This window comes from Parambassis ranga, chromosome 19 (assembly GCF_900634625.1).
Source record: "Parambassis ranga chromosome 19, fParRan2.1, whole genome shotgun sequence".
NCBI classification, from domain to species: Eukaryota; Metazoa; Chordata; class Actinopteri; family Ambassidae; genus Parambassis; species Parambassis ranga.
This window is the reverse complement of record NC_041039.1, coordinates 13,783,163-13,840,144: the sequence shown is the minus strand read 5'-3', so window position 1 is coordinate 13,840,144 and position 56,982 is coordinate 13,783,163. Positions and strand designations below refer to the sequence as shown.

The 56,982-nt window shown below is 42.3% G+C and overlaps 4 protein-coding genes across 6 annotated transcripts; 2 read left to right on the top strand and 2 right to left on the bottom strand.

Moving 5' to 3' along the window:
* Positions 1–702: 702 nt before the first annotated feature.
* On the bottom strand, positions 703–3,710 carry LOC114452271 (SH2 domain-containing protein 7-like). The gene is given in 9 exon segments (XM_028431498.1): positions 703–800; positions 888–1,571; positions 1,648–1,794; positions 1,868–2,033; positions 2,219–2,308; positions 2,695–2,861; positions 3,204–3,322; positions 3,421–3,502; positions 3,504–3,710. Coding segments are annotated over 9 exon segments (1,569 nt in total). The 5' UTR covers positions 3,573–3,710; the 3' UTR covers positions 703–755.
* A 1,872-nt stretch (positions 3,711–5,582) lies between these two features.
* tbc1d2b (TBC1 domain family, member 2B) lies at positions 5,583–16,230 on the top strand. The gene is made up of 13 exons (XM_028431784.1): positions 5,583–6,007; positions 6,838–6,988; positions 8,351–8,525; positions 9,406–9,566; positions 9,670–9,902; positions 10,910–11,335; positions 11,442–11,552; positions 11,725–11,921; positions 12,284–12,778; positions 12,854–12,971; positions 13,175–13,360; positions 13,961–14,082; positions 14,182–16,230. The coding sequence occupies exons 1-13, from the start codon at positions 5,660–5,662 to the stop codon at positions 14,375–14,377; spliced, it is 2,919 nt and encodes a 972-aa protein (XP_028287585.1). The 5' UTR covers positions 5,583–5,659; the 3' UTR covers positions 14,378–16,230.
* Positions 16,231–16,361: 131 nt separating this feature from the next.
* Positions 16,362–28,578, top strand: dapk2b (death-associated protein kinase 2b). 3 transcript variants are annotated; one of them, XM_028430700.1, is made up of 12 exons: positions 16,362–16,513; positions 17,012–17,174; positions 22,030–22,251; positions 22,951–23,089; positions 23,864–23,993; positions 24,072–24,120; positions 24,213–24,239; positions 24,331–24,483; positions 24,876–24,921; positions 27,010–27,099; positions 27,178–27,258; positions 27,717–28,578. In XM_028430700.1, exons 2-12 carry the CDS (start codon positions 17,098–17,100, stop codon positions 27,792–27,794), a joined length of 1,092 nt encoding a protein of 363 aa, XP_028286501.1. In that variant the 5' UTR covers positions 16,362–16,513; positions 17,012–17,097; the 3' UTR covers positions 27,795–28,578. The 3 variants fall into 3 exon arrangements, with proteins under 3 accessions (XP_028286501.1, XP_028286499.1, XP_028286500.1); XM_028430698.1 differs by lacking the exons at positions 27,010–27,099; positions 27,178–27,258; positions 27,717–28,578 and adding an exon at positions 25,526–26,989; XM_028430699.1 differs by lacking the exons at positions 27,010–27,099; positions 27,178–27,258; positions 27,717–28,578 and adding an exon at positions 25,526–26,989 and having other exon boundaries at positions 17,009–17,174.
* A 6,038-nt stretch (positions 28,579–34,616) lies between these two features.
* Positions 34,617–42,034, bottom strand: ciartb (circadian associated repressor of transcription b). Its single transcript, XM_028431344.1, has 6 exons — positions 41,880–42,034; positions 39,632–40,082; positions 39,250–39,325; positions 38,532–38,610; positions 36,872–36,998; positions 34,617–36,256 (listed from the first exon to the last, which is right to left on the bottom strand). The coding sequence occupies exons 2-6, from the start codon at positions 40,040–40,042 to the stop codon at positions 35,864–35,866; spliced, it is 1,086 nt and encodes a 361-aa protein (XP_028287145.1). The 5' UTR covers positions 40,043–40,082; positions 41,880–42,034; the 3' UTR covers positions 34,617–35,863.
* Between the last annotated feature and the right edge of the window lie 14,948 nt (positions 42,035–56,982).

Sequence of the window (56,982 nt, the reverse complement as noted above, 5' to 3'; positions counted from 1 at the left end):
AAACTCTGTATGCAAATAAAGTTTCCTGTGAATGAAATGCAGCGATAATGAAAGCAGCATGTAGTCAAATTATTTTTTTTTTAAGTTCAGAGTTTTGATAAATATATTATTCACCCTACAAAAGCGGCAAAGTTTGTATCCATGTCTGCTCTATTCCTCTATCTTACACTGGAATTTTTGTCAGGTTGATGACTTCATCCATAACTTAGCTGGGTAGAAGTTCATCTCTCATATCTTCTCATTGAGGAGCTGGTTTTGGGCTTTCTGCAGGATGGTATCTGCTCTATATGGCCCTTGATGGTGGATCCAAGGCGTAGGCTGTTCGACATAAACTTCTCCTGTCTGGAGAAAATTTGAAAAAGTTGAAGCGAAGCAACTGGACAGTCCAGATGCCTTGCTTTAACCTTCTGAATGATAATGACCTGGATGACTGAGAGTCTTCATCAACATAATGCTGGATGCTGACTATATTGGAAATACTCTTTAGAAAGTCCATCTATCTATACACCACTGTATCTGGTCTGTATGGGTAAGATAGCTCTTGTAATGCAGCAATATATGTTTAGAACCTCCTATTTACTGCATTCTGGTGACATTATGCCAAACGAAGACATGTCAGAGTACAATTATTTTTTTTATTATGCTTGCATATACATGTCATTACATTTTATTTTAAATACATTACAAACCAAAATCACAGAGCATAGTAGTGTCAAATGATTAAATTAGTAAACATTTTCTTGGAAACGTCTACGTTATTTCCTCTTGGTCTCGGGGAAGAGCCATTTCCATTTGTCATTCTGTGGGTAGTGAATAAAAGAATTCATAAATTTGATTAAATAACATTAAGTTTAAACTAAAGAATTCACAGTATTCTGATTACTAACCTTTCCCCAGGATGAGGTGTTATGTTTGGGTCTGATGTCCTCCAGAGGCTCGTAGGTGTTGCTGTTGAGTTTCGGCTTTGCTGTTTCCTTGTGGCTGGGAATCAGCTCATATGTGTTGTCGCTAAAGCAGCAGCCTTCGTTGGGTACCTCAGCATACACAGAGTCACTCTGCTGCCCCAGTGTTAATGATGTAGTGTGTGGGCTACCAGGCCGGCCAGCCAGATGATACACAGCAGTGTCGCTCGTGTAATCCAGGACGGGGCTGCTGCTGGGTCTGCTACACAAATCCATCTTCTCTGACTGTGAGACGTTGCAGCTAGCGGCCGGTCTGATGGGCTTGGGGGAAAGCCTTGGTGGGGTGTCAGGAGGTACAGCCAATCTGTAAGACTGCTCCCCATCAAATCTGTCGTCCAGCAGCGGCAGAGACCTGCTTTTGTTTTCCAGCAGGCTGAGCTCAGAGTAAGCAGAGTCAGGGCCTGATGGAGGACTACATCTGCCAAAGTTCTGATTCCTGGAAGTCCATCTGTCAGCTCTTCCTGCGGGTGAACTGTCCTGAAAGATGTGCTGAGCTCGTTGTGTCTCCCTGGGTGACTGCTTTCTGAGCTGAGCATACAAAACCTTGTCGTGGTCATTGAAGGTGCCACTATCGAGGTGCCTGGTCCTCCGAGGCAGCGGTGGTACTTCCTGGAAGTCATTTTTAGTCAGCTTTTTGGTCTTAACACAGTGACAATCCAGTATAACATGTTAGGGTATAACTAACCTCCAGTGTCCTGTTGTTCTTTGGTGGCCTTGTAGGTTGCAGCTCTAAAGACTGTAGTTTTCGTGTGTTCTTCACATCCCTGACAGCAGGAGCAGGTCTCTCTCTGGGGCTGACCTGGATGATGTCGTACAGCTCCTCATTCAGTGCCTGCATGACCAGAATAACAATTTAGTTCAGATTATTGAAGGAAATGAAAAGAAAAGAAAGAGTTTGATCTCACCTTAAAACATGAAGATGTCAGATACTCTCCAAATGGTTCAATGGGGCTGCTCTTGTAGTATTCTATTAGTTCAGGCACTGTGTCGTGTCTTTCAGTGTCTCCACAGACCACAAACTGGCCCGCTTCACTTTGGTTTATCACAAAGTGTCGACACCGATCCCTGCCTCTAAAACAAAAAATTGTTTGTTAGAGGGCTTGTGATATTCTTGAACTTTTTTAAAAATTAAGAAAAAAATATGGATACAATTGGCTGAAAAATGATAGAAGTTCGCTTGAAATAGCTGAAATAAGACAAATTTAGGGCAGCTTCATGTAGAAGCGATCTATATTGTGGACCAAACCAATACTCACTTGTAGGACAGTATGTATCCAATAGCCTTATCGCTGAGACGAACCAAGAAACAGCCTTGTTCCTTTTCTCTGAGAATTTCTTCAGCATCCCTAGACAGACAAATAATATCTTTAAAATCCAAACGCCTTTCAGAGGGTGAATAAGTGTTTACAGAAACAGCGAGGTGGATTCTGAGCAAGGCAGATCACGTAAATCACCTTGGAAAATCCATCTCAAGGCCTTTCCATAAACCTGTCATTACCGATACTTAAGTCTGACAAAACCGTCACCTGTGCTCTCTGTGTAGGTGTCTATGTCTGTGTCTATGAGGAAAGGGCTGTAGGTGACAGTGGGTGTTTTACTGAGTGGACGCTTTCCATTAGAAGAACAGGTTTAAATGCAGCTTATAGACATGCTTCAACAGCTTCTTTCACAATATGACCATAAAAAAATAAATAAATACAAACACAGTCTTAAGTCAAGAATAAATACTTACTTTCTGGCGATGAATCCCAGGAACCAGGCAGGGAAAAGGCCGTTATTGACGATGAGCGGCACTTGGGTGTCTATGAACCACTTTGTTGCCAGTTCTCTGAGTCTCCCCTCAGTCCCTTCAGTAATAGGATCCCCAGCAGCATCCCTTTGCTCCATCCTCGCACGATCCTGATCAACACACATAGACAACCAGCAGGTCATTTCCCAGGCAGATATGCAGTGAGGCAGTGCACTTCAACAGTCTGATTTGCTTATTTTCCAGGAGGCGTTAACCAGAGCCTGAATACAGCCCAGTGTTCTCATTTCATTGATATAAAGCTGCAGGAAAAATCTGATCACACAGGTCTTACCATTTTATTGTACAGTATTTACTTACTGTTTAATATTTTAAAATGTATGTTTAGTCCAGTGTGGTGTAACTCTGACATGAAGCCAGTTTTGCATAGAGGTATGAAGTTCTGATATGTTTAGAGCAGGAACAGAGAAGGTTTAGTGAGTAAGTTTTCTTACCTTAAAACAAAACTTAAGACAGCTCCTAAAGTTCAGGGATTTTGTGTGTTTTTGATCCTTTGGTTTGTCAGGTCTTGGTTTCTGTTGTCTGTATAGCATGCAGCAATTTCTTTCAACGCCTGAAAAAATAAATGATTAATTTAGTGTTGCTATAAAGTATTTGTCAACACAGAGAGAGAGAGAGAGAGAGAGAGAGAGAGAGAGGGTGAGTACATACCTTTCCTTGAGATTGCCAGCATGTGGTTTGAACCTGGTGTCATTTCAGCAAACATTAAACTGCTTCTCTTAACTTCTGAACCGTCTGTAATCTCCAACTGAAAGTGTTCTGAGGGAGTGTGACCCTACATGGGAGATATAGACACATGACATTTACCAGTACACACATTTTTCCATTGGTCTGTAAAGCAGCGACACAGCATACACACATTCACAGAGCTCATTTGCATAAAAAAAAGACCAAACCGTCAAACAAAGCAAGAGCTTCCTGAAGAGAAAACGGAAAGCAAGCAGCACAGAAACTGTGGTGTATGTGCACCCGCAGGAGAACATATGTAACCCACAGTGCGTCTGTTCACTGTAATGGGACATTAGGTTGCGTCAGCGGCTGATCTTGTGTATAACAAATTCAGACGTGCAGGATAGTAGAGTGGAAATATTGAGCGAGATTCAGGAGCATAAACAAAACCCTAACAAGATTTCCCAGGTTTGTTTTTGAGGTGTTAACTCATTCCCTCCCATGGCTGTCATCATGAATCACCTCCATTAGCTTTAGTTCCCAGTACTGTAGGAACTCCATGTGGGGGAAACACAATAACCAGAAAGAGTCTGTGTCATACTGTGCGGGATGTGACTGGATGTCAGCTCCCCAGTGTTAGCAGAGCTCCAGCTATGATCCACAGGTTACTGTTGGTATCAATACTGCTCAAACACTCTGTGGAACTGTGATCAGGACATTTTAAATGGTATTTTATTCTAATAATAGAAATTATTGTGTATTAATCAGTGAACATCTAGACAATGATTGCACAGTTCCATGTGTGACTAAGTATTGCTACACTACCATGACCTATAGAATTTCAACATGTTTCTCCTCTGTCTCTCTTTTAATGCCTTTGTGAGTCATGATGTGCTCCTCTGGGGGAGTGATGTACTTTTGGGGGCACATGTTATCTCTGCTTCTGTGTCTGTAAAGAATCCATTCATCATTATATATAAAAAAAACCACACGGCACTGTAATGTAATTTATCTACAGCAGCTGTGGAGGAAATTGATATAAAAACATCTCTACATCAAAGTGTCTCTGATATTTGTCAGCCTTCTGGCCTTCTGAGGGGGTTGTGTGACTTTGAAAGGTCAAAAGTCAGTTGACGCCTGTGACACTTTTGTTTTCCTTTAGATCTTTAACAGTAAAACACACATTCTTATGAATAATACTCGAATAAGTCTGAAAAATGTAGAGTTAACATTAATGCTAACAGATTTTTTTTGTTTTGTTTCAGTGAGAACAACATTAGTTGTTGTCATCATTGAACATAGGCCCACATACTGTACACCGTGCAAGTAGCACATTCAGGACTACAGCCATCAATCCACCTACAACTATAATGTGTGCACTTTCAAGATAAAATAATTTTCTTTTAAGAACATAAAAACCGGGAAGTAAACAATTGAATCTAAGTATTGTACATATTATAAGTAACATACTTCTTTTATTTTTCTCTATAACTGAGATGTTAATAATAGATTTTATGAGGTATCATATCAGACAGGGAGGTATGAGTGTGACCTACCGCATATATAACACATCTCAACCACAGAATATTGTTTTTCTTTAGTTCATGTGTTCACAGCTGTGTAGTCATAATAATATAATACATTTCTTTGTATTTACATTTACTATTTGAAATTGATTGTGATTGTGCTACTGAAAGTGAATTTTATGTTCTTGTTCTGGCACATTATATTTGATCCAAATATGTCCTCAGTATTTCTGGACGAGAAAAAGTCACAGAAATAAGACTAATATAAGAAAATTTAATCTTATTAGATAATTTAATTCTAATTAGTCACACAGTGGATAAAGGCACATAATTATAGAAGCAGACAATGAAAGACAGCAGCATCAAAATAGTAAAACTGACACATTAATACAGACCTTATATTTTTACTTTATTTTCTACTAAAGTTTGTAGCTACTTACTATTTGCAGGCAATTCTTGCCTTATTATTACATGCGTTTCATATTGTTAAACAGCACTACCTAGTGGCAAGCACATATCATTGCCCCCACCATCCACCTCCACACGCCCACTAACGCCCACACAAATTTATACGTCAAGCTTGGAAGGAAAACTACATCTCCCATGCTGCCCCGAGCGGAGAGGCAGGCAGTCATGCGGATGGAGACTGGAGTGTGCATCCGCTGCGCTGCACGAAGAAGAAACTTCGCGGAAAGATGCACGAAGAGGAGGATGGCAGCGAGGCAAACTCCTGCGCAGCTTCGCGGACCTTTTCGCCCTGCAGGTCTCTGGATGTGACCGAGGCAGCGGGAGCGGCGAAGGAGCAGTCCTCCAAGCTGTGCGGCTATTTAAACAAACTGTCCGGCAAAGGGCCTCTGAGGGGGTACAAGCCGAGGTGGTTCGTGTATGATCCCAGGAAATGTTACTTGTATTACTTCAAGACTCCCCAAGATGCCTTGCCGCTCGGACACATCGAAGTGGGCGATGCGTGTTTCTTATATGACGTGGAGGGGGAAGAAGGGCAGTTTGAGATCCGCACGGCCGAAAAAGAGTTCCTCCTGAAGGTTTGTAAACTTTTCAGCATGTGTATGACAGTCCGCTGGGCTGTCATTTGTCACTTCCTTTCTCCTTGTGAAAAGAGACACACCCTTTCCTAACTTTATTCAGTGTGAACTTTGCTTTAAGCCAGCCGTATGTCTGCTGACATGAACGAGACAAATCAGCACTTTACCTCCAACACAACAACAACAACAACACAGTTTATGGGTCATATTTTACACGTAGCTACATCATCATCTCATCTCATGTGATGGTGTCTTCTTTTCTGTCATATGACTGTGAGGCGTTCAGGTGTCTCCAGGTTTCACTCTGGCAGGCTCACACTGAGGTCTGCATTTTTCCTTTTAGCAGATGGTGTGAATGCTTAATACCAAACAGCTTGTGTAGCCACAGGCTGGAACTGAGACTGAAACCAGCATCTGTGCCTGTTCACATGACCAGCCAGAAGAGTAACCTGCTATTTCAGGAGCCCGTAGTCTGTCTGATCTTATATCGGTTTTTGAGTTGTCTAAAAAAATCATCTTAGTGAGGAGGGAGCTGTATGAGGGAGCAAATATCAGCTGAGTGGGACATATTAGTGATTATCAGCCATCATGGCTGTGGACTTTGGGCTGGTCATCGCATTCTTGTCAAAATCGTGTGCGGAATCTTATTGATTTTCTTGTTGATTGTTGTGTCAAGACATGTGTCATCTTCCAGGTGTCATTTTGAAATTCTTAACCACACATCTTGTAGTCATCAAGCAAGTCAATGTATTTCCTGACCCCAAGAGTCCTAACTGTACTTGTCTGTAATGAAACCTTTACAACTCATCTTTGTATTTGTGTGTCTTCAGGCCCCTAGCAGGCAGGTGATGAATTACTGGCTCCAGCAGTTGCAGCAGAAACGTTGGGAGTACAGTAACACACGAGGCACCGGACAGAGAGACAGCTGGAGTTCCCCCACGCTGCCCTATCCTCCCACCGGCCTTGTAGGCAAAGATAATGGTAAGCAGGTACACACACACACAGTTCAGACTCCAGCTGAAAGTAAACACTAGTAGCCGATTGATTAATATTTATATAAGTGTGACAAACTCAGAAGATTTTTCTGTCACCAGGTTTCTGAACAGAAGGAGTATGCATTAGAATCAGTACAATATTCATGTCCGATTTTAACCGGGGTGTGTTTGTGTTGTTGTGCTGATATGTAATGTGTGTGTACTGCCTGCTGTTATCAGTTTGTATCTGTGTCCAGGCATGCAACACTGCAACAAATTCCACTTTCACAATGTGTAGATGGGAATAAACGTGAAAGGGTTTCATGTAGGATGTGTAATAACCACATTTTTGACCATAGCAGAAAAAAATGTTCATCTTAGCTTTATTTATTTTTGTTTGTTTATTTTATCAGTGTATAAACAAACAGAAAGATTGGACATTTAGACCGATTTAGACCGGTTTTGCTGGTCCGTTTTCCTGGTCTAAAATAAATGGCAAATGATTGATTTGATTCTTGTGCGGGTTTTGCCTCTTTCAGCTGAGTCAATTCAACTGCGAATCCTTCTTCCTTTTCCTGTCTTGATAAACACATAACCCTAACCCTAACCCTGTCTTCAGAAGACTCAAAATACCATTGTTATGACTGTTCATCACTACCAGTATGATGGTATTATTTTGTCTACTGCACCCCTACAAACCAAACACATTAACATTTTTCTGGTCTACACTTAACCATTAAAAGAAGCATGTTCAGCCTGATGCATAGCTGTGTGCAGCTTGGATATATATATGTGTCATGAAGCACAGTCTTTATGTACTTTTTATCATATCCTGTTTTTTTTCATTTTCTGAATGCTATGCTAATGCTGTTATTTTTGAGTGGAACATTAACATGTGTACCCATGGTGCTAGACTGTCTGGTGATAGCTGTTGTAAAAATCAGCCATCGTTCTGCCATCAACTCCTTTTCTGCTCGCTCAGGATTACAGATGATACAAGGATTTTCTTTTCTGCCTGCTGCTGATAGTTCAAAGGTTTTTTTTTATCAGATTGTATTACTTGAAAAGGAATGTGTTTAAAGTGACCACTGGTTTTGTTGCAGCTTTAATGTGGAGCTGCTTGGTTCTTTTTTAAAATGTTTCCCTTTCTCTCTAGCCTCAAACAAGGAAGCAAAATATTTAGCATTCAAAAAAATGTAACCGTGAACGCACAGACATCCCCCTTGACAAGTAACTAATCTATTGTGTTACTCTGGAACTTATTCAAAGTTCATTTCCTTTACAAACCATAGATATAGACGAGGCCTTGCGAAACAGCAGTTGCAATAGAAGTAATACAGGTTTATGTCTTTGTTCTAATGTATTTCAGATGCTGTTTTCACTGAGAAGCCCTGTGAAAACATGGAGAAGGTCCGCAGCGACTTTGCCATGGAGGCGGAGACAGATGATGGAGGAATGGTGGGGATCCAGACAGCCAGAGGGACCTCTGCTGTGTCCACAAACCCCCTCAACTTCTCCCTTAAAAACTTTGGTACAGAACTCAGGTAAGGCCATTTGCTGGAGGTCTCTAGAGGTTAGGTACAAAATATTCTTTTTGTCTTGCGTCGCTGCCTAACAGGCACAACTAGTTTGCCCCAGTTGAGCTGTATTTAGGAAAGAAAATACCTCCTCAGGCACACTGCAGCAGAGGAAATGGCCACATCAACTGGTTGCTTGAGTATGGTGCCATCAACAGTTCCTCTTTTGGGACATACAACAACACATCTATTCAAAATATTCAGGAGAATTGCTGAAATGCTAAAAATGTGACATGTGGATTGGAATTTGCTTTGTGTCCATGATGGAAAGAGAGACCACTTATTATTAAGGCGCACAGGAATCTTAAGCAGCAATGATGCCTACTGGTAATGGTCTAGTCTTCACACACAGTGCGAGTCATTTGTACAGCTAACTGTAGCTGCCTCCATTGTGTCTAAATGTGCTAGTCACAGCTGTTTTTTTAATCTAACTGCAAGTTTCGAATATACTTTGGGTCACGAAGTGTGAATGGTGTGTGATTGTTTGTGGGTCTACTGTTGATCTAAAATGTCTGTGCTGAGAAGCTCATGTTGGAAATACCCCCCTTCATATAGACACGGTGTGAGGCAGGTGGAAAACTACTTCGTTTCTCACAGCTAAGCCACATTTCCAACTGACATTTAAAAGTTACAATAAACTTCAAGTCAGTCCTGGTTGTTGAATATCTTCATAATTAGGATCTGTTTCATAAAAAAGTGATTTTATCTGTATTTTATAGATGGTATTGGAGCTGTTTTTGTCTTTTATCTCTTTGTAGCTACATTTCTGTTATCCTTAGCTTCTTAAATACAGTGTATCCATGATGATGCTTCCACGGCTTTGACCAGCTCTTGCCTTTCTATTTAGGAACTCCATGTCTTATCTGCGGCCAGGCAGAGCAGTCGATAGCAGACGCAGTGTGTTTTATACTAGCAACAGCAACAGCAGCAGCACAGAGGAATGGGAGATGCTGGATGCTCCTCCCAAAGATTTCCCAGAACACAAACATCATCCAGAGACACACAGACGTACGTCTCCCCCCTCTACTTCTCATCCATCTTCTGGACAGTGTACAATAACCAGCTTTAAAAGTCTTTGTGAAGATAACAAGTGATGTCTTCTCTCCTTCAGATTCCTTTGGATCAGCGTTTGACTTTGTTCGCAACAGTTCACGGCCTAAGAGGCCTTTGCTTCGAGACATGAAGAGCGCTGGGAGATTTGGACGCAACCCTGAGACCTTGGCTGCTGAATGTAATGGAAACAAACCTCCAGAGATGCAGCTCCGCCTGCAAAGCCAGCAGGAGGAACTGGGCCAGATGCAGCAGGAGCAAGTCAAACTCAGAGAAGAGCTGGCCAGTCAGAAGGTACAGTTATTTGTGTTGGAAAGCATGGAACCTCTGTTGAAATTGTATTATTTAAATCTGTATAGTATGTGTAGACTTCGTAGCCTAATGCTGCACTTTCTGGGACCCTGAGATTAAGAGTCTCATGCTCTATCGACTGAGCTAGCCGGGCTATTTCAGCTGTTGTTTTGGTCACTTCAGCACAAGCCCCAGGTTGTGATGTCTGCAATAATATCTTGATGTAATTCTAATGCTCTCATTAATGCATGAAGACAGTGAATGGTTAGTCTTAGTTAAGTGAGTAATAAGGAAACATCAATTCTCCTGAAAGCTATCACAGCTGTGGCGCTCCTTCCCATTACTCTCTCTTCTCTTTTTTGTGTTTTTAGACTAGTAGCAGATTGGTCACAGCAGCTGCGGCCAGGCAGGGGAATGAATAATTTGTGTGTGTGTGAGTGTGTGAGCTAGCTTCCACTGTGAAGTGTGCTTTACTAACAATTCAAACATGATTTAGATGAGGAAATCAGGCGCAGAAACACAGCTGGGTGTTTCTGAGTAAACATTAGTGAACATTCGGAAACGTTCTGTCACTTCTAGGTTCAGGTCAAGTGGAGCAGAGCTGACATTATACTGTTAAAATATGATTCCCCCATGTGATCTTACAGAGAACCTGTCAAAAACATTTTCCTCTTTATGTTCTACTGCTAGTGATCCATGTATTTGCACGTTTTGGCCACATTTTGTAGTATGTTGAATGAAATTGATGAGTAGCTGTGGCGAGAAGGGATTTTCCCAGGGAAATTATACAGCTGACGAAGTAAGATACTTATCCTGATGAAAGCACTTTAGTTTAAAATAATGGCCCAAACAACCACATAGTTAATAGGAACCCTTTTCCTGCTTTAAAAATAAGTAATTATAATAAAATGGAATTAGTTTCTAAACACACAAAAAAAAATTTTATTCAACAATTCCATGTCCGGCAGCTATATATTTTAAACTTTGTTGTGTTCCTCTTTTTCTCCCAGGAACTGGTGAGACTTCTGCAGCAGACTCTAAGAACCTCACAGTGTGAGAGGCCCACGGTGCTCCGTCCAGCCCTTGCTCCAGATTCACCTGAAGGCTCAGACCAGAGCCAGACTTCAGCTGTAACCCAGGAAGAAGTCACCCAGCTAGACGCCCTGCTTCAAGAAAGAGATGAACAGATCCAGTCCCTGTGTGGTCACATGGAACGTCTCGCCCTGGAGAAAGAGAGCCTGCAGCAAGAGCTGAAGGGCCTGAAAATAAAAGTGGGAGAGATTAATGACCAGCTGGGAATGCTGATGGAGACCATCCAGGCAAAGGATGAAGTCATCATAAAGCTGTCTCAGCAGAGCTCAGAGCAGAGCAGAAATCCAAACGAGGCCGGTTCACCAACACTTCACAGAGATCAGCAGGAGCTGGACATCCTTAAGGTACAGATGGACACACATGAAGACAATGGAGACAAAACAAATGAACACTCACTATGCTGTGTTATTTTGTGACACTGAATCTTTTTTTCTTTTTTGTCTCTTTCAGGACAGCCTTCAAGGCTACAAATCCCAGAACAGGTTCCTGAACAAAGAGATCCTGGAGCTGACAGTATTACACAGAAACTCAGAGAGCAGAGAAAAGGCTTTAGAAGCAAAGGTACTCTCCTGTGTTAGGTCGTTACAGGTACATCACTCTGTGTGTAGAAACGAGAAGTCAGTGTAGCTGAAGGGGAAGTCCTCATCAAATTATAAAAATGGCATGGAGGCAAAAACAAATCAAACACAATCTGACTCTTTGTTTTTGCTGTCCTCTCTTGTTTTTGCTGCAGTGTACAGCCCTGGAGGCCAAGTTATGTCAGGTGGAAAGTAAGTATTTGGTGCTGCTTCAAGAGGTGAAGACCCCTGTGTGTTCATCTTCGGAGCAGAACCCTGCCCACGAGGTCATATCCAGATTATTAGAGGATGCCCTGCAGGCAGAGAGCTCAGACCAGCATGAACACCCAATCTTCAAACCAAACACTGTCAGGTACATGTAAATATAGTGTATGCTTTGTGGTTTCCAGATTGAAAATGATTTTAAATACCAGATCGTATCTGGTATCTATTGCATTTTAGTAATCTGATTTAAATTTTGGCCTTAACACACCACACTGCACTGCAGTCACAACACCTGTTCTGCTTCTGGACTGGAAAAACTAGCTGGTACCTCTGCATCTGTGCATGCTCAGACATGTCCTTTTTAGGTTCCTCTAAATGTATTGTTGGAAAATCAGGAAGCCCCTGAGCGCAGTGGAGCCAAAAAACATGTTGCGTAGGTGCAGTAGTTGGAATCAACTGAGCATCACTGACTAATGATGATGTATGTTTTTCTCTGCATTTATTTTTCAGTGAGTATGACGTGTACGGCTTTAAGACCGTCCCTGAGGAGGAGGAAGAGGAGGAGAAGTTGGTTGCAAAGGTGAGAGCCTTAGAGTTGAAGTCCCTGTCCATGACCGATCAGGAGGTTTCTGTCGGGGTCAAGTGGGAGAACTATCTGGCCAGCACCATGAACAGAGACTTGGTGCGCTCCCCTGAGCTCAAGGCTCTGATTCGCTGCGGCGTGCCCCACGAGCACCGCTCCCTGGTGTGGCGCTGGTGTGTCTCCTTCCATGTCAAGAAGTTTCGAGACCACTTGGCGCCTGATTATTATGAGACTCTACTAAATGTGGTACGGGAGAAGCCCAACCCGGCTTCAAAGCAGATCGAGCTGGACTTGCTGCGCACTTTGCCCAACAACAAGCACTATGCCTCCCCAAGTGCAGCCGGCATTCAGAAACTCAGGAACGTCCTGCTGGCTTTCTCCTGGAGGAATCCTGATATTGGCTACTGCCAGGGACTCAACAGGTACTTGAAGGGGATCTGGATTAACTACGTCTGTCATTTTGTGTCATTAATTCTTATTGCCTGTCTTTCCTTCAGATTGGCTGCAATCGCTTTGTTATATTTAGACCAAGAGGATGCATTTTGGACCCTTATAGCCATTGTGGAGGTTTTTATGCCAAGAGACTATTACACCAAGACTCTGCTTGGCTCACAGGTAAATCATTTTAATTATATTGTAACACTGGACACACAGATGCTGCCTCCCTAACCAGATTTTACTGGTATTGGTGACATCATGCCCATGTGACTAAAATCTGACTAACAGAGAAGGAATGCAACACCGTGATCAGCACTATTTTCACTTTGGTCTGCTGTAAAAAGAAAAAAATATAACAACATTTTTGTTGTGTGTTTTAGGTGGATCAGCGTGTGTTCAAGGACCTGATGAGTGAGAAGCTCCCCCGACTTCACGCCCACTTTGAGCTGCACAAGGTCGATTTCTCCCTTATTACATTCAACTGGTTCCTGGTGGTGTTCGTGGACAGCGTTGTGAGTGACATCCTCTTTAAGATCTGGGACGCCTTTCTGTTTGAAGGACCAAAGGTAAAAAACAGAAGGGAAAATAAAACTGTACAATCCTCATGTTTCAATATATACTTGTGCATGTTCACATGCTCAAATTCGGGTGTAAACGAGGTAAAAGAATCATGTCAAGCACACCTCTTTAGTTCTATTAATAAAGTCAGTACACAGCTGTGCATTTGCTTGTAGCTTGTGTAAAAGGTGTGAAAGTTTCCATCTACCCCTTGAAGATAGTCAAATGCCTTCTGACACATATTAGTAACACGTAGTAAACATCCTGTCTGCCATTACCACTATTCCACCTTTTATTATAGAAAGAAACTTTAAATCAATAATATCAATGAAAAAAAAACGTGTACTCAAAAAAAGACGTTTGATATTTTTACACTTCCGGCTATGACTGTGCTGTTTCCATTAAGATGTATAACTTTGCATTATTGGAGAAAGAATGAGCCCACAGTCACTAAGACTGTGACAAAAAGCCCCAAAATGTCTCTGATTTTTGAGGGTTAGGACAGTAAGGGCTGTACTGTGCTGTGTGCTGTGTATAAGGATTTGTCCCTACATGATGTACGGTTACATGTGGAAATGAGATGAGGAGATATTTTTTTTTCTCCACAGATCATATTTCGCTGTGCCCTGGCTCTCTTCAAGTACAAAGAAGAAGAGTTCCTCAAGTTGCAGGATTCCACCGCCATCTTCAAATACCTTCGATGCTTCACGCGCACAATCCTGGATTCAAGGTACTGTCTTTTGGTTCAGTTGTCTGAAACTTCTGAGGAAAGTGTGTCTGCATCCGTAAGGGAAACATAATGTGATGCATCTTTCTTTTGTTTCTACAGGAAGCTCATGAACATTGCTTTTCTTGACATGAACCCGTTCCCCATGAGGCAGATCCAGAACCGTCGCTCCTTTCACCTGGAGAAAGTCCGCCTGGAGCTGACGGAGCTGGAGGCGATCAGACAGACCTTCCTCAGGGAGAGAGAGACCAGTCAGGACAGACGGAGCTTTGTGAGCGACGATGAGGAGGATAACTGACCTCCTTGTCTTGTCAGGTTGTGAACATGAAGACAAAGAGATCATCTCTGCAGACCAGTGATGTGTTGTGAAGGGAGTTTCTCGGAGTCAGTCTCTGCATCACAGCTGGAACATTCAACTTTGAAACGAAATTTGAAACGATCAAAAGACCAAAACATTACAAGCTGAATGGGCTTCTTATCAGTATTCCTGCCACTATTTGTTTTAATTTTTTGCTGTATGCTTTTTAATGTTATGGCTTAATCTCTGGCCCAGCTCAACACTTTCATTCCATATCAGTATTTTCAAGCACATGGCTGTCTACATCTATTGATAGTTAGATTTTTTTTCACTGCCTCTTGAAGGAGTTTCACGTACTTGCATTGTCAAAAGGTTCTTGCTGTTAACCTAAACTGCCACTTAACAGTACATGTCTGTACTGGATCTCTGTGTCTTTGGATGCACTTGAATCACTTATATGCTGAAAGTTTTGCTAAAGGCCTATAGAAATGTGCATATCATGTTCAAGATGTTTGTGGTTAAAAAAAAAAAGACTCAAAGAAATATGATGAAAAAAAATGATAAAAAAAAGTTTCTAATGTTGCGTAAACACCGTGTGTCCTAAGTACACACACCTTTTAAGCCATCATACTTATGTTGTGAGCCAATGTGGTCTTATTAAGAAGCATTCGTTTTATCTGTCTGTTGGGCAGGTTTCCAAATGTAGTCAAAATATTCCTTTACATTTTCATATTTGAAAAACTGTACTATTTTGCACGTATGTTTGTACTGGTGATCTGGAGAATATCTTGTCTTAATGGAAACGCCATATCAAATTTCCAGACTTTTTGACTGCAAACTGTATTTTCTATTGTCTTAATATGGCCTTGGCTTTACATTTTTTTATTTGCTTTTGTGTCTTAAACAAATATTTCATCTCTGTATTATGTGTGTCTTGCAGTGTCATGTATCCATCCAGCACTGCAGGCCACAGAAAAACAAACAAACCATATTGTTTGATTTTGGGTGTATTTCCTCACATTTAATGCTGCACTTGTTTTTCTGAGCCGGAGCTGGAAATGCTGTTGTATTAGCAGCCTCTGTCCTCAGAGCGGCAGTATAACATTTGCCTGTGTCATGTTTACACCTCTCAGCTGCACCCTCCACACAGTTTGATGATAATTTGCTGTGAAATAAGCATGATGTCAAAAAAAAGGAGATCATTGTTATCACTGAGGGACATACGTTACACATGTGACACATGTAGCATCATTTTTCTCTTTTTTAAATTCAGGTACTTACAGATCCTTTCCCTCCTTGACCGTATTACACCTGTTTTATAGCTTCTGTTTATCCTGTTTATATCAAGCAGTTTTGCTCAATGATAACTTTTCACTTCTTCTCTTGATCTGTTGTTTACAGCTTCCTTTGATTTCTGATGTCAACTTTAAAGTGTTTACTTTCATATTGTCATCCATGGGATTTCATCTGTTTGCTTGGACCAACTGAACAAACGTTTTACAGATGGAAACATGAGTGAAAAAGACATGTAGAGGTAGAAATGTAATCCTGAGAGCAGGTCTCTCGCACAGTTTTACAAACATGATTGGTTCATTTTCATACATGTTCACATTGAATAAGCTACATTTCGTCTGTTTGCTTTAGCCAGCAGTATATTGCACAAGATGAATTCAGAATCTTTTAGGGCACTTCTTTTCCTTTTTTTATGTAAATCTGTCTTATTCTTTGTTAATCAGTATCACTCACTGATAAAAAAAGTACAATGCTTGTATGGTACAGCACGAAGTATACACCACTATGTGTTTTTATAATGCCACTTAATAGACATATTCAATAAACAATGGCTGACTGAATGTGTCTATAGTGATGTCTTCTTGCAGCAAACTTCACACTTGTCTCTCTTCTAACACAGGCTGCCCCCTCTCTCTCTCTCTCTCCTCTCTCATATTGCACTTTCATAATAGAGCCATCAGGGGGAGGGACTTGTGCTGACACAAAAGCCTGATGGTTCGGCCGCAAGTGACAGAAAACAACACAGACGCTGAAGGTTTTCTGACTGCGACCATGACAAGACCAGAGCAGCAGTAAGAGACGTGGGAACTGATACAAGTTTATCATCACCTCTGCATGTGACAGGTAAGAGACACAGGCTGCAGGCTGTTTGAGTGTGAAACTTGTGAAACTTTTGTCAGAAAGGAAGTTTGTGGTATATTGCACTTCACTCTAAAACTCCGCATTTCATATTCCTATTGAGTGCAGTGGTGATAGTCATAATGTAGTGTTTATAAAGCCTGTGCTTCGGCCAGACAAAGAGTTTCACAACAGATGCCCTGCCCTAATTACTTTGAAATGCTCTTTTCATTTGTAATCCTGTTATGATCACAAGAACTAAATTCTGCACAATTTGACACAGTTGTGTAGGTTTTCAATGTGTAAAGACAATAATCAGTACTCAGATTTGTGAAAGACAAACTTATCTTTACTTCTTTTCCTAGAAATTAAAAAAAAAAAGTCTTTCTCAACAGCATGGTGAAAGTTGGTGCACTTTTGTGACGGAATGCTGACAGCAAGCTGAAACATGTAGTTTCATCACTGCAGTCAGAAACCAACAGGAACACCTCTTTGTATCAGCAGGCTTGGACTTGGTTGGAGAAAAGGAGTCCCCGGAAAGACACGTCAACAGCCTTTAAGCGGCACATATCAAGGAGGTAACTACATCAATGAGGACACCCGGCATGGCGGTATTCAATCAACAGAATGTGGACGAATTCTATGAAATTGGAGAGCAGCTGGGAAGGTGAGGAGTCTTCAAAGCTCTTTACATGTGTAGCAGAAGATATTTAATCCACACTTTCTTTGAGTCAGAGAGTGACTCAGCTCTCCCCACCAGTGGTCCTATTATGCATGTATGTAGGTATGCAAACAGCTGGCCTGTTAAAGCTTGAACCGGGGAGTGTCACTGTGCTGAAGTAGGCTGAAGGTTAGAGTAAAGAGATTACGTTTCAAAAGAGACTGAGCTGTGTGTTTGGGAACAGTTTGATGAAAATGTGATTTTGCTGCTTTTTGCTGAGTCTGGGCGATGGATCAGTGAGTTAATGGAACCTGTGCAGAGCAGACATCGAGGAAACTGCTTCCCTTGGGGAAATAAATTAAGGGAAGTTGGCAGACTGCAGTATGGATTGAGGAAGCTACGCATCCATTCTGCACGGAAGGACAGCTTGGCCATGTTCATCACCTGCTAACAGATAGAGAGGGTGTAAAAGGAAAACGTCTGACCTTTCACTATTAATCTCATTAAAACTATTGTCCCAGTGTGAGCTGGCCATTTATGGTAGAATTTCAGTGACACACCCAATAAGAGAGGATTTTTTTAGGTACTTTTCACATTGATGGTATCAGACTACATACTACTACAGTCACTATATTGAAAGAAATCTTCTCTGATGTTGTCAAGTCCCACTGCTGGATAACTTTACTTACACCTCAGGGCTTGAAAACTAGCTCCCACTTATTCTCTCTGCTGCAGGGTGATGGAGGTGAAGGTGGATGAACAGGCGGGTGGTGTTGACCACTTTAGCAGACAGTGGTGATCAACATTTCCTACAGACCAGGGTGTCTGAAACACTCCCACACAGCTGAGCTCACCTTTGTCAGTTTGGCTCTCGTCGGTCATCTCTTGACATGATTTGGGTGGCAGTAGTAGTCACACACACACGTGTGTTAATATTTTATTGGTGAGCTGTATGACATATTGATGATATTATAATAATTTTATTATTAATAACTCTCACAGAGTTGTTTTGGAAACTTCACAGATCTTTGCATGTCTTCAGCTTTACTATCATCAGAATCAGAAATGTGGTTAAAAGCCACAGCCCGTGCCTGAAAACAACCGAAAGCAACTAACTCTTTGATAATTTTATAAACCAATATGGCAGCCATAATCTTTCACTTGCCGCTGTGTTGTCTCATGACAGTTTTCTGGTGAGTTTCAGAGGAGGCATCTCCACCCACTATTCTCAAAGTCTCATGGGTCCAGAGCTCTCCATTACAGAGCTGTTACTCAATTGTCCCTTTAAGAGGGTGGGAAAATGTGATGATTACGGGGGTCTTAAACTGAGTGTGTGAAGAATTTAAAATGTTCTGTGCTGTGTGGAACTGTTGAGCCATTTGCTTGGGGAAAGTTAATCAATCACTCCATCCTCCTGTTGACAGATGGTAATGTCACAGGGCCCCACGCAGTCGCACACGGCAGATCTTTCCACTAATGACGCAGAGTTTTGGGTAAACCAATCTGCAAAATAACCCTTTGGTTGAGATGTGATGGAATTTGTGGACAACTGTACCTGTGTCACCATCTGAGTGTTGACACAGATGATGACATACAGTAGGAAGTGTAAACCCACAGCTGCCGGTGTGCCTCGCTCGAGATGTGGTGTGCATATGGTACTTCTGTGTGCATATGGTGGACCACGTGAACTCATCCTTGTCCTGGTTTGGCTATGTCTTATACTTCTACGGCCATTAAAACATCTGGATGAAGTAACATTTTTTTGGAAGCCATTATTAAGCAAGAGTGATATTATCTTTGCCTGCCCGAACAACAATAAAAGAAGTGTGGACTTCCTCCATATAAAATTGAGATAATAGTGGATGTGACATTTGCGCTATGACTCATTGACAGGTTTCATGTTGATTTGCACACACAGTCGTATTGTTTTAGGTCCATCTCTTTCATCCAGGATGAGGTATCTCTACAAATATTTGAGGCTAGCTCCAAAAACAGTTGCACTTTCAAATGCACTTTCTGATGAAAGAAGGAAGTAGAGCCTTGAGTTGAGGATTTAACGTGATAACATGAGCACAAAATATGATAGGGTGGTGCAAGTGTAATGTCTCGCAGAGCTGTTAGTGTGTGACTCCACCTCTGTTAGAAAGCAGTAAAAATGCCACACCTGTGTTTCAAAATTGGTGTTTGGACAATAATAATGTGTAGTAGTGTAGGGTAAATTCAGGCAAAAGTAAATGTTCACAGTTTGTACTAGTGTGTTGTCTTTGTGGGGGGTGGCAGTGGCATCCTCACACTAGAAGTGTTGAAGTGAAAAGAGTGGTCAGTGGTGGGGCAGACAGGTGCTGCTGATGAACACAGCTCAGTGAAGTCCTAGAATTTCACCAAAGGGATTTACTGTACACAGTGTGTGTGTGTGTGTGTGTGCACAGCACAGACAGTAAACATGCATGTGTAAGGAGACATTCCTGCTGCAGAACGAGTTAAAAAAATGTGTTTATTCAGTGCAGCCTGATGGAGGGAACCCTATGCTGAACCTTTAGACACTCCCACAGAGAGTCCGGCTGCTCCACAGATGCTTTATTGACAGTGGGAACTTTGAAACCAATGGGAATCCAGACAATCCCGAACACTTTGAGAGCATACATGTTGAAAGAGTTCACATAAATAAACACCTGGCCTCTCCTCCACATATGCAGACTACAGCGAGCAGACTATGACTCATCTTTGTCATTCTTCCCCAGTGGTTGTTCAGTGGAGAAATGTGTTTAAATATTGGGTCGGCGCCACTTGTCCGAGCATTCCTCAAACCTTGGCTGTGGATAATGACCTTCAGCTGTTGGAAGTGGAAACTCCGCAGAGAGATGGTACTTTCAGCCCCACTGGTCAGCTTAGAGCTAAGACAGGCGGCATGCCTGGCCCGTTGTGGAATACCACTCCCAGCATCACCGCTCCGTCGGCTCTTACTCGACACTTTGAAATAACGCTATATAATACGTCTGGCAATAACATTTTGGTTGGGGACTTTTCTCACATTTAGGCAACAAGGGGTTATTCTGTTTAGTGTTTCTACCACGTGACAGGTTTTCCCCTTGGGGTATTTGATGCCTGTTTTTGCAAGTGAAAATTACTGAGCGACTTACCCTCCTCCTCTTCAGTTCACACATTATCAGTCATTTCGAACAGGGTCAGACTTTCAGGAAGGACACAGGGGTGGAGATGGCCCGTGAATAGAACAGATACCACACCCATTCTGTTCTCTCTTTTTTTTTTCCTTGCAGCATATGTGCGACTCTACATAGATACAACAATACAATAGACCCTTTTAAGGCAGACTTTGTCCATGTTGTATCTCTTTAAGGGCTGATTTTCCTGTGTATTCTACAGGGCATACAGAGCAGAGGCACAGTGCTAATTATTTAACCACTTTATCCCTTTTTAGTTAATCTCAGAGGTAAACATAGGACAACAGGCAGCATGCACATATGAACCAAAGCTGAAGTAATAAATTGAGTCTGTCCTGAGAGATGCAGATTAATTGCATCATCTTGTGAGTCTAGTGGCTCATACACTGCAGTGGAAAGTGTTTTAGCAACTGGTGGTGGGCTGGTCTGCCACCACCTGAACTTCCCTCATACCTCCAGTTTCAGGGTAGAATAAAGCAGAATTACATGGGCAAAGCAAAAAGACCATCAGTGCTGGAGCCTTTAGGAGGTAAAATATCATCAAGTAGCAGTTGTTGTATCGACATGTAGACCTGGGTTACTTCTGTTAATCCAGAATCTAATCTTCTGTAAAATGTACCTTTTCTTCACTCTCACTTCCTTTCTCCTGTATCATCTGTTGGGACATGCTCTCACACAGATTAAATCATCTCTGTTCTAACCTCATTCCTGAGGCTTCTGAACTGAAATTAATTGTTCAAGAGCATTCCTGAATAAAAAAAAACACAGTGAAGAATTTACAGGGATGATAACATATTATTGAATCTGTTTGTTTGTTTGGTGATGCACGGCTGCCATCTTACACTGAAACCACTCAACAGAGGAGAGGCACTATTTTTAGACTCAAACTGGACAACCTCTCAGACCTACTCTGGAATCTCTGTGTGGACAAAAATGCATGAAATTCTTGCCAGTTATTGTTTCCTGTCTTTCTTTCAGTGTCACAACTACACTGACCCTGTACCTCTTCCTGTGGCCTGACACAGAAGTGGTTGAATGTAAATAGTGGACAGGTCACTGCACACCCCCACGGCAACAGTAAAACCCAAAGAGCAGGGCAGCAGTCAGGTCTGACTGCTGACAGCCCCCAGCCAACCATACACACACACAATGTTGGAAAATGTTTTCACACTACATTCCATCTGTCAGTGGGACAGTTATGGGTGAGTTATGTTAGGGGAGGTGGGCAACAAAGAAAATATGTTCCACTGAGGGAACTCATTAATTAGATGTCACAAGCACATATCTATCAGCTGAAACATTCAAAGCAAGAACACAGTGATTCAGTGAGTCTCCAAGCTTGTTCAACTGTTGTGAAATGTTCAGAGTTTTTGGAATTGTTTCAGCGGACTGAGGAGGGCAAGAAATTTTGGCAGGAAGTTGGATGTAGTGGGAGAACAGAGGCTCTGTCTACACTAGTGTCTGATTGTTCTCTGTCTTACCAGGAAACAGGAAGTAATGGAGTATACCACAATATTTCACTTCTGACGCACAGCTTCCTCCCAGATGTCTGTCTGTCTAATCATATCCTGTTGTTGACTCAAAAAGAAAATCATGATAAATCTTAAAAATGCTACGTGCACAATACAAGACATTTGTCACAGTAATAAAGGTGTTTTTTTGTTCTACTATGTCTACAGTGGGCAGTTTGCGGTCGTTAAGCGCTGCATAGAGAAGAGCACAGGTACTGAATATGCGGCCAAGTTCATCAAGAAGCGGCAGAGTCGGGCCAGCAAACGGGGTGTGAGGCGCGAGGAGATTGAGAGAGAAGTGGACATTCTGCAGCAACTCCAACACCCCAACATTATATCTCTGCACGATGTGTACGAGAACCGCACAGACGTGGTGCTCATCCTCGAACTGTGAGTCACAGCAAGCAGGCCAGCAACACATCACAGCATCCTTAAAAATTATGATAATAATTTAATACCAGGCACTGGCATTTAGCTTATAAATGGTAACATGTGAAATAGAAAATGAAAAGAAATGGATGTTACATATCACAATATCATGGCATGTTTATCATATCATCATAAAAAGAGATCATGTGGAGTAAAATGACCTGTGCTTCCTGTTGGATGAGCTTATGTTCTGATCCCTAAGTTTATTCCTGTGTACATGAATTGTTTGTTGAACCCGTGTTTGCTAAAAACTGTGTGTGTGTGTGTGTGTGTGCCAGAAAGAACTCAATGCCTCACACAAAGTCAATAAAGCTTGTGTTTAAAAAGAGGCCTCAGAGAGAACATGGAGGTCATAATTAGGACTAATTGAAAACTGAGTTTGATCAAATGAATGGTGCATTGACTGAACTCACGCTGTCCTTCATTCAGTCAACATGTTTGTTTTTTCATTGAATTATTACAGTCAAAAGGCCGTATGTGACATACATGTACACTGATTCATAAGTAGGACTCCAAACAGAACCTAGTTGTTACCCCAAACAAGCATATCTAAGACATCCGGGACTTGTGCATCCAAATCCTAAGAACACTCTTTAGATAAAGTCCTCGAGATGATCTGAGCCCACAGTCACTGTGTGTGTGTGTGTCTGTGTGTTCCAGGGTCTCTGGAGGAGAGCTGTTTGATTTCTTGGCTCAGAAGGAGTCTCTCAGTGAGGAGGAGGCCACTCAGTTTATCAAACAGGTCCTCGATGGAGTCCAGTACCTTCACTCCAAGAGGATTGCACATTTTGATCTGAAGGTAGACCATCCATGCTTCATCATCTTCACCTATATATATGACCCGCGTTGAAGATGGAATCCTTCTCATCATGAAAGAGACACCATGTGATTTACATATTTATATATAGAAGGTGCTTAATGTTCATGTCAGTAGAGGGTTGCTTTTCTGATTCTCACATCCTTCCTGTTTTCTGTGGCTGACATCCAGACTCTGAGATGCCAACACCACAAGGTTATCACTTTGCTGTAGAGAGCAGTGTCACCCAGATCGCTCTCTGACAGTTTCTGTCCTGTTTATCTGCAGCCACGGCTCCTCTTCACTTTCAATGCTTTCTTTGTGTGGCAATTAAAGGAAAAAGAGCAAAGAGCCTCATGTAGACCTCCATCTTGAGTTCACAATGACACATCTGTGCACTAATTAGTGCTTAATGTTTTCTGTGAAATCTGAAGGTGAATGTTGAAACTGTTTATTCAGGCCGGGTGGGTGTTACAGATCCTTGTGACCTTTACACTGGCTATAATAGAGGAAATCCAAAGTAACAGTGCAAAGTCTGGTTATGCTAGGCTGCAAAAAATACACTTAATGTGTGAAGCTGTGCATTTTAGGAGTTTTAGATTTTAAGCTGCTTTTTTGATTGAGCTATGTGCACTAACTAAGTATGACTGTTTCTCCTTTAATGCTAACACAAAAGGCTTATCCAGGTACTTTGTTTTCAAATTCATGTTTTAAAACACAATTTTTTTGGGGTCAGTAAAAATCTTGCTGACAAATGTGCCTCCTTTCTCTCTCCAGCCTGAAAACATAATGCTGCTGGACAGGAACGTTCCTCTACCCCGCATCAAGCTTATAGACTTTGGACTGGCACACAAAATAGAAGCCGCGGGGGATTTCAAAAACATTTTTGGCACCCCTGAATTTGTTGGTAAGTTGTGTTCGCACTGTAGCACACTTTAAGAGATGGTGCTGGTTGTGATACTGAGTGTGTGCTGCCTATTTTCAGCTCCAGAGATAGTCAACTATGAGCCACTGGGATTGGAGGCAGACATGTGGTAAGATCCTTTAATTACCTCTGACTCTGCTGACTTCCACACAACAGGCTGTGGTGAATAACCTTGGATTAACCTTGTGTTGTTTTTCACAGGAGTATCGGAGTCATCACTTATATACTGTAAGTTTGTGTTCATAAATAGGAATCTTAATGTACCTGAGCAGGCTGTGGAGGCAGGTCAGAGTCAGAGTGTGTTTGTTGGTTGTTTCAGTTTGAGCGGTGCGTCTCCTTTCCTCGGTGACACGAAGCAGGAGACTCTTGGAAACATCTCAGCCGTGGACTACGATTTCGACGAAGAGCTCTTCAGCCACACCAGCGAGCTGGCCAAGAGCTTCATTAGACAGCTCCTGGAGAAGGACACGAGGTAACAGTCACTAACAAACACCGGAAGGACAAAGGTCAAGTCGGATATTTTCAATTCAAACCCCGGTGTCAGGGGTGTTTCACTGTAATAAATCCTTGATCCAAATTAGAATGAAAGGCTGGCCAGAAGTCTAGGAGCAAGGATTTAGGCACTTTTTGTACACAATGTGAAGCACTGAATGTAATTTGATGATTGATTGATAATGCTAATTTTTACAGGCACAGTCTTTTTTTCTTAGCATGTGTTTCCATTTAAATGCACCACCAGGAAACTGAATATTCCTGTATCCCTCAGAGTTTTACACCCTCATGCATAACTGACCTACATGATCTGTGTACAGTGAGGTTTTGTTGGGTGTATATTTACACAGCTGCATTTTATTACTGTTACAGAAAACGGATGACAATACATGACGCCCTAAATCATCCTTGGATTAAGGTATGCACATGAATTATTCTGTGATGTAGCATGTTTTCTTTAAAATGAGCTTTATGTGCAGTCAGTGTCAAAGGTAACATATGGTTAACATGGGAGAGCAGAATCCATCTTTACATTTGTCTGCAGTCTCAAAATCCCCGAGTTCACACCCACTAAACGCACATCTGACCCCCACCTCCGGGAATATTTATTTCACCCATCCACCACTTGAGCTGGGCTCATTTTATAAAACTGTGTGCTGAGGCAGTCCTCTGTCTCCAAAGTGATTGAAATGAAGCAACATCTGATTGTGTTTTTAATGGCATGGAAACCTAACAGCGTGAAGACGTCCTGCTCCTGCTGAAGTGCATGTGAGTGGTGTTTTTTTGCTGTGGTGTCCTCATCCTGTTTGGATACAAGCATGAAGCCAGGAAGCATTACACACTCATCGGGAATGTTTGCTGTTTTTTTGACGCTTTTACCCCACCACGGCTTTGGCTGTAGGGTCACACACTAATCCTGCAGTGATACCTCTGCTGGGACTTTGTGTTTTCAAGATGAAACAATGAGACAACCTCTCACTCAGTTTCCCCCCCCCCCCACCCCTCCACTCTTCTGTCTGAAGTCTGAAGAAGAAGACAGTGCTTCCATCGAAGCAGAGAAGAAAGTGGAGCAGCTGAAGACCAAACGTCTAAAAGAGTACACCATCCAGTCACAGTCCAGCATGACCCAGAACAACACGTATGCCAACTGTGAGCGTTTTGCCCACGTGGTGGAGGACATCATGTTGATGAAGACAGGCCTGTCAGAGGTGGCAGGAGCACATCGCACCCTGCAGGGTGACATAGAGGCGCTGCTGTCAATCTACAGTGACAAAGAGGCCTGGTACAAAGAGAAGAGTGAGACTGCCAGAAACCAGCTCTCCCAGGCCAGCTATGAGTTTCGGAAGGTGGAGGCCACCAGGAGGCTTCTGCAGGAAGACTTGAAGGCTGTGGATGTCAGTCTGGAGAATATCAGTGGAAAGTACAGCCTCAGGCAGAGCCAGCTGGACACTCTGAGACAGGAGCTGAACTCTGAGCTGGAGTGGCTGCAGGAGGTGATGAGCTCTCTGCATCCTGAAGGAGCCAACGGCAGCATCCACAGCAGCAGACTGAGCACAGACGTAAAACAAGCACTGAAGGAGCTGCTGGATCAGTCCTGTGGAGCGGAGCTGTGCTCCAAAGCCAAACAGCCACTCACAGAGTCTGGCTGAGAAAGCACACACTTAGTGAAGTGATTGATTTCAGCACCTTGAGTTTGCTCAGCTACACAAAAAGTGTATAGCTATGCAGTCTGTACATTTTCTTTATTTAAAGATTTTTATTTCTTGTGTATATAAGTATCTCATATTCTTAAAGCTAATTTTCAGACGACGGAATGGTAAATGAACACCTAAAGTCTTTGGGGAATATTTGTGGTTGACTTGAGTCGAGAAACTAGCGTGAGTAATCTGTAACTCACGTATCCAGTTCAAAGTAAGCTAAGCTAGGCTAAGATATTTGCCTCCAGACTCTCCTGACTGCATTTGAATGGACAGATTATATAAGGGAGGAAATACAAACATTTCCAAAGCTGCTGAATTATTCCTGAGGGTGAGATTTTTATGGCAAATTATCTTTTATTTTATCTTTTTGATGGAATGTAGTTCACATTTTTTGACTGATTTATTTTTTCATTCCATTCTGGGTTTTTTTTAGGTAGTTTTTTTGACATTTTTAAACAATAGTTAATCAGTTGGTTATTGTTTTAAAAGGAATTTTTGTGCACTTTTACTGAAGGCTGAATGTATTTATTTATTTGAACAGTTGTTTTTCTTGAAGCTGTACTACGATAAGATCTCATGTCTTTCAAAACTTCTCACTTCCCTCTTGTTTGTGTTTTTTTTCCTGCCTTGTGCACTGTGACATTTTTTCCACTGCTGTCACCTGTGAAATAAATTTATCATTTATTCTGTATTTCACTTTGTTGCTGTATGTCAGCATGATGCATCTAAAAAAATGTTTGGAATTACTTTCTGTTGACATGAGAGATGTCTCCTCTCCTCTTTCATCCCTCATTGTGTCTCTGCAGCCTCTGAATCCCCGACAGGCCATGGTGAAGAGGTTATCGGTGATCAACTTGGAGAACTTTAAGCGACAGTATGCCAGACGCAGGTGGAAGGTAAAGAACGGTATCAGATTATTTCCATTATTCAGCAAAGCAGTGGCTGATGACTTTGTTTTATTATGTGTTCAACAGCTGTCGTTCAGAATTGTGACTCTGTGCAACCACCTGACACGGATCATGAAGAAGGGTCAGAAGATGCCTGAAGAGGACGGGGTAGGAACATAACCATATAGTTTTGTGCTAAGCTAAGAGAGGAGGCTGCGCCATACTTAGCCAGACATATCTCATCTATAAAGTTAGGTTGTATTTCTATTATGACACCGCACTAGAAAAAAAAAAGCCAAGTACTTGTCCAGGTTGTCAGCATTCAGATTTTACCTAATTTCCCTACGGGGATTAATAAAGTAAATCTTAATCTTAATCTTAATGAAAGAGAGGCTGTACACAGCCAGTGGCAAGGGCGGGATGTGAGGACAATGCTTGCACAGAGGCAGAAGGGATCATGCTGTGGGGTAATTCTGAATAAAGCTGTGTGACATATTAGGAAAAACTGAAAAAAAGTGATTCAATGAGACTCACAAGAACAGAACAGCAACAATCTGTCATCATCTCCCTGACTGTTAGAATGGCACAGCTGTTTCTTAACTCACACACGTTTTTTTTTTTTTCAGAGGGATTGTGAAAGTGACCAAGAGGAAGACGTTCAAAAAAGGAGGCCGAGGACCAGAAAGAGAAGCAGCACTTCCTGAGAGCAACGTTCAAAGTGTCAGTCGCCCATGTTGCAGTGCAGCTGTTACTTTTAATAAACATCTCTCCGTTTGAGTGACGCCTGTAAATTCATTGGTCAAAGGCAGGGCATCGTCTGCTTCATGTTAGATAGCATTCTGCCATTTTTAAATTCAAGCTATTTTTTTTTCTGGCGTCACTAGATTGTTGTTGACAGGAACTGTTGTGTGTGATAGCTTCCGCTAATAACTGCATGTCTTAAAAGTCCTTCAGCTGCTGTTTGACACACAGATAGTTTGTTGTTGTTGTTGTTGTTGTTGTTGTTGTTAATGTTTCTGGCTGCATGCAGGCGTTATTGTCCAAAGTTACATAAACGGGTTTAACTCTGCAGCATGACAAAATGGTAGCAAATTTCACAACCAGATGTTTACATGTTTTTCTGCTTAACACACAGTGATGTGTGCAAACACACTGTTTCACATTTGCCACCTCAAAAAAATAAAATAGTGAGCTGAAGCCTGTACACTACAGAGCTGTTTACTGTGTGTGACATTGATCTCATATAAGAACTTCATCTTATCTTATATGTACAATAAAGAATTAAAATAAATATTTTACAGCAGAAATTCTAATGCAATAGTTAGGTGTTGCTACACTGTGATGTATTTATGGTGTAAATAGCCAGTCAAATGTCTTAAATTCAGTTCGAATTGTATCTTAGCTCAAGAACTGGAGCCGTAAACATTTTCTCTGTATACATGTATGAATTGTAAATTGAGAATTTGTTAAATAAATTAATGAACATGATTGTTTTACTGTCTGTTTTTATAAAGTTAGAAAATAGTACTGTGATTATTGGGTATTAGACATGACTATCCATTTTCATATGTCTGCTGTCTATCTATCCAGTTTTTTGTGAACACTATATTTTTAGAGTTTTGACAGATTATATAGAATACAATATACTTTATTAATCCCTTTGGGAAGGTTGCCTCAGGGGAATTCCGGTACCAGCAGCAATGCACCGACAGTCAGAGCAAGAGTTAAATAGAATAAAATAGAACATAGTGCAGTAAAATAAAAGATAAGAGGAATTATTTACAAACATTGCACACCAGCATGGTTATTGATACACAGCGATATTGCACAAGTTATTGCACTATAGATGATTGCTTTGACGCGCAAACATGTGGCAAGTTGTGATCCTCCAAATAAGCCACAAACACAACCATACAATAAGCCCTTGGTTTGATTTTCACCTCTTGCTTGCATCTTTGGGCAAGTTGAGTCGGCAAGTTGGGTGAAAATGGGTGAAAGTAATATAGGACCACAAAACAAATGTGCAGATCATGGTCCAGCTTTTAAATGTGATGCCTGAAGTCTGTGTGTCTATGAAGACTGTAAGGTTTACACAAACAACAGTGGCCTTTGACAGTGAATGACAGTCTGAACATCAATGAGTTAATTGTGATGATGGACTTTATGTGCTTTTGTTTGTTTTTTTCCTTCCAGCCACTGTTCAATTATTTATTCTCACAACAGTAATGCTGTCTGGGCTCAGCTGGGCTGAAAGAGATTGGAGGGACCTGAACTAAATACATTTTGGCAGTGGCACAATGTAGGCCAAGTCCACACTGATGGGGAGAAAGGAGTCATAATTAACAAGTGGGTCAGTCTGAAATCTGTAAGCCTGTTGTTGCTTCAAAATCCCATTACAAAATGACTTAATGTTCTGCTAAAGAATAGCCTTCGCAGGGGGTCACAAACAGATTAATAAGCATATTTGTGACGATGTAATCCTCACATTTTCATTGATTAAATATGCTGTTGTTGTGTGAGCGTGTGGTTGTGTCTGTATTAGCAGCTCCCAGTATGGTTTAATGACAGCCTGTGATTTACCGGCATAAGATTAGATAAGAGAAAACATTTAGCACACTACTCGTCTCACTCATCTCCATTCATATCTCCATAAATATTTCAGCCACGTCTGACTGAAATATGAACTGAGCCCTTTGTAGCTTTGTCATTGGTTAGAGAGTGAAATGACATACCTTCCAGTCAGTTAGTCAGAGTCACAGCTGGTATGGTGGGATCAATTCTGTGGGATCACAGGGATTCCAGCACACTTAAGTCGGTATGATCTGATGGATGATTCCCTCACACGGACAAATAAGGTTTGCTGTCAGAAACTGTATGCTGCGTTCATGTAACTAAAAACCACGACCTCTGAGATGTAGCAGCGTTTGACTCAATACAAAATTTAGCCAAATATGTATCTTCTCTGTACAAATGTCTAAATCTGAGAGAAAACATAATACATTGATAAATTATGGCAGCAATGAAGCTCAGCATATGTAAAGCTTCTTTAAGATGTCTAAATAATGGCATATAGAAGCATTAAAGCTTTTACAATGAATGACTTTTACAATGGCGCCATCTAGTGGGAACAAATGTTTTCAAGTCTGAGCATGTACTGAAAGAAGGCTTGGATGGTTGTATGTTACACATTTTAGTTTGCTTTAGAAGTTTTTTTTCTAAGTTTTGATCGATTCCCAGATGCTATTGATGATTGGCTCTATAGATACAGCAACTTAGAACAGGTAGCTAAATAGACATTAAAACAGTATCAGGCACAAAATACAAAAGGTCTGTTGTAAGCTAATAAGTAGTTGTTCACTTCAAATCATTTTTGACTCCATGTCATTAGATAATGGAAAGAATGATGAAAAAAAAAATATGAGCTTATGTTCAGTGTCTAATAAAATGTTAGCAGCACATCTGCTGACTCCAATGATTCACGGTCCATCTCTTCCTCCTTGACGCCTCACATTCTGTGTTGGAAGATCTGATGGCAGCGGCTGTGTTGCTCTGGAGACAGACCTGAGGGCATTAATCATGAATGCCAGGCTCTCACTTTATCTGTGTGATCATTAGCCCATGCTTTAGCGTGATGATGACTCTCTAGAAATGAGCTCCTGGAGGCTGCTTCCATTATTCATACCTGCACGAGCACAGTCTGCCCCCTATTCTTGGAAATGGAACTTAATGAAGGGGCGGTGTGGAGGGGCGGCATATTTAGGCTCAGTGTTCTTGATATGTCACCGACATGGCGTGTCTGTATCGGTGATCTCATTCACCTTCCATGCTACATCCTTGGAGATGTGCATCACTGGTACCTGTATGCTCAATTAGACCCAAGGGGAGCGACAAGTGCTGCTCATTAGGTTACCAAAGGATGACTAGTACTCCATTTATAAGGCAAATCCTGTCATTTGATTGCCTAACCTTCTTTGTTTTTGCTTATATTTTTAAATCTTTATATAAATAGGGTCAACAACAGCATGCTTATGTTTTTCAGCATACAGGCTGGTAAATTTTAAAGTCAAGAAATAACTACTTTTCTGATGTGTGAATTGGTTCTTGAAAATCCAAATACCGGTAGTCCCACATTTATGAAGACAAAAAGTCTCTTTCTCTTACAGGTAGATGTTTTGGAAGACATTCAGGTCCACATGCCCCCAAAAGAGATAATTCCCAGGTGCATAAAATTAAATGCTCCTTATTTGTTCTCTTAAAGAGTAGTTTACATCTTCCAGGAAGATCTAAATCCTCATGAGAACACGGTTCTGCTCATCTGCTACAGGAGTACAGAAGTGCAGGTAATTAGCTGGCAATATGTGGATCAGTGTGTTTGTCAGTGCTTGATGAAACCTTGCACACATAATTAGTCTCTGAGGCCCTGACGGTCCAAACCTTTGCATGACTGCCACTATAAGGTGACTCTGGATCACTATAATGCGACTACTAAAATTATACTATTGAGTTTACAAAAAATGTGTGATATAAATATGTGAATAAATTCATTTTTTTGTTATATAAGAATAAATGCTAAATATTGGTAGGGACTATTTTGTCTTTCCAAAAGATTGGTTGTGACATGTCCCTTTGGTTCATACGCAAACCTACATCCTCGCCCTGGCAACCACAGGTGCTACTACAGTTCCCTCTGACCTATAGCTTTTACAGGATTCCATTTGTACATTCTGGCTTCCTCTGTTTGAAAAAGCTGTTATCACAAGAGAAGTTCAATGCAAGTGCAGCCTACGCAGAATCAGCTCTGGTGCTCTTTGAAAATTGTTCTTTCTCCTGAAGAGGCTGAGGATAACCTATTGGAGAGGGCAAAATCAATAGTTCTATACTGAATGGCAGAGGCCCCCACAGTCTGATCAATGAGCTTGGTGGTCATTTGGCTCCAGAGAATGGAATATTCCCACAGCAATATCAGCAGCCTTCCTCATCAATGTGTTAGTCAATATACTAACAAACTATTAATAATAAACTCCACACAGATGGTTCTGTAGTGAGTCAAAGCTGAGTGTTGATAAGACATCTGAGGACTCTCCCAGTGAAGAGCTTTGGACTGCCGCCGCTTTTTGATCATTTGTCCGACCTGCTCGTCTGATAATTGAACAGAGGATATTTTGGGTTCACAGGTCTCTTAATTAAAGGTGCTCAGTTCCCTGACAGATGAGACCATTATCTCTGTCTAGTGTGAATGAATCAGCTGCAGTCCATAATAACATAATGAGTCTGCTCCTTGGTTTGGTGGGTGTCAGACAGCATGTGCGAAGCTGCAGAATGTTCTGAGGATTGTCTCTTGAGGAACTCACTGTTGTTGAATTTTGGCCCTTATTTTGGCATTCTCTAGCTGATTTGTTTGCATCTCAGATGCTGTGGAAGGTGATGCTGATGAAACAAAACAGATTTGGTTGTACTGATAAGTCTGTGGCTGCAAAATGACTGCATCAGAAATGCATTAGATATCCATTATTAGTCCTTTTTATAGCCTGAAATGTGGCACTTTGGTATTTTTACAGTATCTTTCCTGATTGGGTAATTAGATGCTGTGAAAATGATTTCACACATCACATCTGCCTCTTTCTGTCAGTGAAATAATACACACAGCACATATATAAATATCTGCAGCAGCAGCAATGTGAGGCACTGCCACCTTGGCTGTGATTCAAACTCACCTCCTTGTCATTTCACTCTCAGCTGGAGCTCAAATCAAGGCCAATTTACAACAAAAGAGCAGCTATGAAGCCCTATTTATTATTCCCTCCGGCTTTTTGCTACTGGAGCCACAGACCTGTCCGCCTCCCTTCTCTTCCTCTCTCTCTCTCTCTCTTTTTCTCCCACTGGCCTTTGAATGCTTTTACAAAAAAAGCTCTCATCTCTGCTGCTGCTGTAATGATTAGTCTTTGTAATTTAGCCAACAAATACTGCAGCCTGGACAACAAAACAGTTCAGACATCAATCAAATATGTAAAGCATAACCGGTGTGAACCTTTAAAATGGAATGCAATCTAATTTCCTGTCCATGGTAATATTGGTCTGTAGTGTAACCTGCTGAATTGGATACCACTGAGGTAGATCTAATTCAACATCACTTACTGGCTACCACGTCCATGATCGCACACTTTTGCTTTAAAGCCCCAAATAAAATATCTTATTAATCTGCCCTTCTCTTTTTTTGTGTGTGTGCACATGACATGTTCTCTGTTGGCAGCCTGCTTGCTGCACAGTGTGACTCAGTCACAGCGTGCAGTGTGAGAAAGGTGCCTCTTTTGTTGATGCAGCTCTTCCTATCATTCATAACAACTTCCGTTTTCAGGGCGATCTGTGCCAGCTGTCGTTGGACGTGGATGCTGTCAGGTCGTCTGTGCACGTGAGTCCCGAACCATTAGCCTCGCCCAGTATAGAGATGGGATCTGGGGCAGCAATCCTGAAACAATGCAGTGTGGGTAATCGACCCAATCAAACCTTTTAGTCTGGAAAAAGAGACACGTGACTGTAATTAAGCTAAACAAAAAGAAAAAAAAAGGAAAGAAAAATGCCTGAGGGGGTAGATCTGTAGATTTGTTTTGATCTCCTAAACTTCCTGACAGATTGTTTTCTAGGTCACAGCACTCCTACATACTTCTGTGAATACAACATGTTCTTGCTCACATAACCTAATGTGTGAGAAAAAAAAGAGGATCTGGCAAGAGCTGAGTGAAAATGAAGCCACAGACGGTATCGTAGCGGTTTTACAAAGAAATGTTGAAATTCAAGGAAATGAAATTGACCCAAAACATCTTTCTGAGCAAACTTGTGGCATTTAACAGTTTTTACCTACAGGTGGCAGTGTTTATTGTCTGGAGTTAGGAGCTGGCAGGTAGTATTTGCCTGCTGCCAGTGTAAAATATATTTTCTTAGAAGCCAGCTCCAGGCAGCAGGAAAAGAAAATGTCTTGATTTACATAAAATTTTACTGGACAGCCAAATTCTCAGATATTTTACACATGTTGTACAGAAAGAGTACAAAGCTGTGCGTGGGACAAAAAAAGAAAAAAAATTATAAACATGTGAGTGGCAACACTTTCTGAGAAATGTGAAGTGATACTGGGTTTTTCTCTGTACTGCTATAAAAAGTGGACAATTTTACCTTGTAATGAAACTGACACCCTGCTTTAGAAACAATAAATCATATTATTCCCTCAGGAAGTCAGCTTCCTTTGAGCGTTTCCTGTCGTCTCAACCCTGTAATTGGCCCGACTGTTATATAAATCAGATAGCACCCTTCTGCTTGGAGTTCTTTGATGCATAATTGAGCCGGTTTAGGTGAGAGTTAAAAGGGGCTATTTTGTAGATTTGATGACTCGTGTCTTTAAAACGTGCCTTTGAGATTACAGCCATGTGGTCGCTCAGCATAAGGGTGGACTGAACAAAGACATTTACAGACGAAAAAAATCAGGCCTTGGGCTAATCCTGATGTAAAATTTATAATAAAAGAATCATTAGACATTTTTTGCATCAAACAAATATAACCACATTTATTTTGAAAGTATAAAATTTCACACTATAAAGGCCACTTTTCAGGGTAAATTGACAACCTTTCTGTAAGATTTACACAGACAAATACCGAGTCCCTCTCTGCTGGTCTAAACACACTGTCGGGTTCTGTGGCAAAATAAAATAGCAATTGTTCTACTCCACCACAGAAAGTAGTTGGCAAGATCTGAATAATTTAATCAATACAGGAAAATGGCAGGAGAGTGAGAATTCCTGATTTGTACATCCCACAGAGGAGCAGGTTTTTCCGAACAAAAAGGTTCTCTCTCTTTATTAAACCGGCTTACAGGCACAGCTTGACGTTACAGGCACTGTTTGCCTTCTACTGGGAGACTCAGAAATGAAATCTGCAGTTGACATTCTTTACAATGGCACCAGTCAGGCCACGAGAGCGCCCGCCCCCCCCCATGGAGAGATCCTCCTCCGTTTGTACGAGCAGGGCGACTTGCCCCGCAGACCTCGCTGTCAGAGGCCCGGTTTGGCTCACTGCAGATCTGGTGAGGTGTCCAGAGCATAGTGTTCACATTCCTACTCACACTAACCATGACGTGGTGCTCAGAGGTAGAACAGTTGTACCAAAAAGACTTATTTATAAAGAATACAAATGAGTAACAGTCACATCGATAAACTTAAGAGTGGAGTCATGGGGGGAGAGGCGAAGGTTGAAAGGAGGGGTGGGGGAAGGGGGCAACATCACATTTTACCCACATTTTCAGCACAACAATATGTAGACCACCGACATGTCTGTATATCTGAAAATACTTGCTCCAAACTTCTCCTGCAGTTCTTTTCCTTTTCGGGCCTAATGGCTGTTTCACAGATACTCAAGCTGTATTGTTACATCTACAAGCCAGTGGGAACAAATTCAGTTGTGAAAATACTTGCTCCGACACAGGAGCATGTAAAATCTATCCTTCCAACTCTCACACGCGCTATTTAAGAGTGCAAACAAAAGAAAAACACAAAGATAAGTCAACAAAAGGGAACTGAAGCAGACACTTGTCATGTCAGAGAGGGCACACTGCCATACAGAAAGTACAACATGTTCATCAACACTCCTTCCACACTGAAGAAGAGGAATCTGTGACATCCCTTTTGAAGGCTCCCATCTCTCCTGAAGGCTGGAATGAGCTAAGCAGGCTCCTGGCAGGGTGGGGCAAGGCAAGGCTTGAAGCTGGACAGCCAGCCCTCCAGGTGGACTAGGACCAGCTGCTGCCCATCAAACCCCCTGTCCCCTTGCGTGTGATGATGCTGTCTGTTGATTTAAGGAGCCTCTCTAGACAGGGTGCGTTGATTTTGCCCGGCGGGGGGCCTCTGGGCACCGAGTCTGTCTTAGTGTGGCTGTCCGTGCTGGAGGACACAGCGCTGTCCTGCGTTAGGTCTCTGTCTCTGGGTGGCAGCAGGTGCCTGGGACCAGCCTGGGCTTGCTCTGCCGTCGGGGAGCAGATGGGCGATGTGTGGAGCCACTTCAGGTTATTGGCGGAGTAGGCTCCAGGAGGAGTGAGGTCTGTGACCCTCAGGCCTTTGGTGCCCACTGAAGGATCACTGACGGTGATGGGGCTCGCTGCTGCAGCGGTGGTCACCGGAGAGAACTGTGGGGAAAAATGGAAATGCAGCTTAGGAATTTTTTATTCATACCATCTGCTGCTGGAAAACACTGTATGCCCCCCCAAAAAAACACAAAAACTCTAATTTGAACTGTGAGTCATACCTGTCTGTGTATTTGTTGCTACTTATCACCCCTATCACATTGCAAAAGGCAGTTGTAATCACTGTTTATATCAAAATAAAAATGTTAGCACCACTTTCCACCGTATTTGTGGTGGTTGAAAACAAATACGGAACAGAAAATACCTGTTTGTAGGAATGTGTGTCAGAGTTTGCCATAGGAATAAATCCTCACCAATTAAATGCAGAGGAATGTTCCAGACTATTCTGACCTTTCTTATCCCCCCCGCCCTCAGGGACACTCCTCCAAAATTACCTTTTCTCCTCTGTCATTGTTCTTAGTGAACCTGAGACCGCAGTAACACCTCAGTAAAAATAGCTTTTAATCCTCCTTTCCATGTCCCAGACTTGTGATTAAATAATAACAGATATTTTAGTCGCTCTTTCGCTGCGTTGACACCATATGCTCTTGGCAGGAGGCTGTGTCTAACTGAAGAGCTCTTACACAACAGATCTGCTTTTTTTTTTGCAATCTTCACCTTCAGTTTCTTGGTAGGAACGGCTTCCTCTGTCTGCGTGACGGCAACTTGGTCTTGGAGTTTTACATTAGGGAACCAGCTCTTCAGCATTTCCTCCATTTTAAGAATGATATTAATGTATTTCTCCCTGAAAAAAAGGAAAGAGGAGAAAAAAAGACACGTTTATTCAGCCTATCATGCATGTATTTGAGTAATCTAGAAACATCTTGCCAACCTTTTCTCTGAAATTTTATCTCTCCATCAAGCTCACACAGGAAACATGCAGTCCTGAACGGCACATTCACTCACTCAGCAAAGCCTGTGCTCCATGTGTGTGTGGGGGGAAATTGTCTTGAGTACCTTCCTCACATGTTCTGAGCTCACACGTGCCTCGGTGCATAATAGTTCCGCTCATCTCTAAATATAAACACCAAAGCCACAACGGCCTCCAGCAGTGTCACCGTGGAAATAAAGTAGCTGCTGCAGTTTTCACCGGAGGTGGCCATCGTCACTGTGCCATTAAGTCCCACCCGCCAGAACCAGATGGTGAGCAGGGATTAGTCTGGGTCATATGATCAGGACCTTCCTGCTACTATATTCCATGTGGAGCATGTTAAATTTATGTGAAAGATTATCCACAACAGTGACTGCTAAAAAAGTCACTTTGATCCTATCTACTATTGTGCTGCTGCAGGGGCTGCCAGCTGGCAGCAAAGAGCAGGCACAGGGAATGTCATGGGGGGGAGGGGTTTAGTCCACCTTCCAGCCTCTGCCCCGACTGTCTGCAGGGAGGCTGCCACACCCACTCTTTGTCTCCCTTATGAAGGCAGCAGCTGGTGGGTGAGGGCTTCAATTAGCCTGCCCCAGACATCTTATAACAGTATGCACCTTTACATCTGATGAAGTCAGTGTGTTGATGTCATTATTAGGTGCTGCTGTTTTATGAAATCATTGCGTTTACGCTCACTGCTTGAATTAACAGAAGACCGTCACTGCTTACAGCTTCTCAGATCTGACTGTAAGCCTTTATGTTTGACCTTTTAATGGAAGCTATTCATTTCAAAAAATGTGATGGACACTTTTTAAAATCATGCATAACAGTTATTTTTTTCTTATCAGACAAAGAAAAACATTTAAAAATGACCGTATTACATAGACTGCATCGTCTAAAGGGGTGATATCATAGTCCATTATAATGTCTGGCCAGTGGAGAGCTAATCAAGCAGACATAAGTGTGCTGCTCCCACCGTGGAGCCTGATTTGACATTTTTAACAAGATGGCCAGCTACCGAATGACCCAGCCTAGTCTGCGGTAAATTTATCCTGAATGTGTGGGGGTAGCGGCAACCTGCTCTGAGCCATGTGTCAGAAACGTAATGGAGACCACTTTGATGTTCTTTGACCACACTGAAATCAATCTGGCTTTAACTGGGTTCAGATTGAGAAAAAAATCAATTGATTACACAAGTCTGAAGTGAACTTTACCAGACCCACAGATAGCAATGAGCATTTCAAGCACTTGCGTGTTGGGGATTTGTATTGATTCTAATACTGGACTGAAACCACAGCAGAAAAGAGCCTTTAAGTAGCATGAGAGACAGGCTGGAGAGCAGATATTGTTTTTTGTGTGTGTACTGAATGTCTTTGTTAACAGTTTGTGGGTCACACTGAGGACACTTACCCCATGTAGGGGTTCTGCAGGACACCCATGATCCTCTGAATCCTGTCCATGGCCACACTCTCCTGGAAACTGCTGAGTCCTGGAAAAGAAGAGAGTTGCACATGAGCCACATGAACTGTGCTGACAGCAGGCCTGAGTCTGTGCAGCAGATGGAGTGTGGTGTGTGTGTGTGTGTGTGATTCAGGGAACAGACTCCTTGGCTGCCTCTGTGGTCAGGAAGTGTTGGGTCACTCAAGGTTTGGGTTTGACCAAGATTCCAAACTAAGCAGATTCAGAGCATGTCAGAACATGGTGCTATCTTCCAGAAACTCTTATAATGTCTATCTGTCATATCACAAACAGCAGCTGCTTCACTGGAGACAGAGTGTTCCCACTCACTTACCTCTGACAAACAGAGTTCAAGAGAAAGTCTCAAATGTGACATTTCTTGTTCTCATTGTGGGAAAATTACATTTTAAATGCTTTTTTAAAATTATTATAAAACAGCGAGGTGAACCTTTGACCAAAACTCCATTACAAAAAGCCGCCATACTCACACATACTCGTGGTTATGTGATAGTCCTACAATAATACATAGTTCAGAACACTTGCTCTCAATCCTCAAGGACACAACATTCACAAAGACTGGCACACCGTCTGCTCAGTCAATTGTTTTCCTCTCACAGAACCTCATCAAATGATGTTAAACAGGATTAAGATATATGAAGAGCTGACTTACTTTCTTTGTATCTCCCTGATCGAAGGCCGTTCAAGATTGCTGACAGTGGATTAATGTAGCATTGTAGCTCCATGCACTAGAAACAAAAACAGATTCATTGTGGGCAGGTGATAAAAAAACATATTCATGGCATTTAGACTGACACTAGATGACTCCATTCAATGATTGATAGAAAGGAGTCATGACTCCAGTTCTCCAGAAATGACAAATACTCCTCATACTCATTACAAGGCTGGGTCATCTTCACAGGAAATGTCATGCATGAGGCGGTGAGTAAAAGCAGCAGGGGGAGTCTATCTAGGTGACAGGGCATGTCTAGTGGTGCTGACACTGTAAACTACCTCCTGTGACAGAAACAGACATGAGTCACACAGGTGCTCACCTTCCTGCTGAATATTCGGTCTTTCTCTGACGTGTTGAGCTGCCTTTCTCTGCGCTCCTCCTCTGTGGAGCTGTGAGGTCTCTTCAGTGCTCTGCCGTTGGTTTTTTCTCCTCCTTGCTGCGTTTTACACAGTCCAGTAGCGCTGCCTCTGTCCCATTTCTCCATGCAGCCGGGAGATTCCCGGCTGGAGATCTCCCTGACCTCACTCCACATGCTGCCGCCTTCCTTCACCTCGCTGCTCCGGCGGTGGCAGCTGCTGTCAGACGGGCCAAGGCGCTGAGGGGCGCCGGGAGACGAAGGAGCCTCTGTCTGGCTGTGCTTTCTGGTACAGTCAGACTCATGTTCGCTCTCGTTTTCCTCATTGTCACTAGCCAGCCAGTCAATGGAGTTGTCTGAATCTGTAGCAGACATTCTCAGCTGCAGACTCTAACTAGCACTGACCATCACTGACCTAGGAAAGGAGAAAGTCATGGTTACTGTACTGGAAGGAAACCGAAAGGAGTAAAAGTCAGAAAAATCACAGACACAGCGTCCTTGAGCAAACACTGCAGCATGAAAATAATAAAAAAAAAACCAACCATCTCAGCCGAGCCGACATGAATAAAACCAGAGCAGCACACTGAGCAGATGGTGGCAGTGAGACCACAGTTGTTGAGACCACAACGACCTGTTTGTTTTGCAGATGCAACACCTGAGCCAGTAAACACAGGCTAGCCACCAACACCAAACAATCCGGCTCTACCCTCAAATACTCAGGGGCCTTAATCTTTGTCTCTGCACATTACTGTCATTCCAACCGTCCACATCATGACGTCACACACAAACAAAAACTCTGCATTTTACAATCCTGACCAGTGTTTTTCCCCCTCTGACTCGGGCCCTATCAGCTGGCCTGCCAGCTGCTGCCACCATATCCATTCATAAACATTGTTAGCTTGTTTATTCAGTGAGGGCAGGGGTCTGCCACCATGGCGACCGTTGCCTCAATAGACTGCCGCCCTCCCATCCACACAAGTGACACTTGTGGGTTTACAAAATGGGAGACTAGCACTGTTTGTTCACAATAGAAGAATGCCTCGTGAATAAAAAAAACTCTCCTCTACCAAACGCTCTCCATGGATGCTTAATGGCTTGTGGGATCTTCTGCGTGTTTCCTCAGCGATTAGTGCATAAAGGAAGTGAGAACGGCATTTTCAGCTCGGGGATTTATTTTTGGTGTTTGAATGGTTACCGCCTGGCATGCCTGTCATTTCCTGTAAAAATTTGAGGGTAGAAGAGTTAATTGCTCCCCAGTTCTTTGTCTCAGGATGACCACCTTCTGATCTTATTGTTACAGAGAAGGGTGGAGCAGAGATTTACTGAGCAAAAACACAGGAGACAACAAATGTAATGATAGATTTCAGGTTTTCACTGTGCCTCACAGACCACGGTTTGGTCAAATGTATTCTAAATCTGACTATGTTGTGTCTTTAACATGAGAAAATTTGATAGCACACACTTGCAGGTAAATAATGTAGATCAGAAATGACCTTATATAATTCTAAGCTGCTGCAATAAAGTGTCAACTATCAAACTTTTGTGTTATATAATGCAGCATTGCACCTCATTAGTTCTTATCATAAGCATATTTATATCGTTTTCAACAAAAAAACAAGCCATCCTCTCTCCTTTTAATTAAAACACCACATGAACACAGCATGTCATTCAAATAAAGCAACAAACATATGCAAGACTCCAAATTTCCACTTTCCCTGAGCCTTTGAATGCACCTCACAGGCCTACTACAGCTACAAATATATATATATATAAAATCTATGCCGCAGCTGTTTTTAACCAAAGAAAACTGTGTCATGTAAAACCATATAAAATGCCTTCATGGTCTCCATCTACCTGTGTAGGTGGGGCACTTACACAAGAAAATCACAGGCAAACGTGATCTAACAGCAGCGGAAAGGATAAAAACGCTGAGGTGATTGATCCGCATAAATGCAGGTTGCAGTTCAGCTGGTAACAGACACAAAAGACTTCCTCATCAGTCAGTAAAACATTTGGCAAGATACACAGCTAGATTACATAAAACCAGCAGCGCAGACAGGCTGAATAAACTGTCCCACAGTGTTAGTCCTTCACTATACATTACTGACATATGATTCGGATCATGATTTAAAATTCCGCTGGATGTTTTCAATGATCGGATCGCCTCCACACAGCCAGATCTCAGGGCGGTGTGGGGGTTCGGGCTGCCTACCTTCCCAGGATGGAGCGGCTGTTCGTACTCTCCCTTTGTTCAGCGGTAAAATCCACCGAGACCGTCGGGTAGCAGAGCAGCTGATGTGCTGGACGTGCGGCGTGTGAGCGGTAAGGGAGCAGCAACAGCCAGTGATCGGCCCGTGTCGCTTCTCCCAAGGCAACGTGTCTGAGAGGGCGGGATTAACGAGGACCGGCGCTCCCATTTGCTCCTGGAGCGCGCCCGACTGACGAATCGTCTTCTGCGCTCGGTGCAGCTGCGGAGCAATAGGCGAGGCCGGTTTACATATGCAAATGACATGGAAATGACACAAACACGTGGACACGCGGATCGGTTTCATTTCAGCAGCTGGGCGAAAAGTCAATCCAGGGCTAACTTTGGTCATTCTACAAGCATTCTTCCTCGTTATATCATCTGGATGGTGATGCCTGACTGGAGGCATGTCAGTAAACTGAGCGCAGTCTGAGGGTAAAGGCGTAGTCAGCACTTTCAGCACTGTGGGAGAGTTGCTCAAGGACACTTCAGCATTTAAACAAAGACTGGAGACAATTAGTGCCCCTACACTCTCTCATAGAAGTCATTTAGCTGTGATTAACTAAATGAAAAGCATCACATCATCATGACAGCGTGGCTCTAAATGAACAGACAGACATCATTGCACCACTTTTTGTGGATTCCTTGTAAAATATGTGATTTTTTTCCCCCAGTTACACAAGTTAGCATTCACACTGCAAGCTGCCATACTTGTGAACACACATCCACACATATAGAGAAGTGATCTGTGATGTGAAACACAGCATAGATCTGCCGTTGTTCTCCCAGAGGCTCCACTATACACTCCTATTTGTTGTAGCCTACTCCGTCTTCATGGCTGTTCCTCTCTTTAAACATCACTGCTGGGATGCCAGAGTAGGAACATCTCCACAGAGACAACACATATTAAAAATCTTGTATACTGTAATATACACAGCTCTATAGGCTTAATCAGCACGGTGCCACCTCATTCTGCAAAGGGCTGAATGTAAGACACGTGCTAGTTTTAATCACTACTAATGCTTCACAGTCTGCTCTTTTACCTACTATTATGATACTTAAAAAAGGACATTTTTTGGCTGCGACTCAGACAAAAATGTCCGGGTTGTCCACTGATTGCAGGTTTGGCTGTTGCCTTGTGAGTGTTTGTGTTAATGAGACATTGTAAAACACTTTGCAAGACCACTGTGGTTATATGAGACTATGTACAAAGTGTAGATCATTTCCCCTGATTCTACTGGAGAAAACAACCTAAAAATTGCTGTGACTGACTAAATGATTATGTCTGGTCAAAAATTGTTTTAGAATTTAGAAGTATAATTGGCTCATCCTGTATGAACCACTGACAAGCACACTGTGTTCAATGTGCATCCTTTTTTTGTTGTTTTTTTAGGCAGAGTGACGGTAAAGAAATGACTCACAGGACCTCTGTTTGACTGCCGGAGAGAGGGGTGGGATTAGGAGCACTCTGTCAGAGGCCAGACGAGAATCCTGAGCCTGGAGCCAGTGAGTCACGAACCCTCTCACAGTGGACGGGATCACGTGCACCAGGGAGACACCCACTCAAAAGGCACAGCCAGCCAGCCAGCCAGCCAGCCAGCCTCCTCTGCCCGCCTCCCACGATTGACAATGAGGATGAAGAGGATTTAAAACAACACATTTCATTCTCTTCTATCACCAGAGTGCCCATGTTGAAAAGCTCTGTGATGTGAGATGTTTACAGAGCCAAAGACACTGCCCAAACACTTCTAACAACTGGGTGCAAATCTATTTGACATGAAATGCAGATGTACTTCTTGGACTGTCTTCTGTGCTCTCTATAATGAGCTTGTACCATGATAATTAGATTGTATGAGCACTTGTGGTTGAGTGATCATAGAGGAGCACATGTGCCTACTTTTGTTTTATGTGCTGCTGTCAAAATGAAGAACAGGACAGAACAAGGGCACGGGCAGTGCTGTGTCTGACCTGCTGCTGTGCCTTTAATGACATCCTGCTGTGAAGAATGCACTCCACAGACACCAGAGCACCCATAAAAACCGGTCGAGGTGACATGCTTGCTGGTGCACAGAGCCACACATGTTGAATTTTAATAGTCCTGTAAGCAGCAGCAATCATTTAAACGGTCTCCTGTCGATCCGCTCCCCGGGCTCGGATCCTCTTGTGACCTCAGACTTTGTGACGACCGAGAACTTCCTACAGCTTTCCAGCAAACTCTCATTTCCCTTTTTTGTCTTCAAGGCTTCCATGTCCCTGTGGAATACATCACAACACTTCAAAGCACAGGAAACAGACATCTACATTTGTTGTTGGATCAAAGAGATATTTTGGGCACACGCATGCTGCATTTTAAACTGAGAAATCCACACAGATCCGCTACAGCATTAAAAATGCCTGCCTGATATTGTGTAGGCCGCCACAACAGCCCTGATACACATGGACTCGACAGGAGCTCAGAAGGTGGATGGTACAAAAGATCCACCTCTTTTATAGGAACCAGTCAGGGCGTGTAAGTAGAACTTTCTTTAAATCATCAGTGTCCACAGGCTGACCTTCTTCTCCTCCTGCTGCTGTGTGTTCCCTCAGGTAAACCACATTCACACACCCAGCCGCCTGTATAAAGGGAAAGAAATCATGATTTATATGACTAGACCACCCCTGTCTATCGCTCCATTGCCTTAGTTGTAAGTGCTTTCATAGTGGACAGTGGTCAACATGGACAACATAGTCTGAAACCACAGGTGGGGAGCACTGTTGTTGTAGTAGTCACTCCACCAACTCGAAAAAAGATGCTGACGCCATTTAACACCCAAATGACAAAATATCACCATGCAATCTAAAAGCATACTATTAAATGCACTGCATTGACTTCATAGGCTTATAGGCCTTGGTTGCCATGTGATCATGTTGCTGGTTAGCCAGTTATCCTGTTTTGTAGCTGCTCTGGTCCAGTCTCTCCATCGATTCATCTTCCGGCACATCAACACAAAAACTGTGTTCTCTCTCGCTGCCTGTATAAATATAACAGTAAATCTTATTTACTTCACTTGTCAGCTGTTTCAGATTTTGTGGTTCTTAATATTGATTTGCTTGATTTCTCAGAATTAACCACAGTTTGTCTCAAATGTTCCAGGAAATCTGTTTGTGTGATCTCCAGGAATGTTTAGGTATTTCCAATAACCTAGCTCCACACTCAGCAGCGCTGCGATTTTGCAATTTGTCATTGGCATAAAGAACATCAGCAGCAATTTGCAGTCTCCAACACAAAGGGAACTCTTTTATCTGTGCATTCTCCTGTCAGGATCCAAGATGAGTCACACAAAACACAAACTGGCACTGCGATTTTCAATTTGTCAGAGAGGCTGGCTGAGTCTGTTTCCCATGGAGAATGGATGTCTCCCGCTCTCATTCATAAAAAAAAAACAAAAAAAAAACCCAATCAGAGACTCACACCCACTTTATTATAGGGCACACTCTGAACATCTGTCCCTGGATCCAACCCTCCCTGGTAGAGAAATGCAGCACGTGTGCGTAGGAGAACATCAGTGACACACCTCACCCTATGGACTAAAATAAGTTTGGAAGCCCGTCGGCCTTCTGAGCCTTTCATACACGTGTTTACAATTCACAGTATTGCTAAATCTGTTTCTGCTTTTAGACTGGGTGAAGTGTCTGATGCAATTGCTTGCCATTAGAAACATTTATTGCCATGTGAAGCAAGAAGACCCTTGTATTGGTCTTTGAATGTGTTCTTACCTGCAAGTATGCTGCAAGCTGATATGTACGCACATGGCAGAGTGTTTGGGTGCTGCTGGCAGGGTAACATGCTTGTGTGTGTCTTGTATTACTAGCATCTATCCCCTGCAATGAGCTGCGCCTGTGACTCAGCTCGGTGTACGCTGGCTCTGAGCCACAGACTGTCCTGCACCCAAATCTGTACCTATGGTGACGCTTGTGTGTGCGCAGTTTGTTTCTAAATTGAGACACCAATCAGCAGGCTTTGTGCACAGTATGATCACTCACCACTAATAGCAGGAGAGTTACCCAGGCACAGGTTTTTGTTTTGTGCTCAGAGGGGAGGAGAAGACCGACAGGAATGTAATCGTAACTGTGTTAACGACAACTAAAGCTGCTGCAGGGAGCACAGATGTAAACGTGAGCCATGACAGCATGCCTCGGATGTTAAAGACTCTCGCTGTAATGACACAACTGATGTTGTTGTATGGAATATTCCAGCCTTGCAGCAATAGCCTTGTAATAACATGATTACATAATGTGTTTTTTCTGTAACTTCTACAAACCCTTAGACCAGCTGCTTCAAGTCACCTGACATCTTTTAGAATAAACTGAGCATATCTCCCTCTGCAAAGAATTTAAACCTCATTTTGAACTGTTTTAAAACTAAGACATTAAGTTCACCAGTGAGGACATTTCAAACATTTAATATACATCTTCACAGATGTTCCACATGAGAGTAAAAGGAAATCCTGATATCTGAATTTGAGACCCACTATTGTTAATCTCTGTTCGAAAACGTGCCTCCCACCTCTCACCAGTGAAGCTTACTCCTCCAGATATGTCATCCTGTTACAGTAAATGCTAGTTCCCCAAGTTAACCCCTCCCACACACAAGAAATGTGACTGCATGTAGCGTAGGCATGCTGCAGCAGTGTGTGTGTGTAAGTGGGGGGGTGTGCCAGTTGTATGCTCAGCCAATCGCATTGACAATTGTTGTTGGAGGTTATGTAGTCAGAGGAGAAGTGATACTGTGGGTGCATTTTTTGTGACTTTAAAGGGTTGGACTTCCGGCACCCCGTCATGTACCCTCCCCCTCTCTCTTTGCGCCGTCTTCCCGGTCCAACTTCACTCAGTCACATGTGCTTCACCCAGAGAGAGAGCTCCCAGACCATTTTCCACACAAGACAGTTCACATGCAGGCTGTAGAGAATGTCTGGCAGGGAATCACTGTCAAATCTTTTATGGCTCTGTGTGTGTGTGTGTGCATGTGTGTGTGTTTATACTCTCTCTAATGTCTGAACGGCTGCCAGAGCAGCTCAAGCGACAGTGGGATATCTATCTGCAGGGCTGAATGTTACATGTGACTGGGGTATATTTTAACTAGGTTATGTAAGTGCTCCAGCCTGCGCTCTCCACGCACAGATGAGGAAGGCTACGCATGATGCAGAGGACTGTGAGCTCACAACAAGCATTGCGTTTGCAGCACATTGAATAATTCCTACACCAGGCTGGAACTCAGAGCAGTACACACTTCACAGAAACAGGCTTGCCAGTGTTGTTTTCCACTTCGAAAAGGCCTTTTAAGACCGTCTCTTGTGATTCATAGTTATTGCAGCTTATCTTTGCCATCAGCAAATGTGTTTCTATTGATTCCAGATGATGTAACATTGTGAGTTAGTAGCAGCAGTATAATATGATCTTAATGTGAAGGCTAGTGTTATGTAAGAGGATTTATGAAATTTTAAAAAGCAGGAGTTAAGTAAAACCTGACAAATGCAGATCTGCTCACACTTTTCCATCATGCTTAATGAATCTGAGGTTTGTAATCATATGGACATATATATAACATGTAGATGTGATATGGGGACTTCTCGACCAAATCTTTATCTGAGGCTCCCTGTGGGGAGTTGATTAGATGGTTGACAACAGGCGAGCTGCCAAATTTATGTCCAATGTAGAGCTACCCACGCTCCCTCTGCTACCACTTTTATGGGATCATCATGTGGGCGTTTTAGTGTGAGATCCTATCTAGAAGTAATGTGATATGGGCTGATAATTTAGTAGGCAACCATCCAGCCTCACTAGGAGAGGAGCTGGTGATCGTGGCTCTTTCACAGCAATGTGTTTTGACATTAGACTCCATCACAGGCTGCAGCAGCACAGACATGTGTCCATTCTGAGAACTGGCAAGGTAACAGTGACGCACATGTAGTTACCTGAAATATTCCTCACTCAGTTCTGTCTGTGTGCTTCTGCTGATTGTTTTTGTGGGGGAAGTTATTCTATAAATATTGTTCCAGCTGCTACTCTTTACTCTTACAAGTCAATATGTGGCTCATGCTGTTTATAAAATTCACATTTAATAAATGTTAGTTTTAAAGTTAGAGAATTAACAGCTATGGTGTTGTGGACAAGTTGTGTTGCCTTGGAGAGTTTAGTATGCTAATCTGCTACCTCCACATGGGTTAGGTGGCCAGTGTTCTGTCTGGTTTGGCCTATTTTGTAGACACCAAGATCCATTTCTAATATAGAAATGATCAAATAAAAAACACCTGTATGATGATATGCTCACTAAACTATGATGTGATTATGGCTTCCTGCATGGCCCAAGCTTCTATTAAGCTAAACCAATGACTGGTCTTTGGATATTATATTGCACGACATCTGAGAGTTTAGATCTTTGTGCAGCTCTGTGTATCAAGGTGCCTGGTGTGTTAACATCAACTTTCTGTTAGATTCTAGCCTCTTGATTCAAAATTGCTACTTTCATACATCTCAATAAATGTAGGTGCAACCATAGTAACCCCTTTAAGAGAAAGGTAGCATCCTCTTTTCCTCCTTCAATCAGATAATCGCTTAGGAGAGTTCAAACTGTTGTCGTGTAATGTCAGTCAGTGGAAAAGCTAATCGATAACAGTTTTACTTGCTTCATTATGTAACAAGTGGAACAGCATGATAAGACATGAAGAATGTGTTAAGAGCTAACATCTTATTATGTAAAGCATTAAAGGGAACATTATGTCCTTAAGAGTCCTGAGCATGTCATTCAAAGTAAATATATCATTTGGTTATTATATAATTTTCCACCTGTGTGTTGCTGGGTCGTACTGTCACTAATAATTGTCACAGCATGAGCCGATGTGGAGTCGCTGTGCCCCTTATCCCAAAGGCAGCATGTCAATATCACCCTGAGATCCCTCAAATAGTCACAACTCTGCTGCTGTAGCTGAGTAGCAGACGTGCATTAGTCACTCATTCAGGCTTACTTTACAGTGCGGTTAAAGAGTCAGACCTCAGAAATTTCCACCCTGAACAGATCTTTAATAGCGGGGGTTGTTTGTGGCTAACACGTGTCCTTGGCCCTGCCCCAGGTGTGAGGTTTCTGCCTTCCTCACCAATAGGAGCAGCCAAGCTTCAACGTGGGCTTTATGTATTTTTTTTTTATTATGCTGCTGCTGCTGCTGCTGCTGCACTTGCATAACATTTGTGAGGCCCACATTAGGACTACAGCTCTTTTGTTTGGATGTCATCCCAAGCTTTTACTGTGAAAAAAGTACCTGGCATTTCTCCAGCTTCCTTTTTTCTGAGGAGGAGTAGTGCTGAGAGGGCCACAGTGAGGAGTCAGCTTCTCCTCCTTCACCATTACGATGGTACAGTAAGTGATGACTGTACCATATACTTAGCCACAGGGTACCTACAGGACCTGCTCCTATGCATAAGCAGAAATGAGTGTAACAGCTTTCATATGCCAACTAAATGCATTTACAGTAAAGACATTTAACATGTGCGGTAAAGATGAAAGCCATGGGAAGGTATTTATCAGAGGAACGTGAATAAGATTGAGTTATTGCAACAAGACAGGTCTGATTTGTGTTAGCAGTTTGCAAGGCTCTCAGGAGAGCAGCCTGAAAGAGGGCGAGGCTGGATAAGTTGAGTGGGAGGACAGGTTTCAAAGTGTGGTCGCTCTAGAAAGTACATGTGGAAGAAGCGTGAGGGCACCTGAGGGACTGAGGGTCTGACTGCTGCTGCTGCTGCTGCTGCTAGTGCTGTGTCCAGAATTGCCCCGCTGCAGCAGCTCCGTGCTTATTCTGGCATACACGTGACACTGGCTCTCTCCCCTGCCCCCAACTTTCACTCACACATACCTCCTATCACTCTATATACAGTACACTAATCCTTTTCCTGCTCCCTCACTGCCCTTTTCTCACATTTTTTACACCGTCTCTCCTTATTCCTTCAGTGATGTTTCCGTCAGCCTTTTTTTTTTTGTCACAGCCCATCTCTTTCTTGTGGCATCCTGCCTTGCCCACAAGAGCACACATGTACAGTAGCATCCTTCCTCCACGTGAACTCTTAACGTGATAACTTCTTTAAAAAAAGGCCTGGGCTCTTGTAATGCAACATTAAATAGGGGTGTGGAAACCCAGCTTGCAAAGGAATGCATCATCCCCAACTGTTTTTGCACTGCCAAATTTTATAAACTGTTTTATAAAGAAAAAAAGTGAGAATCCTCTTCAGTTAAATGAAGCCGTCATGAAGCTGATGAAGTGAACGGATGTGATGTGAGCTGCAGGGTGCCACAGTTTTTTTTTCCTCTTTCTGTCAGTACAGTATGTGCCTCAGAAAGCAACTACACTCAAGAAAAAGAAAGTGCTGGATGATTCAGGCTGCAATTTTGAGCTGCCACTGGCTGCATAGCTAATATGATGACATTTGTCTGTCATCTCTATTTAGACTACATTTCCAGTACTCTGACCCAATATTTTGTTAATAAACTACTCAGAAATTGGGGTTTTTAATCATTATATATCCATGGTAACAGTATGCACTGTGCCATTATGCTGCAATCATCCATACAGTGGATTTAGATTATATACCCAACTAATTAATATAAAATTAAAGGATAATTCCAGGATTTTGAACCAATGTATTTGTAAACGATAAAAAAATTGTTGCTATTTGTCCACTGCCAGAGCACAAGGTTACCATGGAACCGGCACAATGTAATCTACATCAAATTATGTACATTAAACTGCCCAAGACAGTGTAATTGTTATTTTAAGTGACAAGTGTCTACCATGTGACAGAAGACTCGAGGAGAAGACTATAATCTCGTGGGAGTTGAATCTCTGCAGGGAGACAATAGAGAGAACCAGAGCACACACTGCTACAGGATTTACTGTTTAAAATAGTGCAATGGTATTAAAAAAAAGCATGTGCATTTTAAAAGTCATTCTTAAAGCAGCAGCAAGAGAAATCCTGTTGCAGGCAGAGCAGAGGTGAAGATATTGGCTAAAATTATTTTGGCGACCCAGCACTGGTACACAACAACGACAATAATTTAACCAGTTATATATACAAATAATCAAATAAGTCACAACACATTATAGATAATTCAGCATTATACTCCAGACATGAAACTGTTCTTACTAAAGCAAAGATATTATCCATTAAATCAATTATTTTTGCAATACAACGAAAATAGGGTTAAAAAAAATCCTGTTGTCCATTAATTAGCACTAACTAAAGAGCTACAATGATGCATTACGGTGACAGAAAACATAGCAGGTCAAGCACACGTGTAATCAATTCCATTAATGACAGCTGTGTTCCATAAGCTGAGAGCCACAGGCAGCAGGCACGCTGACGCACTGACAGGTGTGAGTGATACAATGAATGAGGGTTCATCCATTCAGCTCCATTAGTTTTAGGATCTTTACCTGTTGTAATGTTGGTTAGTCGTCAACAATGGCTCAGGTTTGAATGTTGTTGATATTACACAAGACATATGACTGTGTAAAGTCTTGAGTCCTTACCCAAGATTCAATAAATCAGCCGGTGACAGCGTCAGCGAATGAAATGGAAGAATGGGAGGATAAATTGACAGAAGGACTAAACTGTGTTTACTTGAGTGCAGCCATAATCCTGTCACACTGGCTTTAATGATAATGTAAATATTTGAGCAGATGTTAGATATTGTTTTCATAAGGCAGAATTTACTAGTCAAAGAACATGTTATGCACTCATTTCATGGACTTATAGTGCAGAAATGACTGAAGTCTGCTGATGTACATATTTCTCTTAGTGAATGTAGACAGTTGCTTCAGAGCCACCTGGTATTGGCTGCTTAATATCTTCCTCCTCGTGTTTTTAATAAAACCCCTTTCTTGCAGGAAACCCCAAACCTTCAGATCATACACTCTGAAAATGTCACGTTTTGATGGTGTTTGGATAAGGCGGCCTGCCTGCGTGGTTCTTTCTGTAAAGATCTACATGTTCACATTTACACAGGGTACATTGGTTTAAAGAAACACAACCTAACCTGATGAGTGTTGTGACTCAGAGCGATCTAAAGGAATTGGTAAGGAAACTGTCTGGAAACAACAGGAAATTGGTTGACCCATCTGTCAGCCACTGTCTAATCACAGGCGACCTTCAGCCAGTCAAGGGAAACAGACTATATGAAAGCAGTATGGACAATTTTCTGTGTTATTTTTCAGAGTTTCCACAGTATCCTATTATAACATGTGCCTGTACGCAGGACACTAATTGCTCTGACCCACCAGTGGTTCATCACAAGCACATAGCTTGAAGCCTGGCAAGATGGATTTGTACGAGTTTGAGATCTGACAACCCTCATTGGAATCCAGCTGCCTCATAAGGTAAGTGTTCTCCTCTCATACTCCAGCACAGAATATGTATAATACCTGTATCTTCACTGTATTTTGGGACGAACCTTAAACATGAAATACTACCAAAGGTTTCGAAGCTCAGGAGGCATTTGGATAGATAAAAGTGTCCCTTTTTCAAGGCCTGTAACAATGTCAGTCATGTCTGTGGATTTTTCCCATGCTGTAGATTACAAATCCCAAATATTTCTCTCTGGCTTGTGAACTGGGTGTAAAGTATGGAAAATTCCAGTTTTTCTGGAGAGGAGTGGTTGCGCGTGTGTTTACTCCTCCATCTCTCCGGAGACATTAACTAGGTCAAGCGCAAATGAATCTGCCAACAGCCTAAAGAGTAGCGGTGACAGCATGGAGGGAGGTGGTGGTGGAGTGGAGGGAGGTGGTGGTGGTGGGGTATTCTGTGGACTTTGGGCACGAATCTCATCAGCAGAGTGAAACGTTCTTACCTAATTTTAGCCCCATGCAGCCTCCCCCATGGCCCATTAACTTTAGATGGGAGTCTGAATTTGCGCAGCATTGTTTTGGAGCTCAGCTCAGCAGGATCTTGCTTTAACAGTTGGCCACACAGCTAATTATGTATAGCCACAAACGAAGCCAGTCAAGGACATTCAGCATTACAGCCATTTATCCTGCAGTAAATCTTCTTCCCTGTAACTGTGAATTATATATTTTCTGTTCCCATGAAGCACTCCATTTTCCTGGTATGGTTTTGTGAATGTGCTTCTGCTTATGATTTCATACTGCGTTGGCTTGCTGGAGTTACTAAGCCCATCCTCTCTGTGGTATTTCATTTAGTCAATAAAACGTGACCATGCAGTCAGAGCGGCTTATTTTTCCAGATACACCTTCTCAACTTCCTCTGTGATAAAAATCTGTTTCTGCAGTAGTGTTTGCTTTTCCCCTTTTGTAAATATCAAGGCCATTAAGCAGAAAACCCATTTATATGAATGCAGGAAAAACACAGTGAGATTTTTACCTGTAATTTTAGGTCATCAGCAATTAGTTGTAAATAAAGATCTAACACGGAGGACGCAGAGGAAAGCATGTAATTGTGTAAGAGGGATGGGTGATGTAATGGAAACAAACATATATTTTAGAGTGTACGCAGTGGAACACGCAGACACACGTGTACGGGGGGTAAAGGGGTGTGAACGGAGGGGAAATGACCTCAAAATACCTCTGAGCACATTGAGTCTGACAGCCGATCCTCTGGAGGACAGGTTTCAGCCAAATGTTTTAGTCTAATTTACGGGTTTGCTTTTCTACAAGGTCAGCAGGTTCAGGGTGTCACAGATGGCTGAGCCCAGGAGCCGAGGAGATGGTATTTCTTAGCAAAGAGAGACAGAGAGAGTGGGGGGGATGGGCTGAAGTCAATGAGTTTGTGTACATTTCAGAGTGCTTGTTAGTGTATGTAACAGCCACATGCATCACTGTGTTTGTATTGCCATCTCTGTTTTATTTTATTGTGTATATTTTAGACAAATTGATCTAATCTCATTATCGATTAATGTCATAATGGAGCTTTATAGGCGTAACAGAGCCCTGCCAGAATTCATCCAAAATGACAAACGAGCCCCGTGTGGCTTCTCTTGTCTTACACATGATCTGGAAGCATTCGAGCAGTAATGTGTCTGCACTTGCTGCTGGTGCTTAACATTGCAGTGACCTTTCATTGTCCCTGGCCTAAGTGGAGCTTTTCTCTTCATCTCTTAGGAAAACATTACCTCTGGTCCGAGCCGCCTGTGGAGTGACGGACATTTCCTCTTTTTCTGCCATGAATGAACTCCACCTAAGGGTATGCTTTTGTTGTTTACTTTTAGTAGTGAGCTGCTAACAGTTCACCGCATGATGTACACACTAAGCATGTCATTATTTAATCTGAGGTGTAAGCACTAGTCAGCATGATCAGATGTTGGTTTATTGAACTTCACACCTTACATTTACAAATGGGAACCATATTATTGTCAACAGCATTGTTTCAGTCACACCCAACGTCCAGTGCCTTATAATTGACCTTCTTGTTTTTTAACGTGACCTATTTTTCTCTTCTTTGTTCACTGAAGAGAGATTACTGAAACACTATAGGGTGCTACAGAATTTAGCGCCCTACCTCCTTTGTCCCTATTCATTCCTCTGAGCTCCTGCAGGTAGCGTATTGACAAGAAAGACCTTCCGGCTATTCTTGCTACACCTGACCTGACCTTTGGCATCAGCTTTGGAGTAGAATGTAACAAAACCCAAAGTGAAATGTGAGATTTAACCTGACCTGTCAGAGAATTCATTTTCTTATCACATTCACAGAGAGCCAGCTAAAATGTCACACAGCTGAGCCATATTTCAAAATGAGGTCAAAGGTCCGAGGGGTTCACAGTCAAACATGTCAGATTTCGCAGACTGAAGACGTCAGTTCACAAAAGGTTTTTTTTTGTCTGTGTGCCTCAAATTCCCAAATTTCGTGTAACAGATAATAATTGAGAAAACTAATCAAAGAGGTTCTTACTGCTCTGCCAAATAAGGATTTATGTCTCATTTGCAGGGGACAGGTGTGTCCCATAGTAATTAATTAGTGATGATAATCTCACGATACAATTAACATCACAAAAGAGCAAATTGTTTGTCCCTTTTGTTTATAATACAATGTAAGTATTTAGCATCATCTTACACAGTGAGTGTGTGCTGATACTTCACATGAATCCAGGGCCGTCCAGGGATTGGATCAAATGTTCAGATATTTCCTGTTGCCCTGCACTGTTGTTTGGTAAGTATGTGAAGCCTACGTTAACTGAGAATTAACCTGATATAACTGAGCCATTCAAGACAGTATTTTGCCTCAGGTTGCTGGCACTTTTACTGTTTTGCAGAGAAAACTTGCACTACATGTTAAATTTAATACCTTAGAATCAATCCACAGGCTGTTGTAGATACTGACAATAACAAAAAGTGAGTATGTTTGTATAGTTTATAGGTGGGACTTTGAATGCAGTGGTTTACTTAGTAATCAAAGGAGCACTATAACCCCTGAAGGCATCCATAGTAAATTAATAGGTAATGGTTTCTCTGATGACTGAGCATGGCTACAGAAAGCTTGTTAGACCAGTGAAGATTCTTGTAAAAGTGGGTTGGACATCAATCAGGCAGCCAGGGTAATGACACACATGCACTTACAATGAATGTTATTACTCATCACTCATCAATCCACTGACAATAAAAGAAAATATTTGCCACAGTATCAGCACTAGTATCAGCAAGATCCTATCCTCCAAATACATCACACTGTATCAATCTGCATGCACTGCTTCCAACACCCCCCCCCCTCCCCCCCTTCACACTCTGCACGTTAAAGGTCTGTATTATACATGGGCAGTGTATTGTGCGTATTGTGGTGTTGAATTCAGGCTTGTCCTTCTTTGTATGTACTTATATGTCCATTGTATTCTTAGAATGCACATGACAATAAACATGAAACTTGATCACAGTGATGCGTCATTCAGACCATTTGTATATATGTATTTTGTATTTTGTATGAAGCATTTATAAAAACACTCAGTTCTCCAAGCAAGTGGTGGCAACATTTACCATTGACCTCAATAGAAAAATATAAGAGATAGTGAGCTCCAGAGGCAAATCAGCCTGCTTCCACTGCTTTCCCTTTGTTCATCAATGTTAGAAAGTCATTATGTCTCTGTGTGTTTCTAATTCTTCCAATTCATGTCCCCCCCTGCAATTTTAGAGCTAACAACAAAGGAGTGAGCACATTATGAGCTCAAGTTGAAAGCCTGTCATTATAAGTAGCTCGCTCATGTGCCCATGCTGTGACTCACGAGTGTGCTTCATTCAGCCTCCCACTCCTATTTGCACATGTCATCTGCTGCTCTGTCCTCCGTCCGTGCTAACGTCAGAGGAGGCTGGCTGTCCTCCTACATCCCCTGCAGAGTGCGACCAGTTGGATAGACAGCCCGCTCCAAGTATGAAAGCTCTTTCAGGATGCTGTGATCGACTGCAGACACAGAGGGCCCGCACACTGCCTGTCTAATTACCGGCCCACATGGGGGACAAGCAAACAGCACACTGTGTATGGTATCGGCTCAGTGTGCTCCTTCACATCCTGCACTGTTTTTGATTGTGTCCTTGCCTGAAGACCAGCCAAGGAGCATCATCAGTGTCTTCCCTGTCTTCCCCTTTAGTGCTCCATTTACTCCCTCACATGCGCTCTGGCCGGAGCTCTGCAGCCTTTGTGGATGCTCTGACAGACGGAAACAGAAATAGCTCCACAAATAGACCCTCCTCTGGCTCACAGGGGAGCACTAGCCCCACTTCTGTGTGCTCTTGCCTCCTATTTCGTGTGTGCCTCAGGCCAAAACAAGTTAGTGAGGAACCACAGGGAAATCAAATTTGGAATTATTAGATCATACTGGAAGTATCAAGAGAGGAAGAGAAATGTGTGCATAAATACATATTGTTATGAAAATAGGTTGATTTTTTTTTTGTCAATAACAGAGTACATTGTAATCTGGAGCAGCAAAGTAGGCGGCTCTGTTTACCTCACATCACCTTTTAATGCAGAAATGTAAAAACTTTTCTGCAACATTATATCCTAAGACACAAACAAGCTCTTAATATTGACGATGAGAAAATAAAGGCAGACG

Coding starts and splice junctions, on each gene's coding strand:
- tbc1d2b (XM_028431784.1), top strand. CDS start 5,660: ATGCACGAAGAGGAGGATGGCAGCGAGGCAAACTCCTGCGCAGCTTCG. Junction 6,989..8,350: donor CCTTGTAGGCAAAGATAATG/GTAAGCAGGTAC, acceptor AATGTATTTCAG/ATGCTGTTTTCACTGAGAAG. Junction 11,336..11,441: donor AGGAGCTGGACATCCTTAAG/GTACAGATGGAC, acceptor TGTCTCTTTCAG/GACAGCCTTCAAGGCTACAA.
- dapk2b (XM_028430698.1), top strand. CDS start 17,098: ATGAGGACACCCGGCATGGCGGTATTCAATCAACAGAATGTGGACGAA. Junction 23,090..23,863: donor TTGCACATTTTGATCTGAAG/GTAGACCATCCA, acceptor TTCTCTCTCCAG/CCTGAAAACATAATGCTGCT. Junction 24,240..24,330: donor GGAGTCATCACTTATATACT/GTAAGTTTGTGT, acceptor TGGTTGTTTCAG/TTTGAGCGGTGCGTCTCCTT.
- ciartb (XM_028431344.1), bottom strand. CDS start 40,042: ATGTCTGCTACAGATTCAGACAACTCCATTGACTGGCTGGCTAGTGAC. Junction 39,326..39,631: donor ACCGAATATTCAGCAGGAAG/GTGAGCACCTGT, acceptor TTTTGTTTCTAG/TGCATGGAGCTACAATGCTA. Junction 36,999..38,531: donor CTGCAGAACCCCTACATGGG/GTAAGTGTCCTC, acceptor CCTTTTTTTCAG/GGAGAAATACATTAATATCA.